The 72,089-nt window shown below is 33.0% G+C and overlaps 3 protein-coding genes and 1 non-coding gene across 8 annotated transcripts; 2 read left to right on the forward strand and 2 right to left on the reverse strand.

Annotated features, from left to right (window-relative positions):
* Positions 1-8,781: 8,781 nt before the first annotated feature.
* On the reverse strand, positions 8,782-12,818 carry LOC120182439 (phosphatidylinositol/phosphatidylcholine transfer protein SFH8-like). 2 transcript variants are annotated; one of them, XM_039187418.1, is made up of 14 exons: positions 12,689-12,818; positions 12,158-12,449; positions 11,900-11,999; positions 11,425-11,691; positions 11,227-11,304; positions 11,002-11,103; positions 10,837-10,886; positions 10,647-10,746; positions 10,476-10,541; positions 10,213-10,326; positions 9,892-10,024; positions 9,346-9,740; positions 9,179-9,253; positions 8,782-8,872 (listed from the first exon to the last, which is right to left on the reverse strand). In XM_039187418.1, exons 1-14 carry the CDS (start codon positions 12,720-12,722, stop codon positions 8,852-8,854), a joined length of 1,827 nt encoding a protein of 608 aa, XP_039043349.1. In that variant the 5' UTR covers positions 12,723-12,818; the 3' UTR covers positions 8,782-8,851. The 2 variants fall into 2 exon arrangements, with proteins under 2 accessions (XP_039043349.1, XP_039043350.1); XM_039187419.1 differs by having other exon boundaries at positions 8,783-8,872; positions 9,179-9,226.
* Positions 12,819-14,219: 1,401 nt separating this feature from the next.
* Positions 14,220-18,471, reverse strand: LOC120182395 (bifunctional nuclease 1-like). Of its 4 annotated transcripts, none has more exons than XM_039187382.1 (11): positions 18,421-18,471; positions 17,593-17,920; positions 17,293-17,463; positions 17,157-17,206; positions 16,959-17,015; positions 16,793-16,858; positions 16,572-16,649; positions 15,233-15,351; positions 15,008-15,099; positions 14,585-14,649; positions 14,220-14,438 (listed from the first exon to the last, which is right to left on the reverse strand). In XM_039187382.1, the coding sequence occupies exons 2-10, from the start codon at positions 17,894-17,896 to the stop codon at positions 14,588-14,590; spliced, it is 999 nt and encodes a 332-aa protein (XP_039043313.1). In that variant the 5' UTR covers positions 17,897-17,920; positions 18,421-18,471; the 3' UTR covers positions 14,220-14,438; positions 14,585-14,587. The 4 variants fall into 4 exon arrangements, with proteins under 4 accessions (XP_039043313.1, XP_039043311.1, XP_039043315.1 ...); XM_039187380.1 differs by having other exon boundaries at positions 14,559-14,649; XM_039187384.1 differs by having other exon boundaries at positions 14,541-14,649.
* Positions 18,472-44,471: 26,000 nt separating this feature from the next.
* TRNAV-AAC lies at positions 44,472-44,545 on the forward strand. Its single transcript has one exon. It is a non-coding gene; the product is annotated as a tRNA-Val (tRNA).
* A 26,013-nt stretch (positions 44,546-70,558) lies between these two features.
* LOC120182408 (bZIP transcription factor 44-like) lies at positions 70,559-71,745 on the forward strand. Its single transcript, XM_039187394.1, has one exon. It carries the CDS (start codon positions 71,120-71,122, stop codon positions 71,570-71,572), a length of 453 nt encoding a protein of 150 aa, XP_039043325.1. The 5' UTR covers positions 70,559-71,119; the 3' UTR covers positions 71,573-71,745.
* The last annotated feature ends 344 nt before the right edge of the window (positions 71,746-72,089 follow it).

Below are 72,089 nucleotides of genomic sequence, written 5' to 3' on the forward strand. Positions count from 1 at the left end.
CTTGGAAATCAACGAATATCTCTCTGAAGCTCAAGATTGAAACTGGGGCAGGAGAAGCAAAATTTTTTTGGGGCAAAATTTGATAGGGAAAGGAAAACAAATTGTCTTGGGCTGAGGTTTGCAAGAGTACACCCTGGTGGAAATGAAGACGAACTGAGAAAGTGAAGACTGCTCATGCAATTATTCCCTTCACAGATCAACATTCTGTTTTAAGCATATTCAAGATTACAGCATCACGAGTCATCAAGACTGACAACCGGAGATCGAGATTTCTCTCTAGAGCCCATAATAACATATTTTGCATATGTATTTTAGGCATACCTAAGAGCATTGCATCTATAACATCACATATATGCATAACTTTTTCAGGTTTTAGCAAGAGTCAATTTCAACTTCACGGCGAAGGGAAACGTGTCCACCCGCAACATACAATACTTGGATTTCAACTTCACGGTGAAGGATATTCAAGTCAAGGCTCAACTTCACGATGAATGGGCCATCCGCGATTTTAACTCCACGACGGAGGATATCGTGCCATTTGAGGCTCAACTTCACGACGAAGGGGCTTCCTAATTTCAGAGCCAATTTCAACTTCACAACGAAGGATATTGGACTCAAGACAACACAAGCTCAACTTCACAACGAAGGGGCGGCTGGTTGTCCACAAACAACTTTTCAATGTCATTTAGAGTCAATTTCAACTTCACAACGAAGGATATTAGACTGAAGAGAGCACAGTGAAGGGGCGCCTGACTGTCAACAAGCAATTTCCCAGTTCCAGAACCAATTTCAACTTCACGGCGGAGGATATTGGACTCGGAGCAATACAACTTACTTGGATTTCAACTTCACGATAAAGGATATCCAATTACCAGGCTCAACTTCACGACGAAGGGGCCACCCGTAGTTTCAACTTCACGACAAAGGGAATCGTGCACACAAGCATCATCCATCTCTAGATTGGATTTCAACTTCACAACGAATGATATCCAACTCAAAGAAGGAGTGCCTGTCAACAAACTTCTCAATTTCAGAGTAAATTTCAACTTCACAGCGAAGGATATTGGCCTCGAAACAGCGCAACTTACATTGGATTTCAACTTCATGACGAAGGATATCCAATTCCAAGGCTCAACTTCACGACGGAGGGGCCATATACGATTCTAACTTCACAAACAGATTGACCCAACTTGAAACAAATTTTGTCTCTCTTGAGACAGTTTCCCTTGAAACAATTTTTGTCTCTCTTGAGACAATTTCCCTTGAAACAAAATCTTTTAATATGTTTTCCTTTAAACAAATTCCGTCTCTCTCGAGACAATTTCTCTTGAAAATTTTGTCTCCCTTGAGACAGTTTCTCTTGAAACACAAAATCTTTAAATTTATTTCCCTTAAAACAAAATTTTGTTTACCTTGAGACCGTTTCTCATGAAACAACAAATATCTTTGAGATCGTTTCCCCTTAAATGAATTCTTTCACTTTTGAGATAATTTCTCTTGAAGCACCATCTGAATCATGTCATTCAAATCAGAGGCAAATCAAATTTATAGTAGAGCTCAAGGCAAGAAGGGCTACCTATCAAAACTGACGAGTTCGATTCTATTCAGCTCGATGCTGCATCAACCGCATGGTGGAGTCCAGGAACTATTTCCTAATACTCTGAGTTCGATTTCAACTTCACCACGAAGGATTTTAAGCTCAGAATTTTCCAGTTTTGACTTAACCTCACGACGAGGGAGTCATTTTGTGATTCAATTCAAATTAACAAATCAGTCATTACATTAGATTTCAACTCTACAACGGAGGGTATTCAATATGGACGAAATTTGTGTCTTTTTATGTTTGTCCTATTTTTCGTTCCACGAAAAAATGACAAAGAGGGGCAGCTGAAGACACCAAATTTTATCCTTTAACATTAAATAATATATGTTTACATTATATATTATATTATATTATATAATGTATTTTAGTGCATATGCCATACACATAGTTACATATATTGGTTTACATTTTGGCAGGCCCAAAAACAAATTATGTGTAGCCCAGTAGAATACCCTGGTCCAACTTAGACTACAAACACGCATGCAGACCAAAACCCTAGCGTTCTCCAGCGTCGTTCTCCCCTTAAACGAGAGCTCCCCACAGTCGCATGCCTCTCAACAACACCGGATTTCATGGCCGCACGGCTCACCTCCAATAATCACCCGCAACCGATCATCTCGGCTCAACAACAAACAAATCGCAAGTGTTAGTGTTTTACTAGGAATCAAATACCTAAAAATAGGGGTGTTTGAAGATTATAAATAACATGTGATCCCTAATGTATTTTTTCACGGTGAATACACAATACACATAGAGATTACGCACAAAAATACAAGCATAAAATCGCTTAGAAAAAGGCTATGAACCTTTGTACTTTTTGACGTAAGAAATAAAAGAACAAGGTATATTTTTACCTTTGATTTTGTGGTGTGGTGTGGCTTGCATGCTCATATATATATTGTGTTTCAATCCGAATGGCCGAGGAAGAAAGGAGGCCCCTTATTTTTGTTCTTTTTCGAAACTTTTCTTTACAGATCTACGCAATCCCAAGACGTTTTTGAAAAAAAAACCATTTTGATATTTAAAAAAGGCGTGCGAATAGGTTTTCAAAAATGCAAAAAACAAGATAGTTATGCCGTCGATCATCAGCGGCGAGGCAGCGGGCCACCGGTTTCTGGAAAACACGGTGGTCATTCTTCATGTTCTTGAAGAACATAAGAACAAGAAGAGAGAAAATAAGATGGGGAGGGGGCATTTGTTTGAGTGAAGGAGGAAATGAGAAAATTAAAACATTTTTGGGTTTTATATTAACTCGTTTGGACTGTGACCCGACCCACCATACCAACAAGATCCGTGAGTTTCTATTTAAAATAGGGTAAACTACCCTTTTGGTCCCTCGTTATTTTTAAAGACCCCCGAATTGAATTTACCCCTTAATATTGCTTTGCAATTTGACCTTTAGTTTATGGTTCTTTCGATTTAATCCCTGAGCAGTTTCTTTTCATTTATTTATTATTACTTTTTTTATTATTTCATTTTCTTATCTATATATATATATTACCTTTTATCGTTATATATATATATATATATATACATTATACTTATTATTTCATTACCTTTATGTATATTATATATATATATATATTACTTTTTTTTATTATTTCATATATATATATATATATATATATATATTATTTCCATTTATTTATCATCATTATATATATATTTTTTATTTATTTTATTCATTTCATTTTTTATCGTGTTCACTCTTTTTTATTTATTTTGTATATGTCTTATTTTTATTTCTTTGTTTTTATATATATATTTATCTATTATATACACTTTTACCTTTTTTATTTTATTTATTTTTATTTCCTTCTTATATTTTATTTTGTTATTTGCATTATCTTCTTATTTTTGTTTAGTTGTTTGCCATGTATATATTCTTATCATTATTATTTTTTCTCATTTTATTTATTTTACTCATCTTATTCATTTTTATCTTGGCCTTATCTTGGTTTTCCTTATTTCTTATTATTTCCTTTATTTCACACGTTTTTACTTTCTTTATTATTATTTTCCTCTCTAACACGTCTTTTGACTTTTAAAGGTTATATTTTCAATAAATCAGGGGTAAGTAATTCGGATCGATATTTTATCTTTTAATTTAACTTTCAATTTTTCTTAATTAAAGACAACTGGAAATTACATAGTACCGACAGGGCAGTTCAAGAGTGCTAACCCTTACTTGACTGTAACCGACTCCCGAATCCGACACATCTCTGGCACGATGCAGAGTATGTAAGAAATAGGATATCCGGTCAACCTATTTATTTTTAAATAAATGATCGGTGGCGACTCTTAATCCATTTTATCAAGTTGAAACCCAATTCCGGGACCCACCCGAAAGACGGTTCCGACAATGTGAAGACCATTATAGTGACTCTATAACTTGATTTGAAGAGGAGTAACGATGCAGAGAAGAAATAATGGCTTAGGGCTTTAGGCGGTGGTTGCCGGGGGAACATTGGGTGGTGGGGTCTTTCTCTTATCCACTTGTTCTCAAATTTGTGCAACAAAGAAGGGAGAAGAAATGGGATTGTGCTTGTCCATATTAGCCCAAGTAGCCACCAACCAAACATTTCATTCCCTTAATTTTGTTGTTTCTCAGCTGTCACAACTGGTGTGCATCAATATATTAAACTCTCAATTATTCCCTCTTCTTGTTCCCATTTTGTTTTGATGGAAATGGAAGATCCAATTTGTTTGAAAGTAGGCAGGTTGCAGCTTTCATGTTTTGATAGTAATAATTATAATATAAGAAAAGTAGAGTAATGCCAACAAATTTAAAATTTATATTTTATGTTGGTGTTGGAGATTTCTTTATTCTTCTGCTCACTAGCTGTCATATGATCAAACAGCTCTCGTGTTCATTTTTCTTTAGTTTCCCTTTTCCTTTCCCAACAAGAACCACACGAGCAATACGAATTCAGACGTATTTCAAAGGATGAAATTTACATGTTTGGAGAGTCATAAAATTTAAAGTGAATGTTAAATAAAATGTAAAACTCTTTAAATTCTAAAAACATATTAATCTAGTCTTGACAAATTAACAAAAATAAAGACCACAAATATTTGAATATTAGAACTTAAGTTCTACTTTATATAAATCATATGTATAATTTCCCGCCATCAAATGTTTTAAGTTCAAATTTTCCAATGATGGGTCCAGTGGTGAAACTTGGTGATAAAGTTTAAGGGCCCAACTTAAAAAAATTTAAAATGTAGAGGTTTGAATTGAGATTTTTAAAAATTTTGAAGGGTTTAGTTTATATTTTTTTCCAAAAAATAATTAGGGTTTAACTACAATTTTTGAAAGGCTTAATGAGAATTTCTAAAAATTATGAGAGGGGTTTAATTAATAACATTAAAAATTAAAATTTAATTTGAATTTCTAAAAATGTTGAGGGGGCAATTTTTTAATTTAAGGGTCAAAATAAGAATTTTTTAAATTTTGGGGGCATGACCCCCTCTAGTCTAGCTTGTGTTCCGCCCTGGATGGGTCAACAATATCTTCTCATTTCCTATTATTAATTTTAACCATATATTTTCATTCATCCAATAATCATAGATCTGTGTAAAACTATATATATATATATATATATAACTGATCAGAGATGATATTCTCTATCTTTAAACACTTATAGTTAAATATTATCATACATAGGACGAACCAAGCGATCTAAGTGGTTAAAGAATTGTTGTTATGATTAAACACAGCGTATGCAAGAGTGTACAAACGTTCATTGTTAAGTAACTGCGAATCTTTGAACAAATACTATATTGCATTCGATCTAAATTAATAAAAAAAAAATCTTTATCATGCACGAATATGTATAGATTTTTTAAAGTTTAAATTCCAATTATATATCCGTAGTTTTTCTTAATTCAATTTTGTTAGGGACAGGCCACTAGATTACATTGTGTCGTTAACAATGGAAAAGGAAAGTTGATAAACAAAGAACATCATAATGAAATATAATAATATTTTAAGAGCACAAAACCTAATCCATCTTTGCAACTTATAATTTGGAAACCAAAACATCAATATTCGTCCCCACGGTTGTTATTCTATTCTTATCTTTGTTGTCGATAAAACATATGTATATGTGCTTTCCTCCATTTGTTAAATCATATTAGTTTTTTTATAATTTGACTTTTTTCTATACTTTGAGCTCAACATGTATAAGTTAAGTATGGATTATAAACAACGTAAGAGATGCTTATTAGATACAAGTTATGTGGCTCAACATTTAACCACTATTATTCTTTCCTACAAAGGAACCAAACATTATGATAATAAGTAGTCGATGTGATGATGCGAGAGCTCTATATAATTCAACATTTATATTTTTAATTGAGTCTTAATTTAGTTATATTCTTTTATTATTGTAATAATTTAGAAAGCTTGATTTTTCCTCATTAATTTAGGGTAAATACAAGATAGTATCTGCTTAAAGATAACTCTTAAGCATTTGACATTAGATGTTCACACCCCTAACATTCTTGGTGCTCGAACCCGAGACCTCAAAAAATAACAACAATTCTTTTAACACCGAGATCATTTAGTTCCCGCAGAAAACTTGATTTTGAATATGTTTAAACACACAATTTTCTTCTATTTGATATATAGGGATTACAAATAATTTCATTGTAATATAAAAAAAATGTTATTTTTCCTCTATAATTATAATTAATTATCACTTTAGTACTTTCTATCACATTAATCCACCAAAAATTTATAACATATATTAAATTTGAAAAAAAGAAACAACAACAACAAAACCCTATTCCCATATGTAATGGGATAAGGGAGAGGTAGCGTAGTAGGCTGTCCCCAAACGCCAGGTTGAGAGCACCTTCCGTGGAAGACCTCCGGCAGTCAAAAAATAAAAATAAAGATAAAATACAATGCATGTTTAAATAAATAAATAAAATACGTAGTTGGACAATCTTCATATGCAGTCTTCATATGCACGTCTGTAATGGGAAGTAATCCCTGCAAATACACCCCTGCGTAAAAATATCTTGGGCCGAAATGAGGGCACTAAGTTCTCTTCTTTTTTTGTTGCCATAAACACCATTGTTCTTTTAAAAGGAATCTGCTTTAGGAACCGAAGGCACTAAGTTCTTAATTAAGATTATAAATTTTAATTTTAATATTGTACAAGAAACAAATTATATTGAGAATAGTATTCATAGATATGTCTTTATAATATATTTTTGAATTAGATAATCAATGAATTAATATATAAGTGTTTATATCAAAAAAATAATCAAATAATAATTTTTTAGAATAATTTGAAGTTAAGCTAAAATTTAATTTAATTGATTCCTATTATTTAAATTATACATTTCTATTAGTTGCTTAAAAAAGACAAATACCAACCCGTATATATAATACGATTGAAATATATAATTATTTAGGTATCAACTTTTCCCCCCTTCCATTATGTTTCTTTAGTTGGTGATAGAATATTTTAATTTTTTTATTTTTTAAAAGGAAAATAATAAATCTAAAATTTCATGTATTTATACAGTATTCTCGTTGCTTTATCATAATTATGTAATGACCAAATTGTCAGATCTAATGACTAGATTACAAATTGGTTCTGTTGGAATGAAAACGCAATCTTTGATGGACCCAAGGAGCGAATGGAGACAATAATCTTTTTCGAAAATTTCGTATTCTTGTATATTTTAATATATTTTATAAATTCTATTTATTACACAAACAATGAGTGTAGAATTAGTTGAGTCATAAATGGAAACCATGTCCCTAACCCTTGGATTAAGGGGCAGCCTCTGCCCTATTGCCAATTGGGGTAAGGTTGTACTGTTGTAGTACAAGCTGGATTCATTTTGGCATATATATATATTTTGATTATTGTGTGCAGGTTTTCTGTCCATATGTGGATGGAGCTGATTCAGCTGAAGGCGTATTTTTTTATAAATAATAAATTAAATTTTCATGTGATTTTATATTGTAATTTTATATTTTTAATATTTTATAAGTTTACAGTTTTTGAATTTTAATATTAATTTTTGATATAATATCTTACATAAATTCCTGTCCACATATGTTATCACATGATATTTTATGTATTTTAATATTGTGCTAAATCATAATACAATGATTAAGCTGCACTAAGAATAGGTTTTTTGTCAGAACAAGATATGCTTATTCAGCGCCGACATACATGTCGCAAATGTTCTTGTTAGGTGTTTTTCTAATTTGCATATTAATCATTTTAATTTTAAATTAATATAATGATGTGAAAATTCAGAAAATAAAAGTAGAAGTTTAAAAACAATTCTAGTACAAGCTCAAGCTATATCTAGAATAACCGAAAGAAAAAAGATGTACGGCGATTTGAAAAATGATGCTATCCTATCGATAAGAAAGATCTTTAATAAGACATACTTCCTAATTTACCCAATAAAAATATGTAATAAAATTATTTTACATTTTACGAGTCTTTGATAAAATTATTTTATATCCCCGTCAAATTCTATTTCAATTAATATAATTATTGTTAATTTAATTTAAATTATTAATCTTTTACTTTAATTAATTTAAGGTCGAAATCTATATAAAATATAAGATCATCTCCAGCGCATCGCTAGAGTAGAAAAAATCTTCAATTTGGAGATGAATTTCAATTTTACCTTTCTCTACTTTCAACGCTAGAGTAGAGAAAAGCTATAGTGATACTCTACATCTAGAGTTACACTGTAGTTGTGCTACATATTATTATTTTTTGTTATTTTTATAATTTTGTTTTTTTTTTTACTTTTTTTTGTTATTTTCTTTTTCTTTTCCTTTTCTTTATTACATTATTCTCTTATTCTATCTTTTATGTTTTCTATTATAATTTCTACACAATAAAATAAAAATTAAACTAGATTAAATTGCAAGATAGATAAAAATATATTGAAATTAGATAAATAAGCATACTAATAGTTAAATATTGTGAATAAAGTAAGTTGGTTCTATTGTAGAGATAGTGCTGGAGATGAATTATTGTTTTATCTTTAGAGTAAAGATAGAGATGTTGTAGAGTAGAGATGAGGGCTGGAGATGACCTAAACTTACACAGTGATTTATGAGATAATGAAAAAGTGGTATTTATTCTATTACTATATTATTACAATCAAAATGTGCAATAAACCTCAAAAACAACCAGTCCAAAGGCATTTTTGCAAGTATTGAACGCCAATCCGGAAAACGCCAATTCATTTCTCATCTTACCAGCAAGACTTCTTTTTCTGCATCATGCATGCATATAACACATACAATCATTTATCTAACCAATTAAAATCAACCACATTACATACATCGATGGAACTTAAATACAATACGTGTATATATATATGGGTTAGGATCCATTTACACAAAAGTTCTACACCAGTTTAAGATGAGGGGAAATCAAAAGCTAAGATTAATCTTAAACTTTGATTTTTCCCCTCCAACAATCCTAAAAACGAGTAAAATTAAAAAGTTTTATATTACGTAATTGGATCCTAGCCCTATATATACTATATAAATGAGATAGTATAATCTTTAGACTTTACCCGAAACTTAGCTTCTTCTTGACTATCAATGTATGCAAGGAGTTCTTCCTGCCGCGTTAAGGCATCATGAAGAGTCTGTTTATATATAGAAACACAACCAATAAAACACATGAAAAAACTACCAGCAAGAAATCATTTGTACTCAAGCCGGAATCGAGGACGATTACCTTTTTCGTAGCGATTAGCTCTGCTTCTAATGCATCCACGCGACAAACAGCAGCATTCAGCAACTCCTCTTTCTCATGAGGCATCTCAAATCTTTTCGATTGTAGCGTCTCGACCTTTTCTTCCAGATCACCCAGCCTTCTTACGACAGAAGAAATGAGGTCTGCCTCTGTAAACCTTGGAGGAGCAGGTGAAGGTGGACGAGTTTCGTCCTTGAACATAGATTCGACATGCTGGTCAGGAATGCTACATGTCAAATCAGTAACTCTAGGCTTCTTCATCATATGCAACACCATTATTCGGATAAGAGAAAAAAGGGTGAAAAAAGTAATAACTAGAGCACAGATATGACCATAGATTCCTTTTGGAGCATGCTCTATCAGTTGCATGGGACTCCCTGCAATTGAAGCCAGTGGACTTCATCAAAGTCATGTTTTTGAAAACAAAGCAAGAAATAGTCGAGCTCTGGTTTGATTACACAAAATAGTTCCTCCAATCATATTGGTCAAGTAAAAGAACAACTTTTAGAAACAGCTCATATTGCTAACCTTCAGAAGTAAATGGACTCTGACATGACACTTGTATCTCACTCTCCGAATCTACAACCTTGTCAATCATGGGGACATTTTCATCATACCTGGATGAACCGGCAGCAGAGGTCGCTTTACCAGCCATTCTAGCCTAAACAAACATCATAGTATGTTGTTACAATTGCAAGATTGAAGAATTTATAGCATGAGACTAAACATACTCCCATTAAGCCAGATTAGGATGTTATTTTATAGTGACCAAAGTAACCACATATTTACTGGCAAGTTAAGCACTCTTGAATAGTCAAAAATCATTCATTGCAATTTGCAAGCACATACCTCTTCACTGACAGGAGCCAATATTGGATGTAAATAGTTTCTAGTTGGGATAGGAGAAGCAATTTCTTCCACTTCAGATCCCGACTCAGCTACAGATGTGTCGCTACTCTTCATCTACAGAGGATGGGGAAAAATTGACAAAAGCAGAATTTAGAGAATGTTTGACTGAATTCTAACATTATAAAACTCAAAGCTGAAAAGGCATGATATGCACTGTGAAAGACAATCTAGTGACCATAGCATGGCTTTCCATAGGCAATTACCCTTCCTTCGCAATTTGAAACTGTCACAATCTGTCTGGAGTATAGTGCTTCACCATCCTCAATCATCTTCATGAAAACATTCAATCATATTACTTAAAGCATATATGAGATAACACTAAAAAGGAAAGGAATAACAAAAGCAGAGAAAATTTAATCACAGCGTAATCAGACCTTCAATATGTTGGGGTCTTTCCAGGGACCTTTGTCTGATCTCATACACCCTCCCTGATCAGCACAGGTGCAGGTACCTCCAAGAAACTGCGGTAACTCGCTAAATTTTATTGATACAAAGAACTTTAGTCGGCAGTACAATTGAATGTGAATTAACCAGCATATATGCAAACCCAAAAAATTTCGTTACCTTGCATCAATAATTTCAAGCAACTTACTCTGGCAGTTGCTACCAAGAACCTGAGAGAATTTTTGGAAATGAGGTAACTTCTGTTAACTGATGAGTTGAAACCTCAACGAATATTTTTTCGGAAAAAGGAAGGGGGTGGCAAACTATATGAAATTTTGGACTTACATTAATCTTACTAGCTGTTTTGGAATCAAGAACAGATTTGACAGCTTTCCAGGCCATCTTAAAACCAGAACCAGCATTGATGATAAACATTCGGCAAAGAGTCTGCAGAGAGAAGATGATCAAAAGAGAACCTTGATTTTGATTCCTGACAAATTTCTGTCAATCCTGAAACAAAAAGCTATTTTCACAAGATGTATGAGCACATTTGGAACTGGGACAATCTACCTCAGGATAGTTATCACCATCAATCTTATGCAGACACCTAACAAGATCTTGTGCAGACTTGCTGAAGTTTTTTAGACCCTACAAGGAAAAATAGCAGGGAATGAGAAACATGTAAATTTAATAAAATATTACTACAATTTAGACATAAAATGATGCCGGGGAAGACTATAAAATCTAATAAACAGCATAAAAACATACCATGCCTTGAACATCCAAAATAGTTGTACTGGAATCTATGTGTCTCTTTGCAGCAATGGAGCAAGCCGGAAACTTGGTTGCAAAACACTTTTCAAATTCCTTCACATGGTATCTTACATATCGTTCCAAAGTTGTAACTCGCATGAGTTTGTCAGGTACAACTTTTCCTATCAATTCAATGTAAACAGGTCTTCCTTCCTTATCCACCCCATGATAACCTTGAGGGTAGTACTTCATCACTTCATCCAACTCGTGGAAATCAAAATCCTGGTTAAACCATAAAAAATAATATTTTCAGAGGCAGCATTGATTTGCTCCAAATGAAACCATCAATAAGTGAATAAACAAGTTGGAAAACAAATTTAGCCATGTGCTTGCCTGCGCCCTCAAAACTTAGAATCAACCAATTAACGCAGTAATCAACAAAAATCGGATAAAAAGATAATGAGTATTTCATGCAATAAGATGAGATCACCTCCAAAATAGTATCAGTACCAAAGTCCTTCCTCCATTGAAGCATATTATCCCACATGTGCTTTGCTTTTTCGATATCGAACTTCCTTGCTTTTAAGAATCTGCAAGAAATCACCATTGGGAGACAAAAAGCATAACTTTCCATAAGCACAGAGGAAACTAACCAAACTTGCATCACTTATATTATCCAATGGAAAAATCCTATACATAAACAATCATTGAATCAATTCTTCGTAGAACAAAGAAGAATGCAGCCTACCTCAGTAGCATATGATACTCATCATGTCTCTGTGGAAGCAACTGATCTGCGATTAATGCCTCACGGAAAGCTTCAACAGCCTGCAACTCCTCAATATCTCTGAAATCCTTAATCGAAACAGAAACATCGCTTTTCCTCCTACTACTACTTTTCTTCTTAAGAGAACGTCTGAATTTACTCGATGCCTTCATCGCTTTCTTCTTAAGATTCCCGATTCTAGTCTTCCTATCTTCTTCAGATATTTCGAAATCCGATTTCCTATCTTTCCTTTCTTCATTACTACCTTCAAAACCTACATGATAAAAAAAGTAGATCGACAAAGCAAATAAAGCTGAATTTAAATCGACACGCTGTAATTATAATTCCCGGTTATAACGGACTTAAAACAAAATTAACAGCAAGTATCAATCAAAGAAAACTAATAAGCATGAAAACAATTGAACGACAATTTAGACATTAATTAGAATATTCATAACTGATAGAAACAAAACGGTAGAGAATTTGAATTTATGAAGAGGAAAATTGACTTACAAGGCCTTGCGAAACGTTCGAGAGGACCGGACATGGTTCAAGGATCAGTCGTCAAAAGTGCATCCAATGATCAAGAAAGAGAATATAAGAAATTAACCAAAAATGAAATGAATGAGTAATGAAGAATTTATAGAGTACTACTGGGATCTAAAAGGAATAGTAGTTAAACGAAGTGGATCTTCGGAGCCTCAAATGAACAAACAAACAAAATAAAGCAAAGCAGAGAAAAAGCGTAAAGAGAGAATTGAACAACTAGAAGTATATGTTTGGTTATGAGCGAAGCAAACGACAGGTGAAGAGAGGAGGGAAGGGAAGGGATAGGAACAGTGGGGTCCGTTATTGCTTGAAAACGTCGGAAGGGTCCCACTTTGAAAAGTCGACAGGTGGCGCAATTAAAATGTCGTCGTGTTTGGCGGGAATTGCTCACACGTCCCCGTTTTCTTGTCAGCGCCTTGAATTCTATTCTTCCATTCTCTGTTTTTAAAATCTCAAGCAAGGTTTTATTTGGGTTCGAGTTATCCATAAAGAAATTAGGCCAAATTTTCCAATTAATCTTTGAACTATGAATAGATTGTGACTTCACTACTCATACTTTAATTTGATCAATTCTAATCCTTGAATTTTTCAAATTTTGAAATTTTAATCTTAATTCAAAGAATATAAAGATAACATGACTAAAATATATAAACTTAAAATAATCAAATTAAGAGATGAAATATTTGGAGGGGGCAAAATTGGATTAAAACTTTCTAAATGGACCATCATATTAATTTGAAAGTTTTTATAAAGGACTAAAAACCAATATATTTGATAAAATTAGTATTACAACCCACGTATAATATAACATAAAACAAATAATAAAATCTAATTTAATATATATTTATACTTAATGCAAAAATTAATAGAAAATTTACAGAAAATCTGCAAAGTTTTTAAACAATTCAATAACATAGTAGTGGAATTCTTTTAGCTTTACGCCTTTGTTTATCCAGGACGTTCATATTAAATTGCTGGGACCCATTTGATGGTTTGCCATTACTATATCATTTCTGTATTATTTTTTTCATCAAACATTTATTCATTCTTTTTATATGAACATCAACTGATTTTAAAGAAAAATCAAATAACTTAAAATTATTTCTCGAAAAATTAGTATCGCACTGCAAATAAACAACAACAACATATATTTTATTTATTTCTTAATTTTTTTAAAAAAAATTAATGAATAACATTAGTCCCCTAATAATCAATGTCTTTCTCTAATAATATTTTTAACTGATATTTATCACTAATAGAGAACAAAAAACCCAACAGAAAAAACACCACAACCAAGTCCAAAATCTCGATCTTCGAGATACTATATACATATATACACTCATTTTAAATATGATATCCATGAAAAAAATGTATAACGTGTTGAACATTAACAGTTTTACGCTAAATGACTAAAAACACATGCACATACAACCGAAACCGACAAACAAATAAGCAAATTACCAATCTGTCCATAATGAGTGGCTCAATGATCAATTGATAAGCATAAACCAAGGTGCCTATATTACATCACCAATATTAAACTGCGTTTGTACTGTACATATATACATATATATGAATATTCACAGACTTCACTTGTACATTTTATATTTGGTAGAGGATGAAACAACTGTTACTGTTGTATGTAGTCTCCCACCATCTAGTTTATCACCTCCCAACAATAACTCTCTTCAATATTTGAAGTCACCAGGGACAACTGAAACAAAAAAATAAAAATAAATAAACCTGTTTACCGTCTGCTCCATATCGAATCAGAGAAAAAAAGGAACAGGCAAGCCGGTCTGGATCACAATTACACCTTCAGGCCAGGGTGCACCTTATTTTGGGTTTGGTATATATCACCTGTTATGTATGTTTCCTCAGCTTCCTTTGAGCCTGGAACTTACGAAGTTTGTCTCTCAAGTCGGCTGTCAGATCAAAATCATTAAGTTATTAACCATGCAGACCAAAGACGACGGTGGCCATGCTACAATTATGGTTCACTACACATTGCTTCATATATACCCAATGATCTTAAGATCTTGCCCTTGACGTGATTGTACTACAGCCAACAAATAAAATATACTTCACCTTGGATCAAAAAAAAATAAAATAAAATAGAACTACTCTTTGAATACAAGAAAAAGGCTATGCCGATTGCCGCCTATATCAGATAGCAAATCATCAAATAATCACAGGTAGCATGGATCATGTCAGTGAGACGAGCAACCTAAAAATACTATAGGTCAGGGATTAATGGATGATTGTGAGTGAGAGGAAGATTACCAGCATCCTTGTAGCGTTCCTGATTGATAGCCTCATTTAAGTTGCAGACCATATTAAATTCCTCCGTATCAAGACAATGCTGACCACTTGGCCTGAAACCATAAACCAAAGCATGTGTAATTCCAGATTTTCACATACTCGAAACAAGAATCTACTGCAAGTGTTCGAATGTCCAATTCTCTAAGCAAAGCAAAAAACCATCTCCAAAGAGCTTTCAAGACTAACCGGTCCTGTTCGGTGAATAGTAACCCATCTGAAGCTGGAGACTGCATTGATGGCTTCCCTGATTCAATCACTCGCATCCCATCACTGTATGCCAAGTACTTATTCACTTGTATAGAAACCTGCACAGCACATCAGGTAGGCTTCCAGTGTCATATTGTCTGAAGAACTTTCAAATTTTGGTAGGAATTAATCAGCTCAGCAAGTTAAACAGAGAAGTATGTATATGAAAATTTATGTTTAGACCATATCTTAATTTAATCATGCAGAACGTAAAAACAAAAACTGGTTTATGAAAGTTTATGATGAAACCAAAGCTCACAAAACTAATCTAGTTTAGGTGGCCTAAAAACCAAAAAGAAATAGAGAACCAATGTAAGGTCATAACAAAGGTTCTACCATCATATCAATCAATAATAAGTCAATTTTCCAGGACGTCTACCACTTTTCAAGATTATACAGTAATTAGAAGGGGAAGGAAATTTTAACAATGACCCAACCTATTCATAGATATCATTAGACCTTAATCATTAAACTAGTATAGACATTCGAGACAAATCAAAACCATTTCTCAGATCGGTATTCTTTCTCCTCAACCTGAGTCTTTGAAATTATCAATGCTGATTATGAATCATTTTTACATTTTAGCTTTTCGAAGATACTATCTAGCATGATTTTAAAGACTCGTGTCAAAACAAACACTTGTTAAACATGTTAATCTGCTTTTTAGCTGTTAGAAGATACTATCTAGCAAGATTTTAAAGACTCCTGTCAAAACAATCACCTGTTAAATATGTTAATCTGCTTCAACATGGACATCTAAACCATCCACCTAAGACCTCACAAGTCACAATAGAAGTATCACTTGATGAAGCCCGCAGATACGGTTGTAAAAAAGTTATAGCACATCACTGCTACCAGCGTACCAGTCAAATGCTCCTACGACTATTTGGTAAAAAAGGATAAAATAACGTTTAGCCCTTGACAACTTTTCCCAACTTGATCCATGAACTTCTTTTTTGTCCATGTTCTTAAACTGCATTTTTTGTCATTTTGATGATGTTACGCTAAGATTGTGGTGTGTCACCTTTTAGTTCTTGAACTTACAAACTTTTCCCGAGTTGATCCCTAAACGTTTTTTTATCAAGGCTAGTTGTGCCTAGTTCTTGAACTAGAGTTTTTGGTCATTTTGATAAATTACACTTTAAATTGTGCCACATCATCAAAATTACCAAAAATGAGTTGTCAAGTTCAGGACCAAGTTGTCAAAGTTATCAAGGTCTGGGACTAAAAGTTGTGTTATCCCAAAAAAAAAATCAAACTATAGATACATAAAGGGTACCTTGCATCTCACAGCAATGTTGATGGCATCAGATGGCCTAAGGTCAAAAATGACAGGCTCTGCTGAATCATCACCCACCTGTTAGAACATCCACAATTCCACATAGTCAATGAATACAACTCTACATGAATATTTATATCCCAGAGTTAAAAGTCGGACAAATGCACTAAAAGGGAAAAGGAGTGAAAGAGATGAATTTTCAAGCTGATGTAGGCATATACCTTTGTAAGGAACAACTGAGAAAAGTAGGCCTCATGCACTCTTTTAGTAACTCTGACAAGCTTTACCTGAGAATAACAAGATAGACATCACCAATTAAGAAATCAGATCTCAAAGGATTAAAGACATGTTGAAATGATGGAGATGGAAGAAGAAAAGGAATCATACTTGGTAGCCCATCTTGTCAATCATGTCCTTCACTACTTGATACATAGTAGGTCTAGCCTGGAGCCAATGGTAAAATCATATATTAGCATTCACATTTGCTACAAACCAAGTACCCAAATTCAATATACCGAAAATGTCAAAAAATGTAAAAATAAACAAAAATCCTGACTCAATGGAGCAGAGAAAACAATAACATACAATTTGGACATTGCGCACTGCTGCCATTAGCAACACACTTGGCATCTCCACTGCATAAAAACCACAACTCAAGTCAAATATGAATCGAAAAATTAATAAATAGAGACAAAATCACGGAGCATGTAAGATCACTTACAAACAATGATTGGGAGAAGAAGACCAGTCCCATCTTCCATCTTCAGAACGATGGCAGGGTGCGGTGCATAATCCTGCAAATGTCCGCCTTGAGGATTGTTATGGACGCATCTTAAATGCCTGCCGTCCCTCATTTTGACCATAAATCCATCAGCTCCACTCCTCACCTCAACTATATCAAATAATTACGAAATACTTCAGTTAATTTCCCACGTATTAACAAGTCTATATAAATAGATTCCATCTCATAAAAAAAGGCAACAACAATAATGAAGTAGTCACTGATTTAGCATCCACTTACCAGCTTCAAGCACACTGGAATCAACATAATCTTCATCATTTTCATTGAAATTCTCGGCCGTGCTTCCATTCCCATCTGAAGACGAGCTGAAAGTGCACTGCACCGTGGTTCTGCACTTGCGTAATTCGAGTTGGCGAAATAAAGCACGCGACTTATAATTTCCTTCAATTATCCCTCTACATCCCCATATATCACTTGTATGAAATCTTGCCCTTGGGAAAAGGCCATTTACCAGAGGAGTATGAACCCCAAATTGCTTGCTCCGAACGGCAGGGCAAACCACCGGTCCTTGCAACGAAACCATTTTTCCTCTGAAGACTTTCACAACCTACCCCACAATAGAGACAAATAAATTACATATATTGTAATATCCTCAGGAGAAAATATTAAAACGGAAATTTGCAGTTTATTTTTGCTTATGTTTTTTCCCAATTGAACTCCCAATTTAGAAACTTAAAAGAATCAATATTCTTTTTATATTAAAGACGATGAATGATCCTACAATTTAAACACAAGTTAAAAGTCATTAAAATTAAAGAATCAATTAAAGTAAAAAAAACGATAGATAACAGATCCACAACAGAATCAAAGGTTTCCGAAACAGGCACAAAAAAGTATACAGATCAAGATTCAAGAATCGAAGATCGTTTTCGATAGGCGATCACGGGCGATCAAGGCTAGTCTGTCGAGAATCACGATAATCTTAGAAATTTGAAGTTTTTTTTAAAAAATTTGAAAGATCTAAAACAGAAATTTAAAAGAAGAAGCGAAGAAACAGAAAGAACGAAAGATGGAAGGAAATGAGGGGAGAGTAAGCAAAAAACCGACAAGGTGAGGAATTGGATGAGAGAATGAGAGATGACGGAGTCCAAAAGATAAAAGATTCTTTCTTTTAAGGTTTTTTATTTTATTGGAATTATAAAATGCAAAGTTTCTCCCTGGACCCTACCGCATTGAATCTATGCCCATATAATCATTATTGAAACTCTGTAAATTACGCTTCTAACCCTGCTTGCTATCCATTCTCTTCTCCGCCGCTCACCATTATGAGGTTTTATACCCAACTTAATTAAGAAATAGGTTTTATCCCCAACTTAATTAAGAAATTGGTTTTATCCCCAACTTAATTAAGAAATTTCTTTTATAATAATTGATATTCAATATATTAATAGTTAATTTGGGTTGTATATTGCAGAGGTAAGATTCTCCAAACTCAATTTACTTCATACATAATTATCAGAATTTAAATTTTTAATTTTACTTAAAAAATTAATGTCTTATTTTACTAAATCAACTGAATATTGATAAGTAAAGACATTTATTCTACTCCTATACAGTAGAGCGGAGGAAAAATTCAAAAAGTTTCTTTAAAGAATAACTTATATTCAATATTTGATTAAAAATAGTGCACACAAAACATTTAGAATGATATATACCTTTTATGTTATTTGAATGATTAATTAGATTGTACAATTAAAAGTAATGTTATCAAAATTGGACTGGATCGGTCGATTCGACCGGTTGAACTGTGAATTGGTTGTCTGTCCGATTAGGTCAGCCTCCAAAACTAATTTTACAATGAATCGCTAAAGATTAGGTAAAATCGGTGTGAACCGATGATTCATCCGATTCTGTTTCAAAATTCAAAAGCACACTTAATAATTGTTCATCATGATTAAGCATGCTTATATATAATATGGACAATTTTTTTTTAAGGTGGGTGGGGTACATACAAAAATCCTGATTAAGATATATCGGTTGGAAGTTTCACGGTAAAGCTACTCTTAGAAATAAACCCTTTTCACATTTTTTTCCGAGAATATTATCATTCTGTTAACTGTTAAGTAATTTTCTGTTTCTTTAATCAGGAAACTATCTTTTGTATGGGGACTGAATCTGTCGAAATAGTGGAAGTAGTCGAGAATTTGGCTTATCCTATCTCCTTTAAGGTACAATTCTTGAATCTGTTTTTTTATAAAAAAAAAATAAACCAAACGACGTCATTTGTTATGATTTTTTTAGCCCTAAATTTATTTTTTGATTTTGTCAATATTTTGGAATTTGAGGGAATCAATTTCAATTAATATTATGATGATTAATACTTGTATCAATTATGTATTTTTTTTATTTAGTTGTTGGTGAATTTCATTGGGTATTGACCTTAAATATTATGTTGTAGTTGATTTGAATCATTTTGTTTCACTTAATATTATGATATTTAACTTATATATGTTATGACTTGTGATATTTTTATACCTTTTAATATTGTGAACTTAAAAAGAGTGTTATATATATATATATATATATATATATATTACTTTGAATATTATGTAAATTTTTAAAAAATATATATTATTTTATATAAACCGATTTAACCTGGTTAAACCAATGAACTAATATCTTTACCGGTTTAAGGTCCGATCCTGTTTTAAAAATATTGATTAAAAGAATGTATAACTCAAACTAGTTATACATATGAATGCAAAAACTTTAATAACTTAAATCATTAAAATTCAATATTTATATTATGTTTGATAGAAGTGATAATAAAAAAAACAAGTGAGCTGATAGTTAATGGTGGTTGTTGATTTCGGCTTTATAATTTTCTATTTTTTATGTGGGTGGAGGATCGTGCAAGGATGGGTGAGGAAGGTCATTTCTCCTAAAAGATATAATTTTTTTATATTTTTTATTAAAAAATTATTTTTTATCATTTTAAAATTTATAAATTCGTTTCATTATAAAGTTTTATATGTTCTTTCTCCTCAATATAAAATATCGAGTTCATCTCTAAAATTATGAACGATGAAGGATCTTAAGTTATGTGCTTACTCATTAGCTTGTTGTATACTTATCTTTTATCGTCTATATGTCCCTTCTATTAGAACTTATGTCTATCCTAAGACCGATTCATAGCTCCAATCAGTTAAGAGATTAAAGGAAAGGTCCGACACAGTGAGTTTATTTCTTATATCAATGATGGTCGGGACTTTATTTATATTACCTGTAACATTCTTGAACTTGTATATTTAATTATTTAAGATTAAATAAACTATATTTTTTAGAATTAAAATGTGAACTTAGGTTAAAATATATAAAATATTATAGATTTAAGTTAAATATTTATATATTAAGATGCAAAATATATATCATATATGATCTATTTTAAATCAATTAATTATGTTGGTTTAATGGTTGAGCATCTACTTGCTTCCCCAAGCAACATAGATTCATATCCCCTATCCTTAACAAGTGTCATCAATTACACATGAGATTATCTTATCCAATTAGTAAATTTATTTTAATCTATTAAAATTAAGACTAAATGATTGAATATGTAAGTAATAAGGATAAATTGTGTAATTATATGCGAATTTTTAACTACCAGTTTATCACTTTAACTTGTCCGTTAAATATTAAGGAACAGTAATTTAATTGCAACACTTAAATAGTTAAATAGTCTAATTGATAAAATTTTAAAGTTGATGATCAAAGTGAAAAGGGATAATGATTAATTGATCATACGAATAGTTTAACCTAAAAGAAGCTGCCAACTCATGAAAAAAACAGTCAATAAAACAAATAGTTTCTATCGCCAAAAAGTTAACACAAGTTTCAGCGACAAATAAATAAAGTTATTAAATTTAATGATTTAAGTTATTAAAGCAAAACAGCAACCCCATCTCCTTATCACAATCATCTTGTTTTAGATTTTTTTAAGTCTTTTATTTTAGCAGAATTCAGAAACTAAAACCCTTATTAGTAATATACTCAATGATGTAATAGTGTAAAAAGTAAATTTAACTCGTTTAAACTTTTTTTATTAAATTAACTTTTATTTTTCATTTAAATTTAATTTTTAATATTAAAAAAGCTTAAATTGTTTTTTAAAAATATTAATAAAATATTTTTTTTTAATTTTTAGGTAACGAATCACCTGGGATTCTATATATATAACATGATGAGATAATATTATTTATTTTATATATAAAATTGAAATTGGCTTTTATTTAATATTTTATTTATTTAATATTATTTATTTATTTTCTAAATTTGATTTGGATTTAGCAGAACCAAACAATGTTGAAATTGATTTGCGATTTTATCAACCTTTTTATCTCATAGTGATGTCGACACTTAGCCGGCTGCTGAGAATAAATAGACCGTAGATGAGAGCCGATTCTATAAGACGATTGAGGATAAGACTCTGTCCGTCCTTCAAATATCTGCCATCCAACTCAAAATATCCAACTTCATTGATTATCATATAGATTATACGAGTGTGTAAAAAAAATCGATTCTATCTGTTGATCGTTTAATTTGATCTAAAATATAGATTTTCAATTTTTTTTAGATTTTTAGATAATTCGAATCAAATATCTAAAAAAAATAAATAATCAAATCAGATATAAATAGGTGAAATTCAATTTTGAATTATCAGAAAATTAAAAAAATAGACTTTTAATTTTTTTATCCAGATCCAACTATCCCAACCCCAGCATCCAAATCTGTCTTGATTTTTTTCCTTTTTTAACTTTTAAATTATTTATTTTCAAGCCTTCAAATAAGAGATTAAGTACTTGTTCTAGAATTAAGCGTTTTTATCGAAAAATCACCTATACCCTATATATTTCTCTGTCAGACACCATTTAGACTATTTTCCATATCTAACACCCTTTGCAGTAAGGCGCGCCCCCTGCAGCGCGCTTTACGCTGATCTGGCACCACGTGGGATAAGGTGTGCTCCCTGCAGCGCGCCTTATGCTGACATGGACACACGTGTCTAAAGCGTGGCCCCTGCGGCGCCTTACGCCACGTAGGGCTACAGTGCGGGGCAGGGGCCGTACTTTTCAATTATCACATGCTCAATTATCAGACATGCATAATGCAAGGCGCAGTGCAAGGATCGCGCCTTGCATAATTTACCCGAACTTCTCGGCTTTAAAGCATCCTCTCTCGGTTATAAATAGCCCTCTCCCCATAAACTCTCTCACAATTCCCTCTCAACCGAGAAATTAATACAATAATCCTTTCAACCAGTAAATAACACCTAGGGATGGCAACGGGCCAGGTTCGGGCCGGGTATTGGTCCCCCCGTCCTCGTCCCCGTTTAAAAAATCGGTACCCATCCCCGTTTAAAAAACTGCGAGGATTTAAACGGGGATCCCCATCAGGTAATCGGGGAAAACCGCGGGGAAACGGGTATCCCCGTTTAGCATAAACGTTTATTTAAACTGGTATTGGTAGGGATGTTCATTCGGTTAATTCGGTGGCCGAACCGACCGAACTACCATTAACCGATTTTTTTTTCTTTAACCGTTAATCGAACCAAATTTTTTTCAAAATATTAACCGAACCGAATAAATTTCGGTTAATTCGGTTAATTTTTGAATTAACCGAAATTTTTTAGAATTTTTCGAATTTAATACTAGAGAGCAGCCGTTGTTCCATTTGCTAAAGAAGAACGTGATGTTGGTATAGGTCCCGAGGCTGATTTTAATATGGCTAATTCACATGCTTCGCTTTGTCAGAGGAACGTTAAAGCTTGTGTAATGGAGACAGCTTGTATGAGGTTATTGGATTGCGAGGTGAAAATGAGGGTTGATGTCGAAGAGACGAAGACAATATGCAAGTTGTATTGATTTTAAATTCTGCTGGACATAAGTTCCAGCTTGCCAATGCTAGTGGTGGGCTTCAGGTGTGTAATGGTGTACTGGACGAGGACCCTGCAGCAAGTACACGTTCGTTGAAGTGCCACAATACCACCAAATCAACCAGACTTTTCTCATTTAACTAGACAATGTATGTCTATTAAAAGATATTAAAGGTTCACACGTGATTGCAAACAAGAAGTGTAAGCACTATTTTCACGATTAAAAGAAAAAAAGAATATTATGAGACAGCGAAAATTGAGGTAAATTCTAGAAATTGAAGCGAGGACGATGTTTTAAAGTGGGCAGTATGGGGTGAAAAAATAAAAAAAAATTTAAGGGTTAATTTAAAATATGTTATTAATATTATATATAAAAAAATAATTATTTTTAATATTTATCGAGTCGGGTATTGGGCCGGGTAATCGGGTAATCGGGGCGGGGATTACCAAACCCGTCCCCGTTCCCGTCCCCGTTTAACATAAACGGGTTTTCCCCATCTCCGTCCCCGTTTATCATCCCCGAACCCGACCCGTTAAATTCGGTTTTCGGTTTTCCCCGTCGGGTTCGGGTTTTTTTGCCATCCCTAATAACACCCGACAATCCTCTTATATTTTATTCAGAAGTTCGTTCGATCTTTCATTATAAGGTAATTTTGTTATAATATTTTTTATTATACTTATTGTTTATTATGATTATTTAAAAAAATAATATTAATTGTTTTCAATTAATTTTTGTGCCAGTTCAAGGGGAAAGCTGGAGCATACGTCGAAATATTTTTGCGGTACATATAATAATATAAAATTATATTATTTAAATTATTTACGTTTATGTGTAAAAAATTTATTGTGTTATATTTTCGTTCATATATTATTTATTTAAGCAGGTTTGTTTCAGTTGTTTTTTTGCAGATATAATATTGTCGCACTTTTAAACTCTAAGAATGAAGCGACTTTCAGCTATTGTTTATTATGATGGAGAAATTCGAGAAGATGAAACCGGCGTTGTTTTCGTATCAAATGAGCGTGTTAAAATATCATTCAAGAGAAACATAACTCTTGAGGAGCTTATAACGAAGATTTCGAGGAAGGTTCATGTTGGAAGTAGTAGAAGAATGTCTTCGTTGCAGTATAGATTTCCAACATCATTGTTGCCATTAACTTATACAGCGTTCGAACTATCAAACAATGATGATGTTGAAATGATGGTTGATTCTCAAAGTAATTATTCAGACGCTAATATTGATATGTATACAAAGTTTGTTCAAGTGAATGTTGTTCGGGGTCAATCATTAAGCTCCCACTATGGGCTTGCTGAACAAGTTGATCAAGTTGACAGCCCAACTACAGTAATGTGTAATGATTTTAATGTCATAATGGGAAACCCGCATCATGGTGCCGTCACATCAACTTCAATGGGGATACATTCATCTGCAACTCCTTACGATATGTATCGAGGTGGGTCCACAAACAATCCGTATGGCAACATCACGTCCAGTTCAAGGGGAAGACATTTATCTGCAAATTTCTTTGACCTTAATATGGAGATGCCATCGACGCAACAATCTGTGCAGTTTCCATTTGACACGATGGCTTCAAGCTCCAGGGGAAGGCATTCAACTACGAGCTTTTTCTATCTCAATGTCGATACGCCTTCTAGTTCAAAGGGAGACATGCAAGTAGTAGGTTCTTCAACCTAAATGTGGAGAGCATGGAGGAACCATCATCTCCACCAGAAGAACTGCTTCATGAGACTGTGCAGATGGTGCTGAGACTGGACTATTCATTCACCCAGAATCACTGTAATTCAACTCTGATGATGATGTAGATGAAGTTCCCTCAAATGTGGCACAAACTGACCCTCCAACACACATGTATGAAGCTGAATATGGTGATGTACAGGCCAAAATTTGCGGATATACCTCATCTCGGTAACTATGGATATTACTCATCAATAAATAATGGTGAGTTATCTTTAGGCATGGAGTTTCCTAGCAAAGAAGAAGCGATGATTTCCATAAAAAATTACAATATCCTTAATTTTGTTCAATCGAGAGTCTACCGGTCCACGACAGAAAAATATGTATGCTACTGTGTCCGACGCGAAAATGGATGCAATTGGATGGTTCACGTATTGAAGAGGAAGAGGAAAAACAACAAATGAGAACTAACAGTATACAACGGTCCTCACACATGTTGTGTTGGAGGGGTCAACCAAGATTATCCCAACTTGGATTCTGAAGTGATATGCCAATCCATCATGCCTATGGTAAAAGCAAGCTCTCATATAGTTGTTGATGTGTTGATTTCAGCTATACAATCGCAGTATGGGTACATTGTATCCTATAAAAAAGCTTGGTTGGGAAAACAAAATGTTATTGCCAAACTTCATGGCGAATGGGATGCATCTTACAACGAACTTCCAGGCTGGTTTAGGCTGGTGCAGAGGTTGAATCCTAGGACAATTGTGGACTTCGAAACCTCCTGTGCATACCATAATAATCGAGTTATTCGCGATCGATGCCAATTCTACCGGGTTTTTTGGACATACCCACAGTGCGTTAATGCTGTCAAATATTGCAAGCTTGTGGTCCAGATCGACGGGGTTTTCTTGTATGGAAAATACAAGCAAATTTTATTATTGGCAGTTATCCAAGATGGCAATCGCAACATTCTTCCAGTTGTTTTTGCTCTTATTGAAGGAGAATATACAGATTCTTGGGCTTTTTCCTTCGAAACTTACGTGCACATGTTATCACGAGGGGGAAATATGTATCAATTCAGATCGCGGAGCTGGGATCAAAGCAACAATGGAGTGTTTGGGTCAAATGTGGCAACCACCCTTTGTCCAACATAGGTATTGTCTCCGACACATTGCTGCGAACTACCATGGAAGATACAAAAAGAATGATGAGCGTCAATTAATTGTGCGCATGGGTAAGTGAAACTAATGTAGTTTGTTTTCTTTCGATCATTTTAATTTTGCAAAGAAAGCAAGTTAGTAAGTTATACATTTTTTGATCAGGTTACGAACTACTTCCTCAAACGTTTGAATCAATGCTTCAAGATTTGCGGGTGAAAAAGGAGGAAAGATATGATTACATCAGCCTCATCGATAAAGAAATGTGGACGAACGCATATGATAGTGGACATCGATATGGACACATGACGACCAACTTGGCTGAGGCAATCAATTCAACCTTAAGGGTGCACGTAACTCACCTGTAGCGGCTTTGGTAAAAACTATATATTTTCGTTTGGGGCACTTTTTGCGAAGCTCGGGGGACAAGCTCAAACCTGGATGCAAGGCGGTCATGTCTATCACCCTAGATTAGTTGCAGATCTACAAAAAAAATTGATGCATCAAATGGAATGTCTGTAACAAGCTTCTCTAGAAGACATGAAATGTTTCGTTTCACAGAGTTACCGCGACCTCTTCAAGGGATTGAAGTTGTGTCGTTAAGAGTAAATCTACAGGACAGAACGTGCGACTGCGGGTTTTTTCAAGCTCTAAAGTATCTATGCTCTCATGTGATAGCAGCTTGCTCGCATACACATCAAGACTATAACTATTTTTTTGATCCCGTATACATACTATATGACGTTTTTAATGTATACAAATTTGAGTTCCCCCCATAGGTAATGACAAAGACCCTGATGAGGTTCAGGATTGGCTTCCGATTGTACCATATCCAACTTTATTGAGGGAGCGTGGTCGTCCAAAATCCAATCGAATTCATTGTGATATGGATATTCGAGAAAGATCTAGACAAGACAGAAGATGTGGGCATTGTAGAAACCCATGACACACTAAAAAAACATGTCCACTTCTGTTGTCATCAAGTAACAATTGATGAGGAACTGATGTAGTTGTTTATCAAATAAGAATTCTTGTACTTTAATTTGCATTGACTTCAAGTTAATGTCATTCGATAACCGCTGATGAAGATTAAAAAAACGATACAAGAATATGAGATTGGACGTTGGCGTTATATGTGATTATAATAAAAGAGATAATAAGTGACAAACTAAAGAAAGTTATCGAACATAATTATTAAATTTTATCAAACTAATAACAATTTGGTATTTGAATATAATTTTAAATACAACAAACTTACAATGAGTATTAAATGATAAATGATAAATAAATTACAATAACTGATATTAAATGGTAATAAACAAAATTAACCAAAATACATTAACAAAAAGTCCAACAAATTTAACAAAAATAAATTAAAATAAATACAACCAAATTAATGAAATAAAGTAAGTATTAAATAATAAATAAAAAATTACAATAAAAAGTCAAATAAACAACTAAATACAAATATAATAAAAAAAACAAAATCTATCGATGCTTGCGACGCGAATGTGTTCCGCAGGGCGGTGGCTGTTAGTCTCGAGGAGGATTTCTTCGTATCACTGGTTGTGACTCCTCGCTGTCATCATCATCACCATCATCGTCGTTGTGAGCAGCTATATTAGGTTGATGAGGAGCTGATGACGATGATGCACCTCCATAGAATAAGGACCTTGGAGGTGTGTGACTGACTATCCCACCGGCCTACAAAAACTGGGAAAACTCATAAAACCCAGACATCGCTGAGTGTGAAAACTGTATAGGAGGCGTCTGTGCTGCGGCCATGGGTGATGAGGTTGAACCCGCCAAAATGTGGGCATATGAACCCCAAGTCAGATCTACAAACATAGACCCATAATATCCTCCAGGAGGGGTCATAAAACTCTGTGACGGTGGCAGCGGCGGGGTCATAAAACCAGGTGAAGGTGAAGGTGGTGGCGGCGACATCAGGTAAGGGAATGGCGGTGGAGACATCACATATGGCTGCGGTATGTAAGTCGTTGTAGACTGTGGCTACTGTGAAGGTCCTGCTGGTGCAGCTGAGGATGAACCGGAAGCACCTACTCTCCGTCCACGAGTCGGGGGATGATGGTGTTGTGTCGGTGAACGTCTCTGTCAACGTCGCTGAAAGGTTCGCCATCGTGCATCCTCGGAAAGTAGAAACAGTTTCCTGTTACTGTTGAACCAATCATAATAACCACCAGCAACCATCAAGAGGTCAGTTAAAATGGGCTCTCTACGGGGAAGGCGTCGATGTCGATCCTCCCACAACACGACCCACTCATGATGCCTCACCAGCCAATCTGTATCGGTCTTACTGCGTCTATCTGTGCTATGCAACTCGTCCATACTACGAGGTGCTTCCGGAATTGGTTGAAAACAACCAAATTGCCAGAGCACACGATCAGTGGAGTGTCACTCGACGATCGCATAACAGATCAAAGGAACCATCGCCATCCAAACATCTGATGGGCCCCTCAACTCAGGTGGGATCACCATCCTCACATCATCATTAGAATATGACACCCATTCAAACTAAAACAAATATATATAATTTTATCAAAATAATAATCTAATTATATAACTATGTTGAGTTAATCGATTGATAAAAATGGCCAAGAGGGGGGTGAATTGTCAATTAAAATTTTGGTGGAAGCTTTTGCAGAAAATTAAAAATATTTGCACAACGATTTAGAGTGGTTCAACTTTCTCAACCAAAGTCTACGTCCACTACCTTAGCTATCCACACTAAGGATTTTCCAACAAATTCACTAATTTGTTCTTTCTATTGAGGCCAAAGAGATAACCTTACAACTCCCTCAAGAATATACCTCAATTCTTGAGAAAACTCTTTTCTCAAAGAGAAGATTACAAATTTGCAAACTCACAAGAAAAACCTCACAAGGCAAATATGTTTGCACAATTCTAGAACAAAGAAAGAACACTCAAGAATAAATACAATTGAGCACAATAAGTGTTCTTGAAAGCAAAATGAATATTGAATGAAAAATAGGCTTGAAATGCTCAAACTTGAGGTTTGATTCTTTCTCTTTGATTCTCTCTTGATTCTAGTTGCTTGATGTTTCTTGTTCTTGATAAATGGCTTCTAAGCTTGCTTAAATACACCTTGAATCACTTCTGAACGTTGGGGATCATTAATGAAGTTATTGTAGTCGTTTAAGTGTGAAAACAATAAATATTTCTGCTTGGAGCGTGGGGAGAATCGGTACCCCTCATGGGGAATCGGTTCCCTAAGTGTAAAATTCAAATATTTTGACCGTTGAACAGTGGGGGGAATCGGTTCCCTCCGAGCATACTGGAATTCTCGGAGCCAAACCATTCAGGGGGGAATCGGTTCCCTCTGAGCAATCTGAAATTTTTGGCTTTGAAATGGTTCGAAATATTTTGCAAAATTGTTTTGAAATTATTTTTAAGATTAAAACTTAATTTTACACTTGAGTAATGATTAAAAATGACTTTTGAAGATTTGGAGTAATATTTTGATATTTGAATAATTATATCAAATATACTTAGAAAATCTTTTTGGAAAATCTTAAAATTCATTTATCTTAATTTGTTATATTGAAATATCAAAATATTTTCAACAATCTCCCCTTTTTTGATATAACAAAACATTTTAGTAATTTTAAGATTTTGAAATCAAGTTTTTAAATTACTCCCCCTTACCCTAACACTTATCCCCTTTAAAAACACTTTAATATTTCTCTCCCTTTTTGTTAAATCAAAAAGACCTTTAAAAGATTTTAAATAAGTTTTTGAAAAAAAATTAGCCAATTGATAACTAAATATAGCGTAAGCTGCTAAGATCATAATCAAGAGAAAGATTAGCCATTAGTTCCATAATTTAATATTCATAAACAATGTGAAATGGCAAAAAAATTTGTCATAATGCAACTAATATGTAAATGATGCAAAAATAAACATTAAGCTCAAAATGAAAGTGAAAATCAAACCAAATATATAAGCATGTAAGTTCAAATATCCAATTATCCAACAAATTCAAACACCCAAAATAAAACAATCCATGAACATCAAAATGTTTCACAATTAAAAGTTCTGAGTTCGGGACGATAAACCCATTGACCCAAAGACCGAGTTTGATAAACAAATTACTAAGGAGACAACCATATACCAAGTTTTATATATTCTTGGAAGGAACAATGTTTATGGAAACTCACTAAAGATGATCTATGGAAGATTAATCTTCTTTTTATGTTGGATACAATATATCCACCATATATATATGTTCCTAAGGGAGGCGTACCTACCTCCGGATGGTCTAAACCACCAAGAGATCAAATAATGAAGGAATCTATCACGATGAGTTCTTAGGGTACTCTCACTATCTTTAGACTTATAGGGTGAATCCACAATCTCTTTTTCATTAAGCCTGAGTTATCTAGTCCAAAATGGGTAGCGATTGTGCCGGAGTCAATAAAAATGAATTGTCCTAAAAGATAGGATCGAATTCCTATAATTTCATATCGGCGCTCGTTTTGGACACATACCACATTGGAATAGAAAAATGTGGACTAATTGATGATAAACCAAAGATTTGAGTTTAAAGAGTTTATCAAACTTCTAGGATTTAAGAGTAGGAAGATATTGGAAGTGCATATCTTCTATAGCTTGAATCGAAGGGATACGTTCTTCCCAGATTTTGTATGACTCAAAACAAGTATGGTACCTATGATATATATCTTGTCCACAACCAGGTACGTTGAAACAAGAGTTCAGAATGGTCATATTTGGGTTATTTGGATTGGGTGGAGGAATAAGAGGTTGATTTTGACTTGAGCTACTAGACAATATCCTAGGTCGTTTAGGATTGGACATGGTTTAGGAAATCGGAATAGAATGGATAACCTGCAATTTAGAAAACACATGTATAGAATTTAATTAATCCCAAAACTCAATTGAGTCCTCAATATTTCAAGGTTCTCTAAACCAATCCTAATGGGCAAAGTTTTTGAAAACTATTGAAAAATAAGGTTTTAAAAATCAATATATGTATAGTTTTCATAACAACAACATAATTCAATCAAAACACAATAATTTGAAAAATATTTTTTTTATTTCAAAAATTTCAAAGAATTTTGGAAAATTCTTGTGTTTTTGATGAAATTAGTTGTAAAATCAAGTTTCTAATCACTAAACAATCAATGCTCGATCACTATTTCTATCTAGAACTAATTGAAACTAGTCTTATGTTCAAAATCAATGAAATAGAGAGTTTAGAAAACTTTACCTTGAAACATGAGATTGAGTGGATTTTGATGTTGTTTGCACGATTTTAATGATGCTAGCAGGTTTAGGATTTGAAATATGATGAAATTCCGACTAAAAATCGATGTTATGAAGCAAAGAGGAGATAAGGAGAGAGAGAGAGAGGAAGAGAACGGCGTGAATGAAGAAATATCGAGGGTTTGAGGAAAAATTAGGGTGTTCTGCCCGTAAAAACCAGAACCCCAGGGGGTATCGATTCCCCTAGGGGGAATCGGTTCCCCTTCAAAGGAGGAATCGGTTCCTCTTCAAGGGGGTATCAATTCCCTCTGCCCTATAATTCAAAAATCTGTATTTTAAACACTCAAAATGCTAAATTAATCTTCTCTAGTGGTATTGGCAACTTATATATCAAAAATTAACTATGTTCAATCAATCAAATTAATCCTTAAACTACATTTGAACATAAAGTTAATTTTTCATCAAGAATCATAAACTCCCCCTAACTAATAGCAATGAATGTAATTAGAAATTACTATTATAAGCATTTTTCATTTAGTCTTAAAAGTGCTAAAATTATTTTAAACACTAAGTGAAGATAGGCCAGTTAAACCTAATTCTCTCCTAAGTGTCCAAAAATGTTCCTTGTCCAAAGGTTTTGTAAAGATATCCGCTAATTGATGCAAAGTATCAACAAATTCTAGAACTACATCTTCCTTAGTGACATGGTCTCTAATGAAGTGATGTCTTATTTCAATGTGCTTAGTTCTAGAGTGTTGGATGGGAATTTTAGTGAGACAAATAGCACTAGTATTGTCACACTTGATAGGAATGGTAGCTACTTTAATTCCATAATCAAAAAGTTGTTGTTTCATCCATAAAACTTGTGCACAACAACTACTTGCTGAAATATATTCGGCTTCAGTTGTAGATAATGCAACACCATTTTGTTTCTTTGAAAACCAAGAAATCAACATATTTCCAAGGAATTGGCAAGTATTGGAGGTGCTTTTCCTATCTAATTTGCATCCTCCATAATCCGCATCAGAAAAGGCATGCAAGCTAAAGCTAGAGTCTCTAGGATACCAAAGTCCTAAACTAGGAGTGTCCTTAAGGTATCTAAAGATTCTCTTAACAGCTAGTAAATGTGATTCCTTAGGGCATGATTGAAATCTAGCACATAAGCAAACACTAAACATAATGTCCGGTCTACTTGCAGTTAGATAAAGTAGAGATCCAATCATTGACATATATAATTTAACATCTACATATTTACCTCCTTCATCCAAGTCAAGCTTTGTAGAAGAGCTCATTGGAGTGTCATGAGGTTTCCCATTTTTCAGTCCAAACTTCTTGAGTGTATCTTTGATGTACTTAGCTTGATTGATGAAGATGTCATCTTTTCTTTGCTTGGTTTGGAGTCCCAAGAAAAATGAGAGCTCCCCCATCATGCTCATTCCGAATTCGCTTTGCATTAGCTTAGAAATTTCTTGGCAAAGAACATCATTAGTAGAACTAAATATTATATCATCAACATAGATTTGAACTACTAATAAATCTTTACCTTTATGCTTTAAAAACAATGTAGTGTCAACCTTCCTTTTTGAAAAAACCCTTTTCAATTAAAAAATTTGACAATCTTTCATACCAAGCTCTAGGAGCTTATTTTAAACCATAAAGTGCTTTTGTCAATTTAAGAACATGATCCAGAAATTTTAAATCTTCAAAACCTGGAGGTTGTTCCACATACACTTCTTCTTTTATAAAATCATTTAAAAATACACTTTTAACATCTATTTGATATAGTTTAAATTCATGAAAACGTGCAAATGCTAATAACATTCTAATTGCTTCCATCCTAGCTACGGGAGCATATGTTTCATCATAGTCTATGTCCTCTTCTTGAGTATACCTTTGAGCAACAAGTCTAGCCTTGTTTCTCACTATATTACCACTTTCATCAAGCTTATTCCTAAATACACATCTAGTACCTACAGTAGATTTATTACTAGGCCTTTCAACTAATGTCCATACTTTACTTCTCTCAAATTGATTTAATTCTTCTTGCATAGCCATAATCCAATGTTCATCTTTTAATGCTTCTTTAATATTCTTAGGCCCTATACATGAGATAAATACAACATAATTACAAATATTTCTAAGAGAAGATCGAGTTGTTACCCCTTTGGATGGATCACCAATGATTTCACCATCCTTGACATAGTTGTACTCTCTTGGGTAAGATGCTTCCTTTTCTTCAATGGTTGGATTCTCGAGAGGATAATTAGTTTCCTCATCTTTCGTTTCTTCCTTTGATGATGGTTCTCCAACGTCATGTCTAACGTCATTTGTATTTATAATACCTACATCATCATTCAAACAAGAATCCTTCCTCGGAAGGAGATTATCATCGAAAACAACATGTATAGACTCTTCTACAACTAAAGTTCTTTTATTAAATACTTGATAAGCTTTAGAATTTAAGGAATAACCCAGAAAAATTCCTTCATCACTTTTAGCATCAAATTTGCCAAGATTGTCTTTACCGTTGTTTAAAACAAAACATTTACAACCAAAAGGATGAAAATAGCTAATGTTAGGCTTTTTATTTTTAAAAATTCATATGGAGTTTTCTTTAAAATAGGCCTAATCATTACTCGATTAATAACATAACAAGCGGTATTTGTGGCTTTCGCCCAAAAATATTTTGGCAAATTGTTTTCACAAAGCATGGTTCTAGCCATTTCTTCTAAAGTTTGATTTTTCCTCTCAACAACTCCATTTTGTTGAGGGGTTCTAGGTGATGAAAAATTATGGCTAATACCATTAGAATTACAAAACTCAGTAAATCCAAGATTTTCAAATTCAGTTCTATGATCACTCCTGACACTAGTTATAGAGTAACCTTTTCCGTTTTGGATTACTTTTGAAAACATAATGAATTTTTCTAATGCTTCATCTTTAGTACTTAAGAATAGAACCCAAGTATATCTAGAATAGTCATCTACCAAGACAAATGCATATTGTTTTCCACCCAAGCTAGTAGTCCTAGTTGGCCCAAAAAGATCTATATAGATCAATTGTAATACTCTACTAGTTGATACGTCATTAATGGATTTAAAAGAAACTCACTTTTGTTTTCCTTTAGTACAAGCATCACATATTTTATCATTATCAAATTTCAGTTTAGGCAGCCCTCTTACTAAGTCTCCTTGAATTAACCGTTGCAAAACACTCATACTAGCATGTCCTAGTCTTCTATGACATAACCAACTATCATGCTCATCCTTAGCAACTAGGCATAAATTAGTCATATTGATAGAATCTAAATGCACCATGTAAATGTTTCCTATTCTATGACCAACAAGCATAATCAAAGTAGATGCAATGTCAATCAATTTTGCAAACACTTAATCTAAAAATAAGACATTGTATCTTTTGTCAAATTCATCTAATCAGATTATGCTTTAATCCATTCACATACAAAACATTATGCAATGTTGATAATTGAGATTAAGATCACATGCATAAAGTTTTTGAAAATGTTATGCATTAAAACTTTATAATATAAAAAAATCTATGCATAATCATTAAGAAAAATTTAAGGTCAAAATTTTGCAAAACTAAAGTTCTTGAAAAATCGATATCAATTATTAAAGAGATATCAATTACATTTTAAAAACAATTTTGACCAAAAATTAATACGATGAACTAAAGTTTATAAAACATTACCAAAAATTATTATGTTCATCATACAATATTTTCAACATACATGAGACAAAACATAATCATTTAGAATTATTTAACATTTAAAACCTCATGCATGCATAAACTAAATGAGCAACCAAATAAAATAAAAAACATTAAGTTTAGAGGTTACCCATTTCTTTTTTATGTGTGGCTAGAGCATCTTGAATATCATCATCTTCATCACCATTGCTCTCACACACCTACAAGAGACATTTAAGTAGATTTTGGTATCCAAATTGCTTTGGATCCTTGAACATTAGTTTCAATGCCCCTTGTTCCTTTTGGAACCCATACTTGTCTAATTTTAAATCGTTTTCCTTTATTTAAAGGACAAGTATGTTCCTTATGACCATGACAATGACAATGTGAACATATTGTAATTATTGAACTAGATGAATTATTTAAAATGATATCTTTTTCTTTTGTTAAACATTTAAGCTTAACTTTTAAATCAAATTTTTTTTCAATACTTTCAAATTTCATTTTTGAAAGCTCTAAATCCTTCTTCAAGATTTCATTTTGATTTTCAAAATCCATTTTCGTTTCTAGAAGAAGTTAGTTTAATTTGAAAATTTATTTTTCAAAGTTTTCAGATTTTATTTTTGAAAGCTCTAACTCCTTTCTCAACATTTCATTTTGATTTTCCAAGTCTGTTTTAGCTTTCAAAAGAAGATTATTTTTAGCAATAAATTTAGAAATCAATTTATTGTATTTGGAGTTCATGTCTCAAACTCTGAAAATAATTCATCATAAGCATCTTGTAACTCATTAAAAGATTTTGAATTTAATCTATTTGAGTTAGAAGATACATTTGGCTCTATGAGAGCTAATAGAGACATCACCTTTATTGGTTCTTCTTCTTCCTTGTCTCCATAGATCTCTTCAAGCTTATCCCACATCTCCTTGGCATTTGAACAAGAAGAAACTCCTTTATATACATTAGAATCAATTGCACAACACAGCATGTGCATAGCTTTTGTATTTTGTTGAGCTTTCTTCCGTTATTGATCACTCCACTTCTTTGCCTTCTTTGTAGGAGAAGAATATCCTTTCTCAATCATCATCCAAGCTTCCATATCAAATGCTTGGATAGATATCATCATAAGCTTCTTCCAACGATGATAATTTGTTCCATTGAAGTGTGGAGGCACGTCAATTGGTCTGGATTCTTCCATGGAGAATGAACCGGAAATGGATGTCATCTTTATCGATTTAACTCTTCCCGGATCTACTCAAGAGGTGGTTAAACCTTCAAATGAGTCAAGCTCTGATACCAATTATTGAGTTAATCGATTGATGAAAATGGCCAAGAGGGGGGTGAATTGGCAATTAAAATTTTGGTGGAAGCTTTTGCAGAAAATTGAAAATATTTGCACAACGATTTAGAGTGGTTCGACTTTCTTAACCAAAGTCTACGTCCACTACCTTAGCTATCCACACTAAGAATTTTCCAACAAATTCACTAATTTGTTCTTTCTTTGAGGCCAAAGAGATAACCTTACAACTCCCTCAAGAATATACCCCAATTCTTGAGAACACTCTTTTCTCAAAGAGAATATTACAAATTTGCAAACTCACAAGAAAAACCTCACAAGGAAAATATGTTTGTATAATTCTAGAACAAAGAAAGAACACTCAAGAATAAATATAATTGAGCACAATAAGTGTTCTTGAAAGCAAAATGAATATTGAATGAAAAATAGGCTTGAAATGCTCAAACTTGAGGTTTGATGCTTTCTCTTTGATTCTCTCTTGATTCTAGTTGCTTGATGTTTCTTGTTCTTGATCAATGGCTTCTAAGCTTGCTTAAATACACCTTGAATCACTTCTGAACGTTGGGGATTATTAATGAAGTTATTGTAGCCGTTTAAGTGTGAAAACAATAAATATTTCTGCTTAGAGGTGGGGGGGAATCGGTACCCCTCATGGGGAATCAGTTCCCTAAGTGTAAAATTTAAATATTTCGCCCGTTGAACAGTGGGGGGAATCGGTTCCCTCCGAGCATACTGGAATTCTCGGGAGCCAAACCATTCAGGGGGAATCGGTTCCCTCTAAGCAATCTGAAATTTTTGGCTTTGAAATGGTTCGAAATATTTTGTAAAATCGTTTTGAAATTATTTTTAAGATTAAAACTTAATTTTACACTTGAGTAAGGATTAAAAATGACTTTTGAAGATTTGGAGTAATATTTTGATATTCGAATAATTATATCGAATATATTTAGAAAATCTTTTTGGAAAATCTTAAAATTCATTTATCTTAATTTGTTATATCGAAATATCAAAATGTTTTCAACAAACTATAATCTAAAATCTATTTTTAAATATTAAAATGCATATATGTGTGCCAGCCTTCTGATCGATTAGCACCCTAATTTTTTCTAAATCATCAGGTAGCTCCTGATGATTTTTCCTATTAGTAGACCACCTATTCAAGGAAAAAAATTATTATACACTGTATAAAATGATTAATATACGAAATCAGTTTTATAATTACCTCAACAGTAGCGAAAATACGAATGGGTTCTTGACAACGGGACATAAAAAGGGCAATCGATACCATGCCCAAGACTACAGCAGCAGGAGACATCCGCTGATAGCATTTTTCTTGTAATCAGTGGCTCAAGACATCTCCCTGTACAGGAAAGCCAAAACTGCTGAGCCCCAACTGAGTGATCCGGCTAGATGAAAGTCGCCAATATGTCGCAACCACATACAGTGAACTTGGTTGCGTGATTTGTCCGGCATCAGTAACCCTCCTATCAGCTGCAGTATGCATGCCCGTACATACATTTTAACTTCATTATTTAGAGGCGTCCTCACTCAACTCCCGAAAATTGGTATCTAACCAATTTAACGGTATCCGACAACCGTTAAAACTTTCCGGGACACGTCCTAGATACTCCCAGCACAAAGCAGTCCATGAACCGTGCTCCATCCCCGATATCACATCTCCATCCACCGGAAACCCCAGGTACATAGAAACATCCTCAAGTGTAATAGTGCACTCTCCGCACGAAAGATGGAATGTGTGGGTCTCCGACCTCCACCGCTCCCTAAGGCAACAATAAGGTCTGGTTATATCTTACAGTGACCCTCATATCTACCTATGTGACCGAATCCAGCCTCTACTAAATACGGCAAGACACAGCTAGGTATCACTAACTTAAGGTTCCTAATAAAAGATTTAATACACAGTCCCTCTTCTAAAATTAAATAATTACAAAAAATAATTTTTAAACTAATAATCATGCATTAAATAAATAAATAAATTATAACTAATAATTTAAATTAAATTAAAACGTTAAAATGTTATCGTATCAGCAAAATGTCGCGATATATGATTTCCATCCAAGTGAAGTATATCACCTTCCATTTTATATCTGCAAAAAAAATTAATTAAATAAAATATTAAAAAATTTAAATACTTAAATAAATTAAAAACAAAATATTAAATATAATAAAATATACCTTAAACAGTTATAAGAGAATATAAGAGTATTTGAGAGAAGTTGAGAGGATTTGGTGTGATGAAAGTGATTGAGAATGGGGTATTTATAGGGAGGGGGTGTGAACGGCTGGGGTAGGTGGGTAATTAAACCTAAGGCGCGCCCCAGTGGCTCGCCTTTCTGACGTGTGTCAGATTTAAAGGTAAGGCGCGCCGTAGGGGCCGCACTTTACACACATGTATCCCAACTCAGCATAAAGCGCTCTTCAGGGAGCGCACCTTACCCACGTGGCGCCAGATCAGCGTAAAGCGCGCTGCAGGGGGCGCGCCTTACTGCAAAGGGTGTTAGATTGGGAAAAATAATTTGAAAGGTGCCTGACAGGGAAATATATAGGGTATAGGTGATTTTTCGGAAAAAAAAAGGCCCTAGAATTATTCAAGTATGTTTTGAGGAATATATAGTGGAGTACAAAATATATTGTATAAAATTATAAAATATTAAATTTAAAATTTTTATTAAATTAAAATTTATATTTTGATCTGGATATCCGATTTGAAAATTAAGATAACTAGTTTTTTTAGATTGGAAAGGGATGATAATTTTAGTGATTCAAAATTTTAGACCAGACAATATTTTATATCTGAAATGAGCAAAGACATGTGCATGAGTATATTAAGGGAAATAAACTTTCAAAATTTTAGAAGAGAATTAAACTTATAAAATTTTAGAATAACAAAAATAGATTATCACTTAAAAATATAAAAAATATATAGACTAATTTAAAATTTTCAAGAGAATTCACGTAAAAACGCTCTGTGACAGTTACCAAAACTGCTTATTCTCTATGGTACTTCAGCAGTTACAAGCAAATCAACCGGATCTTTGGGGCAGTGGTGATGGCTGTTCACGACCATCCCTCTGCCCTTTTGTTCCCATTTTTGGTTATTTCCTTTTACTTTTACTAGTTTTCAATTTTAGTTTTATCATAGTTTAATATTAACGTTTTCTCTTGGCCCTTTTTCTAGTAATGGGTATCATGGTTACCGGTGTTTGTGACTTCCGATACAGGTTTATTTCTTGGTTTTTCTTCTTGGTTTGTATTTCAACATGTTTTCATAGATAGGATTGCCTTTTAGGGGAGATCACCTTCTCCATTTTTCGTTTTGGATCTTCTTCAAGTTTTTCTCCTTCATGGTTGGTGCTCAGAGCTATTGGTACTATCAATTTATATATATCGTTGCTTCATTTGTTCATACTTTTGTTTATCAAACTATCACTAAATGATTATTGTAAGATTTTATGATAGTCCAGACTGTTTGTTCAGTTTGTAATTAATAAAATGTTGTTTATATGATTTCCGATAAATTAATATTTCCCCGTATACTTTCAAAAAAAATCATGAGAATAATTGTTTCCCCGTCCATTTGGTCCATCCTTGGACAAGAGGGTCAATTCGTCAATGGAAGACAAGAAACAACCCCCAAACTGTTCATTTCATCAACTATGGCGACAAGAATGCTTATGAATTCCATGATACATTAATCATTTAATGTATATATTTGTGTTCCAATAAAATGTTTTCTATAGTTTTTTTGATGTATTTGATAAAAAAAATTACCGTAGAAAATAAGTTATTTCATACATAACAAAAATTTCAAAATAGGGTGAAAAATAATGTCTTTTACTGAATTTTAAATTAGAGAAAAATAAGATTTTTTTAGGGAGGAAAAAGATGTTGAAAGAGTATTTTTGTTGGATAGGGTGCAAAATGAAAATTTAAAAGTTTAAGAGTTAATTTAAAATAATTCTTTTATTAATATGTTATTTCATCAAATTAACATATATTTAACGTTTTAGTGACCAAAATATAACAATCAATAAAACGTAATTTTAAAATATATATATATATATAGGTAAAGAACAAAATTGAAATGAAAGCAATCATTCTTATAATTTATCTTTAATAATTTTAAAAGAATATTTCTTAAATATGATTTACTTTTAAAAGAAAGTCAAATATATTTTACTCTTTAGATGATATTATATAAAATATTTTTTTCCTTATTTGATATACATTTTTGAAATTATTTTGAGTGAAATAAACACGTATTATAAGTACCAACAATAAGTTGGTTTAGTGAAATGAGACATTAGATCTCTTAAGCAAAGGTCAGGGGTTTGAATCTTAGTGTTTGAATAGAATAAATTGTGTTAGGAGATCACTCTTGCCTATGCAATATCTGATTCGGATTAATTAATTAATAAATCGAAAACGGAGGATTATACTAAAAAAACACATATTATTTATCTTACTAATGTCTTCCTATACATTGTTTATATTACAAGTTTTTGTTGTTTGGTATTTTTATTGAAACCATTTTTTTAAATAATTTAGAGTTGTTATAAGGTAATATTTTTTTTAATTATTGATAACGATATTTATCCACAGACGTAACTACTTGAACTCAAAACCTCTAAGAAGAAGAATTTCTTTAACCGACTTGATGGGTTCCACTAAAGCTATTTTCAAGACATAAATATTGTATAAAGTTTTACAAAAGCCAATGTTTTATAATAATTGAATTACTATTTTTTATGATTAATTTAAAAGATACATTTGAGTGTTTATTACATAAATAAACAACATGAATTTAAAATAATAAAGGAATTCCTATAGGTTTCCGAAAATTTGTTACCATATTGTGTCTCAAGATTAACACCTGAAACGCCAATCACTAATCCAAAAAATAACTTTTGCCAAATCTATCCTTTTAACCATCCATGTTCATTCCATGCAAGGAACCTTGCTTCTATCCAGAGTCTGCACTGAGATTGAGAAAATCACCCGCCAATTTCTGACGTCTGGATAATGGAATTGGACCGTCCTTCGTTCTTATTTTGACGATGGTGTTCTTCTTCATATCTTGAATATCAAGCCCTATTCGATACTTGATGGTGAAGATATTTGAATATGGAAATGGGGTCAGCAAAACCTATTAGTGGAAGACGCTTAATTATAATGTCATATCTGATGATTTCCTTCCTGCTAAAGATGTGAAACGGAAACTCATATGACAACTCCAAGTCCCTCAACGTATGCGACTCTTTCTTTGGATTAATTGTCATAAGGAAATGTCTCCTGATAAACTCAGAATGATGTAGACACCATCTTCCATATGACTCATCTTGCCACCTTTGTGGATCGGTGATTGAAACTAACATGCATGTGCTTTGAGACTGCGTTGCCATTGAGGGAACTTTGGCTTAATCTAGTCTCCAATAATCTTGCTGATACTTTCTTTACATCTCTTCAGAATTGGATTTTGGGTAATATTCCTTGTTCTAATGATTTCCATGGTGCTCTCTAGTCTCTTCTTTTTGTTTCAACTGTATGGAAGGCCTTGAAGAGTGTTGATTACAACGTTGGTTTCGCCGGCCGTTGACGGCTCGTCCCTTCCAATTTAAGCAGAAAGCTGCAATTGATAAATGAGTTGTAAAGGTCTCTTTCAACTTCTTTTCTAGTCTTAGGACTTAGTTGAGGATATTTGTAGTGACTTTTTAGTGTGTGTGTCAGCCATAGATCATTATAGTTATTTGTAGGCTAATGGGCTATACATATTTGATTGTTAGACTTTGGATTATGTTTTAGTAAGGGAGATTTTCCTCAAAAATCACCCTAACCAACTTTATTTTCCTGTCAGACGCACTTTCATCTTTATTCTCTGATCTAACACCCTTTGTAGGAACGTTGATGTGGTGTCACGTGGGTAAGACGCGGCCCATGCACCGCGCCTTATGGTACGTGTAAAACCTCAGATGCTAGTTTTATAAATATTTTTAGAAAAATGCCTAATATGTTATTAATTTCTATTAGAGTGATATTTGTGTAAAAACGTCAACTTTACTTATTTATTTTTTGTGTGTGAAAAAAAACTTTTACATTAAAATCTTTAAACTTTCTTTTGCAATTTATTTTATAACTCGACAAATTTTGATTTTTGCATGAAATTATACAATACGTATAATCTAGTATAGAAATTTGAGAGTAAGTATTTTAAAATATAAATAATTTTATAAAAGTTTTATAACTAGTATTCTTTTACAAAATGATGATGATGATGATAAATATTTTATAATTTAAAAAATTATAAATTTCATATATTTTTTAAAAAATTATTAACTTTTAAAATTAATTTTTAAAAAATATAAAAATATTAAAATAAACTTTTAATTACAATTGAGGAATTAAATGAATTATTATTCATTAATTATTATTTTTAACAACGATAATAATATTTATTCATTTTTAATAAAATTAGAATTTAATATTTATTTTATTTTTTAAAAATTAATATTAGAAAAAATATTTTAAATAAAGAGGTGATATTTTTTAGCTTTACATTCTTTTTTTTTATTGAATTTTAATATTTTTTTTTAACTTTACATTCTTTTTTTATTGAATTTTATTCACTTTTAATTTTTTATTGCATTTTTATTGATTTAAAAAAATGAATAATAATTATTTGATCCCTCAATTGTAATTAAAAATTTATTTTAATATTTTTAAACAATTAATTTTAAAAGTCAATAAACATTAGTAATTATTGTTAAAAACACAATATCACACAAAAAATAATAAATAAAGTTGGCGTTTTTACACAAATATCATCCAAACATAAATTAATTATATATTATGCACCATTTGAAAAGTATTTATAAAACTAGTACCCATTTTTTACAAGTTTCACAGGGCGCGGTGCTCTGCCAGGTGACGTAAGACGCGGTGCATGAGTCGTGCCTTACTGCAAAGGGTGTTAGATCGGGAAATAAAGATGCAAGGATGTCTCACAGGAAAATAAAGTTAGTAGTAAGTCAAGTATATCTGTAAGAGATTTTATCTATATACTGTAGTTGATTAAGAAGCTTTTTATCCGGCGGATGTGGGCTTGTTGGAGGTTTCAGTAAGCGAAGAGGCATGTCTGGAGACCTTGGATGATGAAATGGTGGCAGTTTTGCTGATAATGAGTCCGATTTAACGGAAATTCGAAATTTTTTAGAGCTCATTTATGGAGCTATAACAAAAAGCATGAGTAACCTCGTCTTTAATAAAAGTAGACAATGTGTTGAAGCTTATACCAACATAGTCAAGCATGGGCGAAACACACTAAATCATCTCGCATAATCCTTCCTGGGAAGGAGCTACCTCACATGCAAATTCAATGCGAAAAACCTCCCTTAGGAGAGTGATCTGTTTAAACACTTATGCACCAGTCACCCATTCTTCGAGCCATGGCTCAGTTGGTGGCATCCTCAGAGATTCAGAGGGCTCTTGGATCGTCGGATACTCAAAAGATTATATGCCACTCATTGGTTCTTCATGTTGAACTTGGGGAGTTTTTACTAGAATACAACTTGCTTGGTCTCTATGCTATGAACTGATAGATGTCCAAATCGATAACATCGTCGCTTTTAGAATGATATCCAGCCCGACAGTCTACTCTAATCTTATCTTTCCAGGCCAGGCAATAAACAACCTTTGCAGGAGAAGCTAGTACGGTGACTTTAAGATCATGTGTGTATTTCTGTTTATAAATGGAATTTGGTTATTCCGGTAATTGTTGTTTGGTTAAAGGCGCAGGAGATGGCAACTCCAGTTAAGCCTCCGAATGGTATTCATTACCAAGGAAAACATTACTATTCCATGTGGAAAACGTTGTTCGAAATCACCACCAAATGTCTTTCAATTTTCAAGAGAAAAGATTATAGAATTATTAAAAGAAATTGTAAAAACTTTGATATTACAACTTTGTTTTTGGAGGATGCATATGGTCTTGTTGGGTAAGGATTTCCTATAGTTGTAGTTGGAAGAAAAAATGTTTTCTTCTTAAAATTATGATATATGAAATAACTTGTTGAATCATCAACAAGGTGTCGTGGTGTAGTTGGTTATCACGTTAGTCTAACACACTGAAGGTCTCCGGTTCGAGTCCGGGCGACGCCAAATTAGACTTTTTAAATTTTTTTCTTTCAATTCTTCTCCCTCTTTCCTTATTGTGCGAAAACAGAGGAATGAAGTAGAAATAAAGGAAGAGAAGGAATTATACAGAAACTCCATTATCATATCATATAAATTAAGATTGGTTTTACATCTGCTCCATAGATATTTGTTCAACAACTGCACCATATCTATGCATGAATTTTCAGTTCCATCACCCCCTCTGAACCTCACATTTGTTGATAAAATCTAAACAATGAATATCTTTAAATTTGATTCTAAAATAATTTTACGCATTATCCTACAGTTGCTAATAGAGTCCCCATCTCAATATCTTGACGTCTTACCAATTTATGTACAACTGGAGATATACCATACTCGTCTTTTTTTTAGTGCAGGGAGAATGAATGAATGAATGGTCATCACCGATTTATGTACAACTGGAGATGAACAATGGATGATGGTTAGCTGCTTCTGTCGTGAAAAACACTTGCGGGACTTGTTTCGCTTCATGATTTATCGGGTGTAGAAGTGATGTACAACAAGTAGGGGGTGAGCATTTGATCAGTCGAGTCGAACCGAGTCATAAAATTTTGAGTTGACAAGTCATATTTTATAACTCGGAGTTGATTTGAAATCATTTCGAGTCGAGTCAAAATTTCGAGTTTCTATTTAAATTTAATTATAAATATTTACAATATTATAACATTATTTTATTCCAATTTAAATATTATTTTATAATCATATACAATATATATATATATATATATTCATATTTTTTTCATATGTAATATATATATTCTATATAAAGTTGAGGGACTCGACTCATACTTCGATTCAAACTTAAAATCAATCTACTAATTATTAAAAATTTCAAATACTACAGAGGCAAATACAACCCTCCCAACCCAGTTTGCTCTATTCGCAAACACCAGAGTTTGAACCCTAAATTTACTCAATAAATTTAATACTTTAACCTACTAAACCAACTAGTTATTAATAAAATAACATCAATCTTTTTATTATATATCTAAAAGCGTTGAGAACCCTCACGAGATGTGTATGGGATTGTAGAGATAATTATGCACGCATTTAAAATTTTAAAATATAAAAGATGTCCATACCTTTTGCAATCAAGCGTCGAAACACCACCGTCTACTTATAGATTAGATGCCTCAAAACGCGGAGATGTCTTACCTACTAACTTAGAACCGTTATCTTCATACCTAAAAATTTGTGAGTGGCCTCCGAGGGTGTTGAGTTGTCTTTTCTTCAACCAAGAGTCTTAATTAAGACTCCATCAATGTCACCAACGTCTAGCTGAAAGAGAGAAGGTACCTATGCTTAGGGTGTGCATTTTCAAATATTAGATATTATCTAATCCGAAAATTAGGATAACTAAAATTGTAGTCAGCATCCGATTTGAAAAAACCAGTTAATAATACTTTCAGATATTTAAATTTTTAGATCGGATATTTAAATATAAACTTTAATTTAATAAAAATTTCAAATTTAAATATAATATTTTATAACTATATACAATATATTATATACCCCTTTTATATATTTATCCAAACATACTTGAATAATTTTAAAACAAATATTTAATGCCTTATGTGAATGCTTGAAAAATAAATAATTTAAAAGTTGAAAAAAAAAATCAAGACTAGCTTGGAGGTTGGGGGCTTGGGATAGTTGGGCTCGGCTAAAATCTTCTAAAGGCCCAATTTTTTTCCAGATTTCAGATAATTTGAAATTAAAATTTTACCAATTCGTATTTGATCTGATTATTCATTTTTTAATATATGAACTAAATCATCCGAAAATTAAAAAATAGGTCGGATATTTGATTTTTTGGGTCAGATTGGATTTTTTTGTACACCCTTATCTATATTGTCCTCGGCAACATTGAGATGCATACATCCTTCCCTTTATCTTTCGCATGAGATGTTATCCCTTGCGATAAAAGTTATCTTTCATGTCATATGTTATTCTCTACGAGATTCTCTATCCTCCAAGTGAACTTATGCCTTCATAGATGTATTATATAGATATTTTTTGGATAAGTTATAACTCCTCTACTAAACAAGTACATCTTCTGTAAGTGTTGAGAAACTCTTATCCCTTTATTGGCATAAAGATGACTCCACTTATTGTCTAGATTTTTCTAGAATATGTTGAACTTCCTCCTCTCTGGTCAAAAGACTCGAGATACATCCGTTGCGACAGTAAAAAAATTGTCCATTGTCATTATATGATGTTGAGATGCAGACATATCCTTTATCTTTATATTAAAGACTATTATTGTCTCCTTAAATGTGAGTGTTAAGTTGTTGTTCAACACAAAGATGATTCTACCTATTAGTTTGGTTCTTCTAAAAGAGGAAATAATACACCTTTATCTCGAAAATGAGAGAGTTAAGATGCCTTAACTATTGAATAAAATCGAGAGGTGGTTGTTATATTTTTAAGCATATGTATCGAATCAAACCACTTTATGGCATTCGCTCGATTAAGGGGACAATTTATTATACACACGAAAGTAATATCTGAAAACTATCAGTTTTCCACCAATCGAGACCTCCAGATGGACTCATTCTCTTATCGAAGCTTCTAGGGAGTCTATCATCTGGGCACAACATTTCATAACCTCAAAGTTGGCTATAATATATAGAAAAGATCTATGGCTAACCCATGTGAACTACCGAAGCGAAATCTAAGAATTGTCGAACAAATCTATTTACCCAGTTGACCTACGAGTAGTCAAAATAACCCTATGTCTATTGCCATTATTAGGGTTGTTATAAATACCTCTCAACCAAAATTAAATAGGGGCTCTCAACCTTTTCTCCTTATTGGCTTACATATTTCCTTTCATTCTTTCATCTCTCTTACAGAGAAATATCGACCAATAACTGTTATCTCATTGACTACAACTCTCCAATTAAATTATAAGAGATGAAACGCCAACATCCGACAAGACAAACTTATTTACATAAATAAAAATTTATTTTTTTTATTTAACCATCTATATTTGATCTATTAATCAATAGATCAAATACAATAGAGAACCATTACGACGAAGACATTCTTATCTAAATTTATTCCATTCCCATTTGATGGTTTGATTTATTAGTAATACCCTTTTTAAACTTTTATTTATTATTATTTTTTTAGGGAGAGATGTCTGTTTTAGCCCATCACTTTTCTTATGTTGGAAGGGGAAAAATACAAGTTTATGTAGAGGTTAGGTCCTCACTCTATATCACCGTGACACCAGCCATTGAATCATATATGTCAAATAATGATATTAATTAAAGTTTTACTTTTCAAATGTCGAATATGTACTACATAAATATGCTCAATTATAAAATGAAAACCCATATGTTCATATTGATGTTGGAATATGGGTTAGATCCAAATACCTTTAATGAAAAATGAAGGGAAAAAAATCCGAAAAGACAACAGAAGTCGTACCCTTTTTTCTTTATGTCCTTTGAGTACTGCAATACAATTATTTTTGTTCTCATTTTGCGCCCACCCCTAGGCTTAAATACTCTGAAAATTGTGTAACCAATGAAGGATCTATAGTATATTTAGGGTTAATATATGTCTATTTTAAAATATGATTATTTATTTATTTATTTATTTATTAATAATAAATTTTATTTAAAAAAAATGTATATTGTGAATATACGTTTATTTATTTTCAAAATATTTCTATATCGCAGCTACATACAACACTAAGGACAGCTTCTATTGGCTGCCAGCATTAAAATCTCTGGGGAAAAAAAAGTTAACCTATGATGTGTAATTGTCATGTCCATCAAGTTGAATATAGGGTTGAGTAGAAGAAAATTTGGAGAACGTTTGAATAATTTATGAAAAACAAATAAATTAATATTCATTACTCACATCCAAATTTGCCTAACATGACAACATATTATTATTATCGTCTTTTCATTCTGTGATCCTTCATAAACAAGATAATAATGAAGATTCTAACTAACAATCAATTAGTCTAGTGAGATGAGACACTAAATCCCTTAAATAAAATCAAGAGTTCGAATCTTGGGATTAAAAAGATCGTCCTCGCCTTTACAATATCTAATATAAATTAGTAAGTTAATAGATAAAATATCAGTGAATAATTCAAAAATAATAATAATAATGAAGATTCTGCAAATAAGTTAATCAGCTGGAATAAAACGAAAAATTGATTGATTAAAATAAAATTAAAATATAATATTAGATATAATTCTGTTGACATCAATCATGATGGCTTGCAATGAATGCTGGCTGGTAGTATATCTTAATTATTGATTGTCACCATCGATTTTTTTTATTTTCTTATATTACATCATTGATTTTTTTTTATATTTTAATTTTTAATAATCTTATCTTTTTGATATATTTTTAATTTTGACTTTTTTTGTTTTTTTGTTAGGATTAAGTTTGATATGAACATGATTTATCAAGATAGAATTTATTTGTTATTATAATGATTTTTCCTTCTTTCGATACGTGATTTGCATTTGTATATTATTTTGTCATATCGCTCGACATTAATTAACGATTTGATAATGATATTTCAATAATTTAATTCTCTTTTATAATTAGTTTGTCGATATGACCATATATATTATTATCTATCTTTTGTTAAATATAATAATTTAGGGAGAAAATAACTTCAGTAACAAAAAATGCCTTATAATATACGAATTTAACCAACTTTTTTTGGATTTGCCAAAATGACCAACAAATTCGCAACGCGAATTCCAATTTCGCAACCCAGTTTCCAATTTCAAAAACGCGAATATGTAAATCGCATTGCGATTTTCCAAATTCGCGTTGCGATATTCCAAATTCGCGTTGCGATGTCAAATTCTCAACGCGATAGTCAAATTCGCAACACGATAGTCAAATTCGCAACTGAATTTCAAATTCGCAACGCGAATTTAATTTCGCAACAGGTTTTAGTTTTGCAACACAAATTTTTTGGGTATATAACAACGCAGCAACAACAACTCATAACCTAAATCCCTAAATCGCAACTCATTTCATCTTCATCTATCACTTTCTCCGGCGACATCCGTTCCTATATCCAACGACATCCTTCCCCATCTCTATTTTTTTTTACACAATTTTATTTCTATATAATTTTTCAATGATTTCTCTCCCAAATTATCAACTATCAACTTAATAAAGGTATGTTTTTCTCTAAGTTAATGATGATATCTAGTATATAGCTCGTTTGTTTAATAAATTAATTTATAATTTTTAGAATGAAATCATCTAATGTTGATCATGTTTGGATAGATTTGTGTTTTGGAGGGTCATGGGAGAATGTTCATGGTGTTTTACAATATGTGCCTTTACCCATAAATCTTCAACTAAAACTGTCATTAAAAAAGTTAACTTATGAAACTCTAATATTACGTGTTGCAAAGAAATTGAATTTAGAGCCTCTAAGTGGATTTAGGCTATCTTATATGAGAAAAGGTAAAGTTTATTTGTTAACCGACAATGAAGATGTTGAACGATTCATTGCTTACATTAGTGTTTCGCAAGAAGATGATGTTACATTATATGTTGTTGAACCTAGAAGTAGTGAAGTTGGGTCAGTAGCGGGTAGTAATCAACTAAGTTCTTCAACCCAAAATTTAATGGTTCCACCACAATTTCATCACCAAGCAAATTTTGTTTCACCACATTTCCAATACCAAACACAATATCAAACACAATCTCAAAACCCACATCCTTTTCATAATTCAAATCTCAATCAACTTTCAGCACCAAATTTCGATTTTCGTATTGACCAGTTAGACGATTATGAGCCAACAGAAAAAATTGTGAGTACTAGTCAGTATTCGAAATTTGATCTTGGTCAATACCCGGACTTTGATCTTGATCAATACTCGGATTTTGATGATGTGATGGAAGAAGAAACAGACCCTACATGTAATGGTTTTGATATTGGTCAAAATCTGAATTTTGATGATGAAACAGCCGCTGCCGAGGAAGATGTTGTTGATGATAATGAGGAGGAAGTTACGACTATGAATGAACATGTTGAACATCCATTCTGTAATTCATATAACCCTGAAGAAGAAAAAAAAGAATAAGAAGTCCCCGAAGAAAGGAAAAAGAATAAAATGCCATGGGAGTATAACTGGAATATGCCAGAATTACTTCAGATACCGGAAGAAGAGTTGGTAAAGATATCAGTTGATTGTTACACAAAAGTTATTCGTATCAAGAAAGATGATTGTTTTGATATAAAGGAAGACTTGAAGATAGCTTTGAGTTGTTGTTTATTGCCATTGGTGCTGCGGTTAGTAAATAATTATAATTTTGTTGACTCATTTTTGTTAGTTGCATGCATTTCACATTTAAATGATTATATTTCTTGTGTATATGATTTTGTAGATTCGTTCGTTTATTACTTGCATGCGCCCAGTTATTATAGTTGATGGAGCACATTTGAAAGGTCGATACCTTAGAGTAAACTTATTAGCAGTAGCCATGGATGCTAACAATGGGATACTGCCAATAGCTTACGGGGTTGGCAAATCTGAAACCTCTGATTCATGGACATGGTTTATGGGGCATCTTAGGGATTGCATAGGTCTATTAACAATCTGAAAATCATATCCGATAGGGAAAACTCAATTGACAACGCTATTAGAAGGTGTTTCCCAGATGCTTTTCATGGACTTTGTGGTGTTCATTTGTACAGAAATCTAAAATCAAGGTCTACTGGTATAAAAAATCACAAATGGACATACTGGAATGCTGTAAAAGCTTATCGGGAAGTGGATTTTAATAAGCATATAAATTGTTTAAGACGTGTTTTACCTCAATGTGCTCAAACACTAGAAGATGTCGGGTTTGAAAGATGGTCAATAGTACATCAACTTGGAGCAAGATATGGTTTCATGACGTCTAATAGTGCAGAATCAATCAACGCTCTAAGTCGTCATTCCTGGAAATTACCCATTACTATGTTAATGGAGTTTTTTCGAGCCTCTATTCAACAGTGGTACTACAAGAAAAGAAACCATACAGGTATTATTTCTTTAAATTCGTAACTTATCATATATTTTACTAAGTATTATTTATTTAAATTTACAGGAACATTGGAACGTCGTGTTACACCATGGACTGAAAAAAAGATAATGAAACGTATTGTGAAGTCAACGTCCTGGAGAGTTGAACCATGCTCAAACACTTTTTTTGAAGTATTGGATAATAATTTAAATGGGCTTGTCGATCTAAATGCAAAGATGTGTAGTTGTAAGAAATGGCAAACATCTGGTTATCCGTGTGGCCATGTTATAAAAGTTGCTCTTCATCTAAACCAAGATGATTCAAGCGCATACACTATGGATTGCTACACTACAGAAGTATATTGACAGACTTATGCCGAGATTGTCTACCCATGTCCACATCCTTCTGAATGGGACATACCAGATGACTTACAAACAGTTTTGCCACCAGTCATGGATAGCAAGCTACTTGGCCGACCAAAAAATCACGATCGTATACCGTCTAAGGGTGAAGAGAAGAGGATATCGACATGTAGTCGGTGCAAGGAGAGTGGTCATACAAGGTTGACCTGTTGATCACCAGTGTCATCACAATCATCTTTTCCTCTACCAAAAAATGGATCCTTATCAAAATCCAAAGCTCATATGGTGCCAAGCAAAAGGAAATCAAAATCGCAATCAAAATCAAAATCCCAATCACAACCGGCTTCACCTTTTGTGACTTATTAACTTAGGTGATTTTAAAATGCAAACGTTGTATTATGTGTATTTTATGTGTGAATGCATACATTTTCAGTTAGACATTTATTAGTAACTTGAGTTTGAACATTGATATGATATGTTCACTTGTTATCATGTTGGGATTTTCTCGTGTTTGATTGCTTGGATAGTTGTTCTCTTGCTTCTTCAAGTGTCCTTAGCTTGTATTTATAGCTTCGAATGTGTTTGATGTTGTATATACCTTGATGTTGTACGTTGCGATCAACGCGAAAGTTAAATTCGCAACGCGAAATAAGCGTTGCGAATTTGACTATCGCGTTGCGAATTTGACTATCGCAACGCTTATTTCGCGTTGCGAATTTACCTTCAACAGGTTTTTTTTACCTTCAACATAATTCAGATAGAAAATTAAACAACAAATCAATTAAACATTGTTGTGGGTACATTATTTGGAAAAATAATGTTCCGGACTTCGTTAGAAATAACCTTTTTTCATCGGATTAATTTCATTTTTGTGGGTACATTATTTGAACATTGTTATGTATAAATTTGTTATGTATGTATGTTTTGGTTTGATTATATTGTATGTATATTTTCATTCAGATGAGATGGGTTGTGTATAACAAAACAATATATCTCTTCCATGTGAGTACTTTATTCCAACCATGTGACAAGTGTGACAACCCTATCAACTCACAACTCAGCATTGGACTCAATCAATATTGTCTTTTAGCTTGATGGTTCATAAAGCATGTTACTTGAACAGTATAAATCAATTATGCAATTTTCATGTTCAATTTAACACTGCATTTCAAATTCATTTCATATGTAATTGGAGTTTGAATTTAAATTTCAATATAAATTTTGGCTCCACTATAAATATTAACCCAAGCCAATATGCATGTTATCATTGATTATTCCTAATTTTCATTGTTTTTTTTCAACTTTAAACGCGAGGGAAATCCCGACCATCGTATTTTTTGGTCAACTTAAAGCGTTAGAAACGTTTTGGGCGTATGATCTGGGTGGTATACGAGAAATGCAACAAATGACAACTAAAATCATAAGTCCGAAATGCTTTTAAGTACCACCCAAATCATAAGTCCGAAATGCTTCCGATGCTCATCAAAATCTAAAGCTCATATGGTGCCAAGCAAAAGGAAATCAAAATCCAAATCTCATATGGTGCCAAGCAAAAGGAAATCAAAATCTACAACTTGAGTTTGAACATTGATATGAACTGTTCAGTTGTTATCATGTTGGGATTTTCTCATTTTTGATTGCTTGGATAGTTATTCTCTTGCTTCTTCAAGTGTCCTTAGCTTGTAATTTATAGCTTGGAATGTGTTTGATGTTGTATATACCTTGATGTTGTATGTTGCGATCAACGCGAAAGTCAAATTTGCAACGCGAAATAAGCGTTGCGATAGTCAAATTCGTAAATCGAAAATCGCGTTGCGAATTTGACTATCGCAAAGCTTATTTCGCGTTGTGAATTTGACTTTCGCGTTGCAAATTTAACTTTCGCGTTGCGAATTTGTACCTTCAACAGGTCTTTTTTGCCTTCAAACATAATGCAGATTGAATTTTTTAGAAACAACAAATCAACTTTTACAAATCAATTAAACAAGCAAAAAAATAATTCTTATTTACAAATCAAATTAAACAAATCAACTTTTACAAATCAATTAATCAAAAAATAAATCTTATTTCTTCATCAATTGTAACAAATCAACTTTCAATGTAAAATTCAATTAAACAAAGAAAAAAATGTACCCCAAACTGTTGTTTATGCACAAATACATTTCACGCAGCTCACTTCAGGATTAACCTGCAGAAACCAAACATTTGCTCAAACAACACTTTCTACACATCTATAACCAACAAACAGCAAATTACTGAATTCTAGGTACTTAACCAAATATTTTCAAACTAATTAAAAAGTATATATGTTAACAACACTTGCTCAAACTCACCACGTAAAGATCGAACCTCATCACGCCATACACCATTATCTTCACGTAAAGTCCCGACCTCATGACGCAAAGCACCGACCTCATCACGTAATTCCCCTAACTCATCCCGTGGAGGTGGAGAACAGGGAGATGGAGATAGACGGAGCCTCTTTGCCGGTCGCCTATCATGTGGTGATGATGGAGAAGAGGCTCGACCAGGTGATGGCTCCGGGTGTCGAGCTATAGAATCGGCCCGATGGGGTGATGGCTCTCGAAGTGGGGGGTACTCATCATCCGTCCCATAAAAAAACTACTTACTAGCTTGCCACCAATCAGTGGCAAGCTCAACATCTGAGGGTGTTAGCCTCTGTAATGGGTAGTTGGCCTCCTAACAATATAAAAGCTCAAACAAAGTTAAACGTGTACTAGTAATAACTTGTTTATATATGGTAGTATTTGTGTGTTAACTTACGTCATTAATCGTCGTATATGGGAGTAAGTCTTCCCAATCCAACATGTGTTTCCTCTTCCAGGTAATATCCCTAGGAATATCATTTGATCTTTTTATCGCATATGTCTGCATGCTGGGGAAAGCCTCAAATATCCAAATCTACAAACAATATAATACACAAACATTAATAATTGTTAATTAATTATAATTTTGGAAACATTATATAGAAATTCTTACCTTAAAGGCCCAAGTAAAGCCTGTCAAAGTGTATTTAGAACCATCGCCCCGCAAACTTTTTCGGTCCTTGAAGGCAGACGACAACTTCTTCCAGGTAGCTTTCCATATATATGAACCCCACGGAAACAGGTTCCATGCATTTAGGTCCTCTACCAATAATATTAGGTCCTCGGAGATTGGTTGTCTGCTCTCTTTGCCTAAAAAGCTGGCATGCAAAAGTAGTAAATGGAATACCCGGACAACATCAAGGTCATCCATCCGAGTAAAACCATCTTTATCAAATAATCTCTTCAAGTCGTCGACATGTATACTCGGCTTCGACTTTTCCAGCTCAGGAAAAACCCGATATAACCATGATGGGTGGGCAATATGACTAGTGTACCGACCTACATCATTGTGTCCGAAGCGTAGTCCGGTGATTAAGCAAAACTCCTCCCGCCCAAAACAAGTATTCGCTGGTGCCGGAGGAAAATTAAACCATATCTCTTCATCACCACGTTGTACCCCCTCGGGTAGATCGTTAGTCATGGTCTGAAGAAACAAATGTGTCAACATAGCATCTCCACCCGGATGTTGTACTTTCAGCCATGGCCCGAAACAAGTATCCTCAAACAATTTTATTTGTAGAGGTGTAAGCGTCGACGCAATTTTAGTGGCTATGCTTAATTTATTCCTTAAGGTCAATTGAGCCGAAAAAAATTTCTACAAAAACAATAAACATACCAAGTTAGATATACCAAAAACTACAAATTATACACTACAAACAGACATGATATTAAACAGTGAAAACAAAGCCAAATATGTTTCAAACTAGCACGGTATTCACCCAAGTCATTATTCCATCATAGTTCACAAAATGCATCAGATAACATTCCAGAAGTAAGCACTTATATAAACATTTAAAAGGACAACATATAGGTTTAGTGCAGGTTCAAAGACAACATAAAGAGTAGTAGTTTATTCTTGAAACTTAAATTAGCAACACTGTGAAGTTAGTATTTGTCTTTGGTTTTTGGTTGAAGTAATACAATTCATTCAAGTTTAAATTTGGCGAATAAAAGAAGTTTCTGAAACTTAAATTCGCAACGCGATTTTAGTTTCGCGTTGCGAATTTGGTGTTGTGATTTAGGGTTTCTTCAACATAAAGACAAAACAAAAAGACAAAACAAAGACAATTACTAACTTCACAAGGTTAAAGACTAAACAGTTTAGCAGTATTGGCAGCAACCGAATGAATTTAGCAATCTCAGTGAAATAGTTAATCTAATAATAATACAAAAATTTCAAAATAAAAATAAGAGATTAAAAAAACTAACCCTCGGTGGTTGATTTTCCATTTCTAACCGTGAATGGTTGTGAGGGTTGATCTGAGAGATGGAGATAGACGGATTTCGTCGGAAATGGGGATGGATTTTGTCGGAGATGGGGACGGATATCGCCGTAGAGGGTGAGAGATGGAGATGGGACTGAGTTGTGCTTTAGGGTTTTAGGTTAGAGATGATTTGCGATAATACTGTTTACATTTGTGTTGCGAAAATAATATTGTGTTCCGCGTAAAAGTATTTGACTTTCGCGTTGCGAATTTGACTATCGCGTTGCGAATTTGGAATATCGCGTTGCGAAATTAGAAACTGGGTTGCAAAATTGAAAACTGGGTTGCGGAATTGTAATTCGCATTGCGAATTTGAGATCGTGTTGTGAATTTATTGATCATTTTGATAAATCCAAAAAAAAATTAGTTAAATTCGTATATTATAAAAAAAAATTATCACTTAGGTTATTTTCTCTAATTTAGGTCCTGAATAGAAGTTAGCTATTTCTGTCAAGCTATCCTTCGTCACCTTTGTATTGCTATTTAAGGAAAATTGATTCCCTCCTGCATGTATCAAATTCTTCTCTGTATAACAAAAATTTTTTTTAATATTTTTTACATTTAATACTTTTTTTGTTAGCATTTAAGATATTTGGTTATAACAATTATTAAAAATATCAGTCAACCACTTAAACATGACACGTAATATGTTCATAAATTAAAAAAAGTTATTAATTTTTTTTAAATTATTATTATTTTAAAAAACCATAATTCCTCTAAAATAAAATAAAAATTCTTAAAATTCATAATCTCAATATCTTGACGTCTTACCAATTTATGTACAACTGGAGATATACCATACTCGTCTTTTTTCAGTGCAGGGAGAATGAATGAATGAATGGTCATCACCAATTTATGTACAATTGGAGATGTACAATGGATGATGGTTAGCTGTTTATGTCGTGAAAAACACTTGCGGGTAGAAGTCGGTATATGGGTTACCCATCCGTTTAATCCGCGGGTTTTGACAGTGCGGGCTTAAATGGAGAGGTTTAAAAAGTCCACAATCATAAACGGTTTTGAATTCTAAGGCCCGCGGCCCGTCCATTTAACTCGCGGGTTAAACGGGCTTACCCGCGGCTCGTTAAATAAAAATAATTTTAAATGTTTTAAATGCAATAAAAATAATATTATAACTTGCTACACCTTTAAAAATGATTCAGTAACTTGAACAGGAAGGCAGTACCGTCAAAAAAATAAATAATATTTAAATTTTATTTTAAATAGCCGGAAATGATTATAAAATAATATTTTTTTAATCATTAATATATATATATAACGATAAAATTACTTAAACTTAAATTTTAAAAAAAATAATATTCACTTATATCACCAAAATGAAAAAACAAATAAAACAAGAACCACATTATACTTTTATAAAACACGATTATTCAATGCTATAATATGAAAACACAGAAGTGTCTGCATGTAGAAATTTAAACAGAAAAATTCAACAAATCAAACATTATACAAATCTAACAAATTTTCTTTTGTAAAAACCTTTAAAAGTTGAAAAGTATGCTTTCAAATTTTTCTTTTACTTTTTTTCTTATTTTTAATCTAAATATTATGTGTCATGTGATATATTATTAAATATCACGTGACTTTTTATAATTAAAGAACGAAATGGATAACATATTTCATAGAAAAAATAAAAGTCAAAATTAAATAAAAAATCTTTAAATACCAAAGTGATAATGACGTAAATTTTATAAAACTAAAATACTATATAAATCTTTTAATTTTTATTTTTTAAAATGAAGAATAATTTGATACATTGTCAATGAAAAAAATATCAAGTATCGGTAGAATTATGACAAATACTCTAATAAAATTAAGAACTACAATGGTTATAAGTAACATCATATTTATAGGTAATTTATTTTTTTTTCTATCAAATTCTTTAAGTTTATTTTTTTAAAATTTTTATAAAGTTTAAATTAAGCGGGCTATTGCGGGATACCCGCGGTTATACCCATTAAACCCGCGGGTTTAACGGTCAAGGCTAAAAAGTCCGCAATTTAAACGAGCTTCAATTTTTTATGTCCAAAACCCGCACGGGTCGTGGGTTAAACGGGTAGCCCGCGAGCCTTAGCCCATATACCCACCTCTACTTGCGGGGCTTGTTTAGCTTCATGATTTATCGGGTGTAGAAGTGATGTACAACAAGTAGGGGTGAGCGTTTGATCGAGTCGAGTAGAACCGAGTCATAAAAATTCGAGTTTAAATGTTATTTTATAACCATATACAATATATATATATATATATATATATATATATATTCATATTTTTTTCATATATAATATACATATTCTATATAAAGTTGAGGGACTCGACTCATACTTCGATTCAAACTTAAAAACCAATCTACTATTTTTTAAAATTTCAAATACTACAGAGGCGAATACAACTCTCCCAACCCAGTTTACTTCATTAGCAAGCACCAAGGTTTGAACCCCTAACTTTACTTAATAAATTTAATACCTCGTCCCACTAGATCAATTAATTATTAGTAAAATAACATCAATCTTTTTATTATTATATATAAAAGCATTGAGAACCCTCCACAAGATGTATACGGGAGTGTAGATATAATTCTGCACGCATTTAAAATTTTAAAATATAAAAATGTCCATACCTTTTGCAATCAAGCGTCGAAACATCACCGTCTACTTAATAGATTAGATGCCTCAAAACGCGGAGATGTCTTTACCTACTAACTGTAGAACCATTGAGTTATTTTCGTACCTAAAAGATTGTGAGTAGCCTCCGAGGGCAACAATTGTCTTTTCTTCAACCAAGAGTCTTAATTTAGACTCTATCAATGCCACCAACGTCTAGCTGAAAGAGAGAATGTACATATGCTTAGGGATGTGCATTTTTGAATATCGGATATTATCTAATCTGAAAATTATGATAACTAAAATTGTGGTTCGTATCTGATTAAAAAAAATAGATAATAATACTTTCATATATCTAAATTTTCAGATCGGATATCTGAATATCCAAATATAAACTTTAATTTAATAAAAATTTCAAATTTAAATATAATATTTTATAACTATATACAATATATTCTATACCCCTTTCATATATTTATCAAAAAATACTTGAATAATTTTAAAACAAATATTTAATGCCTTATTTGAATGCTTGAAAAATAAATAATTTAAAAGTTGAAAAAAAAAATCAATACTGGCTTGGAGGTTGGGGGCTTGGGATAGTTGGGCTTGGCTAAAATCTTCTAAAGGCCCAATTTTTTTCAGATTTCAGATAATTTGAAACTAGAATTTTATCAATTCGTATTTAATCTTATTATTCATTTTTTTAATATATGAACTAAATCATCCGAAAATTAAAAAATAGGTCAGATATTTGATTTTTTGGGTCGGATAGGATTTTTTTCACACCCTTATTTATATTGTCCTCGGCAACTTTGAGATGCGTACATCCTTCCCCTTATCTTTTGCATGAGATGTTATCCTCCGCGATAAAAGTCATATTTCATGTGAGAGATGTTATTCTCTACGAGATTCTCTATCTTCCGAGTGAACTTATGCCTCCATAGATGTATTCTAGAGATATGTTCTGGATAAGTTATAACTCCTCTACTAAACTAGTACAGATTCCACAAGTGTTGAGAAACTCTTACCCCTTTATTGGCATAAAGATGCCTCCACTTATTGTCTAGATTTATCTATCCTCCTCTCTGGTCAAAAGACTCCAAATACATCCGTCGCGACAGTAAGAAATTGTCCATTGTCATTATATGATGTTGAGATATAGACGTATCCTTTATCATCATATTCAAGACTATTATTGTCTACATAAATGTGAGCGTTAAGATGTTGTTCAACACAAAGATGAATCTACCTATTAGCCTGGTTCTTCTAAAAAGGGAAATGATACACCTTTATCTCGAAAATGAGAGAGTTAAGATGCCTTAACTATTGAATAAAATCGATATGTAGTTGTTATATTTTTTTAGCATAAGTATCGAATCAAACCACTTTATGGCATTCCCTCGACTAAGGAGATAAATTATTATACACACGAAAGTAATATCTTAAAACTATCAGTTGTCCACCAATCGAGACCTCCAGATGGACCCATTCTCTTATCGAAGCTTCTAGGGAGTCTATCATCTGGCACAACATTTCATAGCCTCAAAGTTAGCTACAATATACAGAAAAGATCTCTGGCTGACCCATGTGAACTACCAGAGCGAAATCTAAGAATTGTCGAACAAATATATTTACCAGTAGACCTACGAATAATCAAAATAACCCTATGTCTAATGCCATTACTAGGGTTGTTATAAATACCTCTAAACCAAAACCGAATAGGGGCTCTCAATCTTTTCTCCTTATTGGCTTACATATTTCCTTTCATTCTTTCATTTCTCTTTCAGAGAAACACCGACCAATGACTGTTATCTCATCGACTAGAACTCTCCGTTTAAATTATAAGGGATGAAACTCCAACAACCGACAAGACAAACTTATTTACATAAATAAAAATTTATTTTTTTTATTTAACCATCTATATTTGATCTATTAATCAATAGATCAAATACTATAGAGAACCATTAGACGAAGACATTCTTATCTAAATTTATTCCATTCCCATTTGATGGTTTGATTTATTAGTAATACCCTTTTTAAACTTTTATTTATTATTATTTTTTTAGGGAGAGATGTCTGTTTTAGCCCATCACTTTTCTTATGTTGGAAGGGGAAAAATACAAGTTTATGTAGAGGTTAGGTCCTCACTCTATATCACCGTGACACCAGCCATTGAATCATATATGTCAATGCCAATTTCTCATCAATAATGATATTAATTAAAGTTTTACTTTTCAAATGTCGAATATGTACTACATAAATATGCTCAATTATAAAATGAAAACTCATATGTTCATATTGATGTTGGAATATGGGTTAGATCCAAATACCTTTAGGTGACGTTTGGTTGGCATGAATCCCTTGAAATTGGAATCCAATTTCACCACTTTCCCATGTTTGGTTTAAGTATTCCAAGGGAATTGAAATCCCTATGACTTCAACTTTCCATTAAATAAGGGAAATAAATGGAATTCAATTCCCTTGTTGGAGGTAATTGAAATTTGAGCATACTAAATTTTTGGTAACTTATTCATATATTGAATAAAAATATTTTTTTATTATTTCGGGTCGGGTCGGGTGAAACTTTATTTTTGTCAGGTCGGGTCGGTTTTTTTAAGTGTGATATTCGGGTCGGGTCGAGTTCGGGTTTAGGGTGAAAAATACCCAACCCGAAAATATATATAATTTTACCTTATATATTTAGGAATAATTACAATAATATCCCTCTATATATAATTTTTTTCAATTAAGTCACTGTTTCTATTGAATAAAAATAATTGTTTATTATTTCAGTCGGATCGAATTTCTAATTCATATATTCGGGTCGGGTCGGGTGAAACTTTATTTTTTTCGGGTCGGGTCTGGTTTTTTAAGTGTGATATTTGGGTCGAGTCGGGTCGGGTTCGGGTTTAGGGTGAAAAAACCGGACCAGACCCGAAAAAATATATAATTATACCTTATATATTTAGGAATAATTATAATAATACCCCTCTCTATATAATTTTTTTCAATTAAGTCAATTTTTTTATTGAATAAATTTTTTATTATTATTTCGTATCGTGTCGGGTCGGGTTTCTAATTCATATATTAAATAAAAATAGTTTTTGGTATATTTTTTGTAACTAATTAACATACTCCGATTGAAATATATCAAAATATTGCTCTATCTTTTCGTAACTTATTAACATATTTTGATTGCGATGATTTTAACTTATGATGTTTATTAGCATGATTTTTATAATTTATTGAAATGAATAATTAATTAATAAAATGAAAACTTAATATTTTTTAAATTTTTATAATATATTACTACATGTAAGCTGTAAAACAAACTAAAATAAAGAAAAAAACAAGAAGGTCAATTCTGTCATTTATAATATTAAAATCAAATTCATCTGACATGTCTGCGAACAAAACAGAATATGGAATTGGATTCCAATTCCATTTCTGCCAACCAAACAGAATATGGAATTGGATTTCAATTCCTGACAGATTTCAATTCCTTCACAGATTTTAATTCTCTAAAAAACATTCTAACGAACCAAACGCCATCTTAATGAAGAGAAAAATATCCAAACAACAGAAGTCTACCCTTTTTTTCTTTATGTCCTTGGAGTACTGCATAACAATTATTTTTGTTCTCATTTTGCGTCCACCCTTAGGCTTAAATACTCTGAAAATTGTGTAATCAGTGAAGGATCTATAGTATATTTAGGGTTAGTATATGTATATTTTAAAATATGATTATTTATTTATTTATTTTATTAATAATAAATTTTATTTATATCCCTCTCATATAAAAAAAATTGTATATTGTGAATATACGTTTATTTATTTTCAAAATATTTCTATATCGCAGCTACATACAACACTAAGGACAGCTTCTATTGGCTGCCAGCATTAAAATCTCTGGAAAAATAAAAGTTAACCTATGATGTGTAATTGTCATGTCCATCAAGTTGAAAATAGGGTTGAGAAGAAGAAAATTTGGAGAACGTTTGAATAATTTATGAAAAACAAATAAATTAATATTCATTACTCAAATCCAAATTTGCCTAACATGAAAATAACTTCAGTGACCTAAAATGTCTTATAATATATGATTTTAACCAATTTTTTTTGGATTTGCCAAAATGACCAACTAAATCGCAATGCGATCGATAATTCGCAACGCGATCTCCGGTATCGCAAATCAGTTTCCAGATTCGCAACGCGATTCTAACTATCGCATTGCGATTTCCCAAATTCGCGTTGCAATTTTCCTAAATCGCAATGCGATTACGTAAATCGCAATGCGAATCTGTAAATCGCAAAGAGATTCTGACTATCGCAATACTGAATTTCAAATTCGCAACTCGATTTCTGAATTCGCAACAGGTTTTAATTTCGCAACACAAATGTTTTGGGTATATAACTACGCAGCAGCAGCAACTCATAACCTAAATCCCTAAATCACAACTCATTCCATCTCCATCTATAACTCTCTCCGGCGACATCCGTTCCTATATCCAACGACATCCTTCCTCATCTGTCAACAGGTTTTAGTTTCGCAGCTCGTTCGCTTAGTAAATTAATTTACAATAATGAAATCATCTAATGTTGATCATGTTTGGATAGATTTGTGTTTTGGAGGGTCATGGGAGAAAGTTCATTGTGTTTTACAATATGCCTTTACCCATGATATGTTCATGTATTAGTAACTTCAGTTTGAACATTGCTATGATATGTTCAGTTGTTATCACTTATTAGACATTCATTTGACTATCGCAACGCGGAAATCGCAACGCGAATATGACTATCGCAACACGGAAATGACTATCACAATGCGGAATTGACTATCGCAGCGCGGAAATGACTATCGCAACGAGAGAATCACAATGCGAAATGAAAATCGTAATGCGAAATGAAAATCGCAATGCGAAATGAAAATCGCAACGAGTGAATCGGAATGCGAAAATGAAAATCGCAACGCGAAATTAGTTTCGCGTTGCGATTTTCATTTTCGCATTGCGATTCACTCGTTGCGATTTTCATTTTCGCATTGCGATTCACTCGTTGCGATTTTCATTTCGCATTGCGATTCTCTCATTGCGATAGTCATTTCCGCGTTGCGATAGTCTGTTTTGCATTCAACATAATGCATATTGAAATCAACAAATCAACTATTACATTTCAATCAATTAAACAAGCACAAATATTATGTACACATCAATTAAACAAATCGAAAATGAAAATCGCAACGCGAAATTAGTTTCGCGTTGCGATTTTCATTTTCGCATTGCGATTCACTCGTTGCGATTTTCATTTTGCATTACGATTCTCTCGTTGCGATAGTCATTTCCGCGTTGCGATAGTCTGTTTTGCATTCAACATAATGCAGATTGAAATCAACAAATCAACTATTACATTTCAATCAATTAAACAAGCACAAATATTATGTACACATCAATTAAACAAATCAACATTTACAAATCATCTTTTACAAATCAATTAAACAATCAAAAAATAATAATGAAATCAACTTTTGCACCCATACATCCATTTCACGCAGCTCACTTCAGGATTAACCTGCAGAAACCAAACATTGAATCAACAACACTTTCTACACATCTAAAACCTACAAACAACAAATTATTGAATTCTAGCTACTGAACCAAACATTTTCAAACCAAAAAGAGTAAATATGTTTAACAACACTTGCATTTGACTTACAAATTGTTTATGGACACTTTCATAACGCGGATGCAGGTAGGCAGCGTCTCGCATATATCGCTCTAGCCATAAAATCCCGAAACCACAAGCCTACTGCACCTCTATCTCTATCGGTGGGAGGTAGAAAATGTGTACTTCCTGTCGTCAAACGCTCCAAGCACATGCATACGAGAGGACCACAATCCCCTCTGGCTTCCTTCGTTTGTTGTGGCGCGGTCTCGTATCTGATAACTGTAACATTGAACTTCTTTGGCTTCTTGTTTCCAGACTTAGTCCAATAATGCATCCAAGAATTTAGCCAAATGAGAGCTCCATCCCTTAATCATATCTCTCAAATCAGACAATGATATGTAATTTATCATGCTGTCATATACTATTTTCTTTAGGGATGAGAGCTGAAGCTCGACGAGAAGCCAATGAGTACGATCCAAAACAGGGATAAATGCCTGCATCGAAATGTAATAATTCAAATTACGCACTTATTTATGAACACCCTTAAAATATTTAAACAAATATACTAACCTTATCGACCTCCCACCATGCAGGATAAAGTTTAGCTTGTCCATTAGCCAACACATATGATTCCCGTCGTTTATTCTTCAAGTGAACTACATGAAAAGACGTCGGCATAATTGTATATCGCATTTTTTTAATATTTTTCTTCAATTTCCTTACAATTAAAAGACGTGTCACCCATGCATCAATATGTTGTTTTACAAAAAAAACATATATTAGTGAATTACATAAATTTTAAAAAGAATTAATCAAACTGAAATATAAGAAATATAAGACTTACCCCCCATCGAAATAGCCGTTATCTTCAACCCCTAATAATACACCCCACCAAGACCGTTCAATCAACAAATGCATATCATCGTTGAGTTTGTATATGTCAGCGTAACACCCTTGGCTCCGCTCATGTATATAAAAATCAACTGCGGTCTTAGCCCAAAGGGTATTATCCAGAATTGTTTCCGGTAGTTGTTTCCTCTCCACTTCATCTGCCGGAATGGTACTGGCCGGTAACTTATACGAAGCCAACAGTCATCCATCATGTCCGACACGTGAGGGGGCTTCTCAATAATTCGATATATTACGCCGTGTGAATCGGGGTCTAGAATGTTGGGAGGGACCTCTTCAACGATGACAGTGGCCTCTTGAACGGTGGGAGGGGACTCTTGAGGGATGATAAGGGCCTCTTGAACGATAGGGGAGGCCTCTTGAACAATGACATGTGAGTCGGGCTTTTTCTTACGAATTCTTCGCACTATTGGGGTGAACGGAGACGTAATGGCACGTGCACGCTGTCTGATGCGTGAACTCCGTCTTGCAAGAAAAACCTGACGTAGAGCATCCACCTTAGCGGGCCACTAAAAATAAATTAATACATAAATCAGTAAATAAACAGACATGATATTAAACAGTGAGAACAAAGACAAATATATTTCAAACTTGCACGGTATTCACCCAAGTCATTATTATATCATTGTTCACAAAATGCATCAGATAACATTCCAGAAGTAAGCACTTATATAAACATTTAAAAGGACAACATATAGGTTTAGTGCAGGTTCAATGACAACATAAAGAGTAGTAGTTTATTCTTGAAACTTAAATTTTCAACACTGTGAAGTTAGTATTTGTCTTTTGGTTGAAGTAATACAATTCATTCAAGTTTCAATTTGCAGAAGAAGAATAGAATCTGAAACTTAAATTCGCAACGCGAAAATGACTATCGCAATGCGAATTTGACTATCGCAACGAGAGAATCGCAATGCGATTTTCATTTCGCATTGCGATTCTTTCGTTGCGATAGTCAAATTCGCATTGCGATAGTCATTTTCGCATTGCGATAGTAAACTATTCTTCTTCTGCAAATTGAAACTTGAATGGATTGCATTACTTCAACCAAAAGACAACCAAAAACAAATACTAACTTCACAGGGTTAAAGAATAAACAGTTAAACAGTATTGGCAGCAACCGAATGAATTTACTAAGCAATCTAAGTGAAATTACGAGTAAATTTATCATCAAGTTAAATATGAAAAATATTAAACTTACCTCGTTGCATAGAGTATGAACCTCGTTCTGCAACGATGCTACAATCTCACGTAGAGCTGCTACCTCACCACGTAAAGTAGACATCTCAACACGCCATGCACCATTGTCATCGAGTAAAGTACCGACCTTCTCACGCAAGGCATTGACCTCATTACGTAACTCCCCTAACTCATCCCGTGGAGGTGGAGGTGGAGAACAGGGAGATAAACGTCGTGGCATCTTTGCTGGTCACCTATCATGAGGTGATGGTGAAGAAGAGGTTCGATGATGTGACAGAATAGGTGATGACTCTCGTTGTGGATGTGTATATTCGGGTCGATCAGGTGATGGCTCTGGGTGAGGTGATGGCTCTCGAAGTGGTGGCTGCTCATCATCCGTGCCATAAAAAAAAGCTTACTAGCTTGCCACCAATCAGTGGCAAGCTCAGCTTTCGTGGGTGTCAGCCTCTGTAATGGAGTGTTGGCCTCCTAACAATATAAAAGCTCAAACAAAGTTAAACGTGTACTAGTAATAACTTTTTTATAAACATATGGTAGTATTTGTGTTAACTTACATTATTTATTGTAGTATACGGTAGTAAATCTTCCCATTGCTGCAAGGACCGTTTCCTCTTCCAGGAAATAGCCCTATGAATATCATTAGAAGTTTTTAATGCATATGTCCGCATGGTGGGAAATGCCTCAAATATCCAAATCTACAAACAATATAATAACAAACATTAGTAATTGTTAAAGAATTAATTATAATTTTGGAAACATTATATAAAAATTATTACCTTAAAGGCCCAAATAAAGCCTGACAAAGTGTATTTTGAACCATCGCCACGCAAACTTTTCCGATCATTAAAGGCAGACGACAACTTATTCCATGTAGCTATCCATAGATACGAACCCCACGGAAATAGGTTCCATGCATTTAGGTCCTCTACCAATTTAATTAGATCATTAGGAATAGGTTGTCGGTCCTCTCTGCCTAAAAAGTCGGCTTGCAAAAGTATTAGAAGGCATACTCGGACAACATCGACGTCATCCATCCGAGTAAAACCATCTTTCTTATTTAATAATCTCGTCAAGTCTTCCACGTGTAAATTCGACTTCTCCGTTGACTGCTCAGGAAAAACCCGGGAAAACCATGATAGGCGGGTAATATGTCTAGTGTATCGATCTACATCATCGTGTCCGAAGCGTAGACCAGTGATTAAGCAAAACTCCTCCCGCCCAAAACACGTATAAGCCGGTGGAAAATCAAACCATATCTCTTCATCACGACGTTGTATAGTCTCTGGTAGATCACTAGTCATGGTTTGAAGAAACAGATGGGTCAACATAGCATCTCCACCCGGATGTTGTACTTTCAGCCATGACCCGAAGCAAGTATCCTCAAATATTTTTCTTTGTGCATGTGTAAGCTTCGACGCAATTGTTTTGGCCAGGATTACTTTATTTCTTAAGGTCAATTGAGCCGAATAAAAGTTCTGCAAAAACAATAAACATACCAATTTAAATATACCAAAACCTACACTGTGAAGATATGAACAATAAACATAAAGAGTAGTAGTTTATTCTTCAAACTTAAATTTGCAACACTGTGAATTTAGTATTTGTTTTTTGGTTGAAGTAATGCAATTCATTCAAGTTTCAATTTGCAGAAGAAGAATAGTTTCTGAAACTTTAAATCGCAACACGAAAATGACTATCGCAACGCGAATTTGACTATCGCAACGCGAAATGAAAATCGCATTGCGATTCTCTCATTGCGATAGTCAAATTCGCATTGCGATAGTCAAATTCGCATTGCGATAGTCAAATTCCCATTGCGATAGTCATTTTCGCTTTGCGATTCACTCGTTGCGATAGTCATTCTCGGTTTCAAATACTAAAATTGAAAGAAACTTGAATGGATTGCATTACTTCAACCAAAAGACAAAACAAAGACAAATACTAACTTCACAGGGTTAAAGACTAAACAGTTTAGCAGTATTGGCAGCAATCGAACGAATATAATAAGCAATCTAAGTGAAATGGTTAATCTATTATTGAAAACACCAGTAAACTTATCATTAATTTCAATATGAAAAACCTAATAATAATGCAAAAATTTCAAAATAAAAATAATTAAAAAAACTAACCCTCGGTGGTTGATTTGGTTGATTTTTCATTTCTGACCGTGAATGATTTCGCCGGAGATGGAGACTGTTATCGTCGTGGGGGCTGATTTCGTCGGAGATAGGGACGGATGTCGCTTTAGAGAGTGAGAGATGGAGATGAGATTGAGTTGTGATTTAGGGTTTTAGGTTATGAGTTGCGATTACGGGATATACTGTGGACGGTTCAGTGTTCCGATATATTAATATATTCGTGTTTGGAATTTGAAAAAAAAATACGCGTTAATATGAATGGCGCTATGTAAATCGCATTGCGATAGTCAGATTCGCATTGTGATTTACGTATTCGCATTGCGATTTATGTAATTGCATTGCGATTTAGGAAAATCGCAACGCGATTTTGGGAAATCGCAATGCGATAGTCAGAATCGCGTTGCGAATCTGGAAACTGATTTGCGATACTGGAGATCGCGTTGTGAATTATCGATCGCATTGCGATTTAGTTGGTCATTTTTACAAATCCAAAAAAAGTTAATTAAAATCGTATATTATAAGACATTTTTGATCACTGAGATTATTTTCTCTTATTATTATCGTCTTTTCATTCTGTGATCCTTCATAAACAAGATAATAATGAAGATTCTGCTAATAAGTTAGTCAGCTGAAATAAAACAAAAACGATTAAGACGAAATTAAAATATAATATTAAATATGATTTTGATCATATCAATCATGATGGCTTGCAATGGATGGTGGGGCCTGTGAAGCGTTTCCGGGATTGTGGTCCAAATAAGAATTTTTGTTTTAAAAACTTTGGTGCTATTAGGTATGATGACATGTTTTTCTCGATTCTTCACAACAATCAGAAACCCACAGAATTAATATTACTACATATACCTTTATATATTGTTACTATATATAACTTTAGTCCTTAATATTTTAGGGTGAGTTGTACACAATATTACTTAATTATAAATTTGATAATAATATTATTATTTCTTAAAAATTTACAAATAAGTTATTTAATTAAAATATTTTTATAAAACAGTCATTCTATTATTAAATATTAGATAGAATAGTGATATGATATGATACAATAATAATTTTAGTCCTTAAAATTTATACAATTTATCAATTTGATCTTAATGTGAAACAATTCAATAAATATAACCGTTCATATTTAAAAAATTTATCATTTTAGTATTTATTATTCTCCTAAATTACCTTGTTCTTTTTCAGAAATATTATATTTACCTCCTTATTATTTTTAGGTATAATAATAATTTAACAGTAACTTGCTATTGTTTTATGATATAATATAATTATCTAACTACTTTGATTTGATAGACGTATTTAGCTTGATGATATAAAAAAGATTAAATTGATGAAATCTTTAAATATAAAAGGTCAAATTTATAGAATTTTTTGGATTAGTACAAAACTAATAGAATGTATAAATTTTGGTATTAAAATATTATTATATCATGCTATCTTGGACATCTAATTTAATTTTAACAAAGTGAGTAGTGACATATTTGTAATAATATTTTAACTAGATGACTAGTTTATAACATTTAGAAAAATAATAACATATTTATTACCAAATCCATAATTAAGTGACATTAGATGTAGTTTACCCTGTATTCTATTCAGATTTTTAATTACTAATTAATACATTTTATTTTTAATTTCTCCTTTTCCTTCTATATATTGCCTTCTCAGTTCACTGAAGAACCTCTTCCATATCTGCTATCTTCCCCTTAGAGAGTTCTCGTGTTTCTTGTACAGCTGAGCTTCTGCTATATTTTCCTTGGCTTCTTTCTCTGTTCTTTTAATATCCTTTTTCTGGGTGTCTTTGCCCTGGTGGGTTTTGGTTGTTAAACTTTGAATTCTGGAGTCTAACAAAAACCCATTGTAAAAAAAACACTTTCTTTTTTTGCTAAGATTTGTGTTGTTGATGATATTTTCCTGCCAAAAAAAAAAAGTTTTCTTTTTCTTGTTTCTTTCTTCTGTGTCGTGCGTGTAAATCTTGATGCTGCATAAGTTTTTGTTGTTGATGTTCGGGATTCATGTCTCCGGTTGTCAGTGAAATCCTCCGATCCGGGTTTATGATAAATTCCTCCTTCAGACGCAAGATCCATCTCGTTCAATCTTTCTCAGTTGTTTTCCTCTATTGGTTCTATGTTTTCTCCGAAATAGTTTTCTCTCGCTTTCTAGTTTATTAGCATCAGGGTCCTATATCGATCGTCTTCTAGGTTAGATCAGTGATTTTGGCGTAAATAGAATAACTTCACATGGCTTCATCCAGTGGAAAATCCATCTCCAATTCTTCAGGTTCATCTCCGCAACAACAGAATTCTGGGTCCGATCATCAAAGAAAACGAAGGAGAATGGAATCGAACCGAGAATCAGCGAGGAGATCGAGGATGAGAAAACAGAAGCACGTAGATGATTTAGTGGCTCAAATAACCAAGCTGAAAAGTGATAATAACAGAATCCAGAGCAGCATCGGCTTCACCACCCAGCAGTATATGAGCATGGAGGCCGAGAACTCGGTCTTGAGGGCTCAGATGATGGAACTGAGTCAAAGACTGGAGTCGCTAAACGAGATCCTCGACCATATCAACAACCCCACAGCATGCAATGGGGTATATGAAACAGAGGCTATGGAATTCAACCCTTTCAATTTGGCTTGCCTTAACCAGCAACACCCCATCATGGCCTCCCCAGACATGTTTCAATACTAATTGATGAAGTGAAAGATCATTTGTTGTTGGGTTAGGGAAATGGCAATATTGGCAAGGATGCTTTTACTAGGGTTAAGAATTACTATATATTATTAGTAATTAATTGCCATTTACCTTGTTTGATGTATTTTTCATCCTTAAAAATGTAATCTTTTATGGTACCTTTTTTTGTATGCAAGTGAAAATAATTCCATTCTTATTTCTCTCTGTTTTTGGTCAAAAGTGGCAAATAATTGATGGTAGACAACAGGGTAAATTCATTGGTTTATTTGAATTTGGTTTAATACAAAAATTGTTATGTCTAGAAAATCGTTTTAGTACATAAAGAATTTTTACCGAAAATAGGTGCATAATGATTTTTTTCTTTACTAGAAGATGGTGTAAGAAGACTGAAATGACAAAACTCCCACCACTTAATGGTATTAAGTGAAAACAATTGAGTGGAAATTGCAACATAAGCACTTAAACAATGTGTTTAAGTAATGAAAAGAATAGTAGGTTAGAAATTGCATCACCT

Source organism: Hibiscus syriacus, unplaced genomic scaffold (assembly GCF_006381635.1).
Source record: "Hibiscus syriacus cultivar Baekdansim isolate YM2019G1 unplaced genomic scaffold, ASM638163v2 tig00112649_pilon, whole genome shotgun sequence".
NCBI classification, from domain to species: domain Eukaryota; kingdom Viridiplantae; phylum Streptophyta; class Magnoliopsida; order Malvales; family Malvaceae; genus Hibiscus; species Hibiscus syriacus.

Coding starts and splice junctions, on each gene's coding strand:
- LOC120182439 (XM_039187418.1), bottom strand. CDS start 12,722: ATGTCCGGTCCTCTCGAACGTTTCGCAAGGCCTT. Junction 10,327..10,475: donor TTTCAAATTGCGAAGGAAGG/GTAATTGCCTAT, acceptor CATCCTCTGTAG/ATGAAGAGTAGCGACACATC. Junction 10,025..10,212: donor TGGCTCCTGTCAGTGAAGAG/GTATGTGCTTGC, acceptor ATGTTTGTTTAG/GCTAGAATGGCTGGTAAAGC.
- LOC120182395 (XM_039187382.1), bottom strand. CDS start 17,896: ATGGTTTCGTTGCAAGGACCGGTGGTTTGCCCTGCCGTTCGGAGCAAG. Junction 17,207..17,292: donor TCTTCTCCCAATCATTGTTT/GTAAGTGATCTT, acceptor GTTTTTATGCAG/TGGAGATGCCAAGTGTGTTG. Junction 16,859..16,958: donor TTGACAAGATGGGCTACCAA/GTATGATTCCTT, acceptor TGTTATTCTCAG/GTAAAGCTTGTCAGAGTTAC.
- LOC120182408 (XM_039187394.1), top strand. CDS start 71,120: ATGGCTTCATCCAGTGGAAAATCCATCTCCAATTCTTCAGGTTCATCT.